General features: G+C 37.7%; 9 protein-coding genes across 11 annotated transcripts in view; 3 read left to right on the top strand and 6 right to left on the bottom strand.

The window, feature by feature from the left end:
* The window catches only part of LOC101298232 (KH domain-containing protein At2g38610-like), a 3,958-nt gene extending 2,513 nt beyond the window's left edge, over positions 1–1,445 (bottom strand). The window contains exons 1-3 of the mRNA XM_004302465.1: positions 1,323–1,445; positions 1,075–1,163; positions 1–139 (exon numbers count right to left, since the gene is read on the bottom strand). The exon at positions 1–139 is cut by the window's left edge and continues 13 nt beyond it. Of these exons, the coding sequence (XP_004302513.1) occupies positions 1–139; positions 1,075–1,163; positions 1,323–1,402 (308 nt within the window). The 5' untranslated portion in view covers positions 1,403–1,445. The remainder of the gene's footprint in view (positions 140–1,074; positions 1,164–1,322) is intronic.
* A 2,192-nt stretch (positions 1,446–3,637) lies between these two features.
* On the top strand, positions 3,638–6,951 carry LOC101297746 (NADH dehydrogenase [ubiquinone] 1 alpha subcomplex subunit 1-like). Of its 2 annotated transcripts, XM_004302464.1 has the most exons (4): positions 3,638–3,808; positions 3,905–4,000; positions 6,392–6,512; positions 6,608–6,886. In XM_004302464.1, the coding sequence occupies exons 1-2, from the start codon at positions 3,701–3,703 to the stop codon at positions 3,998–4,000; spliced, it is 204 nt and encodes a 67-aa protein (XP_004302512.1). In that variant the 5' UTR covers positions 3,638–3,700; the 3' UTR covers positions 6,392–6,512; positions 6,608–6,886. The 2 variants fall into 2 exon arrangements, with proteins under 2 accessions (XP_004302512.1, XP_004302511.1); XM_004302463.1 differs by having other exon boundaries at positions 6,392–6,951.
* A 15,624-nt stretch (positions 6,952–22,575) lies between these two features.
* On the bottom strand, positions 22,576–24,882 carry LOC101297456. The gene is made up of 2 exons (XM_004302462.1): positions 24,398–24,882; positions 22,576–24,287 (listed from the first exon to the last, which is right to left on the bottom strand). Exon 2 carries the CDS (start codon positions 23,779–23,781, stop codon positions 22,834–22,836), a length of 948 nt encoding a protein of 315 aa, XP_004302510.1. The 5' UTR covers positions 23,782–24,287; positions 24,398–24,882; the 3' UTR covers positions 22,576–22,833.
* Positions 24,883–29,796: 4,914 nt separating this feature from the next.
* LOC101297163 (RING finger and transmembrane domain-containing protein 2-like) lies at positions 29,797–34,251 on the top strand. Its single transcript, XM_004302461.1, has 9 exons — positions 29,797–30,191; positions 30,364–31,007; positions 31,716–31,792; positions 31,892–32,060; positions 32,539–32,627; positions 32,861–33,025; positions 33,147–33,224; positions 33,428–33,531; positions 33,821–34,251. The coding sequence occupies exons 2-9, from the start codon at positions 30,383–30,385 to the stop codon at positions 33,924–33,926; spliced, it is 1,413 nt and encodes a 470-aa protein (XP_004302509.1). The 5' UTR covers positions 29,797–30,191; positions 30,364–30,382; the 3' UTR covers positions 33,927–34,251.
* Positions 34,252–35,996: 1,745 nt separating this feature from the next.
* On the bottom strand, positions 35,997–38,218 carry LOC101296878. The gene is made up of 6 exons (XM_004302460.1): positions 38,027–38,218; positions 37,736–37,921; positions 37,460–37,579; positions 37,197–37,346; positions 36,731–36,895; positions 35,997–36,549 (listed from the first exon to the last, which is right to left on the bottom strand). Exons 1-6 carry the CDS (start codon positions 38,216–38,218, stop codon positions 36,037–36,039), a joined length of 1,326 nt encoding a protein of 441 aa, XP_004302508.1. The 3' UTR covers positions 35,997–36,036.
* A 1,634-nt stretch (positions 38,219–39,852) lies between these two features.
* Positions 39,853–43,178, bottom strand: LOC101293329. The gene is made up of 11 exons (XM_004305019.1): positions 43,171–43,178; positions 42,831–43,074; positions 42,656–42,698; positions 42,514–42,588; positions 42,362–42,440; positions 42,175–42,220; positions 41,984–42,082; positions 41,710–41,778; positions 41,320–41,617; positions 41,036–41,169; positions 39,853–40,656 (listed from the first exon to the last, which is right to left on the bottom strand). Exons 1-11 carry the CDS (start codon positions 43,176–43,178, stop codon positions 39,853–39,855), a joined length of 1,899 nt encoding a protein of 632 aa, XP_004305067.1.
* A 1,644-nt stretch (positions 43,179–44,822) lies between these two features.
* On the top strand, positions 44,823–47,636 carry LOC101296585. Its single transcript, XM_004302459.1, has 2 exons — positions 44,823–44,935; positions 45,519–47,636. Exon 2 carries the CDS (start codon positions 45,519–45,521, stop codon positions 47,376–47,378), a length of 1,860 nt encoding a protein of 619 aa, XP_004302507.1. The 5' UTR covers positions 44,823–44,935; the 3' UTR covers positions 47,379–47,636.
* Positions 47,637–58,440: 10,804 nt separating this feature from the next.
* LOC101296115 (uncharacterized transporter YBR287W-like) lies at positions 58,441–62,856 on the bottom strand. Of its 2 annotated transcripts, XM_004302458.1 has the most exons (11): positions 62,723–62,856; positions 61,966–62,301; positions 61,785–61,864; positions 61,578–61,702; positions 61,161–61,276; positions 60,811–60,996; positions 60,343–60,417; positions 60,130–60,230; positions 59,473–59,525; positions 59,120–59,308; positions 58,441–59,033 (listed from the first exon to the last, which is right to left on the bottom strand). In XM_004302458.1, the coding sequence occupies exons 2-11, from the start codon at positions 62,146–62,148 to the stop codon at positions 58,912–58,914; spliced, it is 1,230 nt and encodes a 409-aa protein (XP_004302506.1). In that variant the 5' UTR covers positions 62,149–62,301; positions 62,723–62,856; the 3' UTR covers positions 58,441–58,911. The 2 variants fall into 2 exon arrangements, with proteins under 2 accessions (XP_004302506.1, XP_004302505.1); XM_004302457.1 differs by lacking the exon at positions 62,723–62,856 and having other exon boundaries at positions 60,775–60,996; positions 61,966–62,527.
* A 7,041-nt stretch (positions 62,857–69,897) lies between these two features.
* LOC101293029 (cytochrome P450 734A1-like) overlaps positions 69,898–70,016 on the bottom strand; it is a 3,773-nt gene continuing 3,654 nt past the window's right edge. The window contains exon 5 of the mRNA XM_004305018.1: positions 69,898–70,016. This exon is cut by the window's right edge and continues 307 nt beyond it. Coding sequence (XP_004305066.1) covers positions 69,898–70,016 — 119 coding nt within the window.

Here is a 70,016-nt window from a genome sequence, read left to right as displayed (position 1 = left end):
CCATTCCAACCACCCAATCCTGATCCAGTAACACTTGATATAAGGTTTGAAGAAGCCATTGGACTAGGACTTCTATGCCGCATTCTATCGAAGTCACCGAAACCTTGGTTGGACATCATTCCAGAAACCCGTAAAATCTCTGCACACAAACAACGAAACATTTCATATGAGGAACTGATCACACTACTGGAAAGTACCATACTAGAGGCAAACCCAAACACAAGATATGAAACAGAATACTAATGAGTTGCAATGCATATTAACTGTAAAAGTAGAAACCAGAAAAAAAATCATGGCAACATCTGTCAAGCTAATTTCTGCAATGCACCACATAATAACACATCAATGGATGTGATATAAGAAGGTTGGTCAGTAGAAAAATTAACAGAGCTAAAAGAGGATGAGAAAAGAAGCCTATACACAATGAAAACAAGGCAATCAACCCTTTTGCTTTCATCAGTTCATGGCAGTGTACTGTGTGATATATAACTTTAAACTCCTATTTCATTAATTTTCAGTAATTGACAGACAGTTCAACATAGAATTGCATTGCAGTACAAGCACAACAATGCACACCGATTCTTATTTACTAAAGTTTCCAACCTCTGTTGCAGCTAGGTCATTTATCAGACACCTTTAAATGATCAATACATTTTATCAACTCCAGCTTTATGCAAAATAGATTTACGACTCCAGCATGATAGGTGTAACACAAAGAGAGGAAAAAACTTCAAGGCAAATACACCTCAATGTAACCAATCACAACCATTGGAACAGTCAGCACCCAAAGAGTTCCTGGTTTCTTCACCAACAACACACTAACTCCGAATTAAAAGTTTTAAAATCAGCAAAAACCAGTGATGCAGACACTACTCCACTCTAAAACGTGAAGAGAAATGCACGATCACTAAACCAAAGTGCCAAAACAGTCAAAATCAATCACACCGATCTGTCAATTCAAGTAACCACATTTCTTACCACACCAAAACCACCGCCACGGGGACAAAAAGGGGATAAAACCCTCTATCCCCACAAAAATCTAGATCCAAAACACAAAGAGATTCAGAAGCAAACCTTGATTCAAAAGTCGGCTGCATATCGGAAGCACTTGCATGAAAGGTCCAAGCTTTTGATGCTCAGCTAACAGCTCTGACAAGTACTGACTACAAAACCAAAAACCCACATAGCAGATCAAAAAAAGAACCTATCTTTAGTCCCAAGACTCCATCTTTCTTGTTGGGACTTCAATTTTTGAGGGATTAAAAATAGGGTTGTGGTAAGACATAGACATAGACACAGTAGAGAGTCAGTGATAAACAAACCTGTCAACATCTGGAGTGGTTCTAATCTGAGGAGAGGCAGCTCTGGCAGGAGAGAAGTTGGGATTATACAACCCTGACATAGAGCCCTTTGTTCTTTTTTCTCAAAGCAATTTGAACATATGAGATGGAGAAAAGAAAAGGGTTTTAGTTGTTGTTGCAGAAGAAAAAGGAGAGACAAAGCACCATAATAGAGGGGGGGGGTGTGTGTAAATAGCAGAGAGCCTAAAAAACACATCAATTTATACCAAAAAAAAAAAGGGGTTTGTAGACAGCTTGCTCTCTGACTCAGGGCTCTGGATTTTTTTGCTGCAAAGAAAAAAAGAGAAAATCTTTAATAAATTATTTTTCTTCTTGTTTTCCATTAATTTGTTACCTTTAATAAATTGGGAAAATAGAGCCTGGGGAAAAAGAGAATGGATCTTTTACTCTTTTGGTTTTTAAGGTGGTAAAAGATTCAGAGGAGACTTTTCAGTTCACAGTGACCGATGAACTGAGAAGGAAAAGAAAGAGACAGAGACAGAGACAGAGACAGAGGTTGAATGAAGGAAAAGGTTTTTACTGCAAGTTGAATCGAGATGTTGGGTTCATTTCGGTCCAATTGTTCGTGTTCATAAGGGGGTGGACACGTGTTGGCCATGCAGAGAATCAAAGCTCTCAAACAGTAAACAGAGAGAGAGAGGTCCCAGATTGAAGAGCCTCCCAGGGCCAATGACAATGATGTTGCCAACGCAAGCTTAGCTGGGCAGACGAAGTTTCAGACCTCAAACGATGTCGTTTAGAGCTTTCCCCTCTCTTGGCTTCGACACTCTACCTTGTTTTGTGGAGAGTGGAATACTCGTCTTGACCAACCGCTTTTATGACTTCTGCTGCTGCTACTGCTTGGATTTGCTTTACTCTCTGTTTTTACCACAAGTGTAAATGAACTAGGAGTTTAACTTTAACCCCTCCTCCTAGGTATTGTAAACAACTTTTTTACTCTGATAGCAGTGCAATACTGCCAATACAAAACCAGGGTGGATGGGTTTGCTGCTCATTTCCTTGGACTTGGTTTTTACTGTGTGGAGAATGTGGTTGGTGCCCTTCATTTGTAAGGGTGTGGTAGGACAAAGTAAGGATTTATGATAGGTACATGGTGAGTCTATTGTTGCTACTGTTGTAGTACTATAGAAAATGAAATTTAAAACGATGTTGGTAAGTCTCCGAATATTTGGTATCTCGTTTAAGAGTAATTTTAAAAAGTTGTTGCCTAAGTATTTTCTATGTAGAGAAATTTTCAACGGTTGTAAATTCACGTGCGAAAATAATTGTCTAACCACAGTTCTTTTACCAAGTTTGTTCTTAGAATTTCTGACACTGAACAAGTCTTATTTGGTATCTCGTTTAAAATTTGAAAAGTTGTTACTCAAATATTTTCTATGTAAATTTCTAACGGTTGTAAGTGTATATATAATTATCATACGACGTTTTGGATGATATCAAAATTCTTTTACCAACTTTGTTCTTGGAGTCTATAACACCGAACGAGTTTTATTTGATATCTTGTTTAAATATGAATAGTTGTTATGTTGAGAAATTTTCAACGGTTGTAGATTCGCATGCGTAAATAATTGCCATACCACATTTTACAGCGGCATCGAAATTCTCTTACCAATTTTGTTCTTAAAATCTATAACTTGTATGATTACGAGATAGCTAGAAAGTGAGCTAAACACACTTATCAAACTTGTAGTACAGTAACACTTGCGTTTTTAGGCGCACATAATCACTATGATACAAAACTTTCATGTGTTCAGAAAATTATAAGATTTTATTAGAGAAATTTCTAACCATATTACTCGTGTGCTTGTGCTACTGTGCAGCTGTCAAAATCAATCTTATTTTCACTCGAGGGCCAATACCTAACAAAACAAGGTCCCTTTCCTCACTTTAGCAGTAGTTTTGCCCATTCCCTTGTTTGGTGTTCTTGCCATTTCATTTTCACTTACCTTGTTTGCTCACTCACTCCCCACACTCTTCCATTTCATTGTTTGGCATTCTTACTATGTAAAAAGCTCATGAATGGTGGACATTGTTGAGATATAAATGCACCTACCAACATTCCACTTGTGGTTGAGCTGTGAGATGCCCTTAACATTCACAATGGCGATTCGTATAAAGCTACACCCTAACAACACAACATTGTGTTAATATCACATAACTAATCCATTGTATTTGTATTTGGAATCTAAAATCCAATGGGCTTTTTGGATAACGAATCGGGTCAGGCCCAAATTGTCCAATAAATATAACCCGGAAAAAGGAGTCTCCTTTCTCTCGTATCTGAAACAGAGTCACACTCTCAGGTGAAGAAGACGAAGAAGAAAGGTTGAGGCTTGAAGATGTCGCTGGTATGGATGGAAGCGATGCTTCCGCTCGGAATCATCGCCGGAATGCTCTGCGTGATGGGGAATGCTCAGTACTACATTCACAGAGCCGCGCATGGCCGGGTATTGTAACAACCCTAGATCTCAATTCCCAATTGAAATTGATGTGCATCTGATTGTGAGAGTTTTGATTTTGGGTTTTGAATTGTGCGGTGGCAGCCGAAGCATATCGGAAATGACATGTGGGATGTGGCCATGGAGAGGAGGGACAAGAAGCTCATCGATCAGGCTACGCTTCCTTCTTCTTCTAATTAGGTTCGTCTCTTCTGCTGTTTCACTTCATCTTGATTGTGTGGTTTGATCGTTTTTTTCAGTTGAATTTTGACTTTTTTGTGTTTTGATTGGGAAAATTTGTTGCTTGTTTGTGTTTGCTGTGTTGGGGTAACCTAGTGAGTATATAGCTTTCAAGCTGAGTGCCGACTTTGAGTTCTGCTTGTGTTTGCTCTATTGGGGTAGCCTAAGATGAATTGCTTGTGTTCTGCATTGTGAGTTTTATAACTGCATGGGTACGTTGTATTGGGATTGTGTCAAACTGGGAGTTGTAGAAGTAATAGTGAGGTTGTGGGAGACCTATGATTGATGGGATTAGGTGATGGGGGGTTGGGAGGTGGAATCCTGCTTGAGTCGTAGGCTTTGTATCAGGTTGGGCTGATTCAAGGAATTAAATGAAGTAATTTATTGGCTATCAATTACGTTTGAATTCGAGAAGTGAAATTTTCTTGCCTTGCATTTGTTTGCTGCTGCTTCTTGCAAAGACTGACTTGTCTAATGTAACATTATTTTCATAGGTTTCAGACAACAATCACAAAAAGGATTTGGCATATATTTTTTTTAACAAATAGTTATATGATTAGGAGTTTTCTCTGGCATAATTTGCATAATCAAGAGAATAACTACAGTATCTACTACTGCAACAACCTCGGACTCGTAATCAAGACTTTTACTATCATTTAACTCAATAACAGATTATGTTATTGAGAAGGTGTCACAGAGCTTTAGATTTTGAATTCTTAGTTCAACGGTTTTAGTTCTTGTATAATATAGGAACTTGTGTCAAGGTGAAAGTGAACTAATTCATTTCCTCAGTTATACCTAAACTATGGATACTTATTCTCATCCTGATTCTATACGAAACATATCTTAATAGGATCTTTATTTTTTGGAGCGCTCCAACAAATTGGACTATGATTGTAATTAATCAATTCCGCTGTGCCTACTGGGTTGCTTCTTAGGACTAACTCTAACAGCATTCTTGTCCTTACATGATAGAGTATAAGTGTCATGTGTACTAGAGAGGTATGGTGGTAAGAAAATTTCAATTAGAAGTTCTATTGCAAGTGACTGTCAAATAATATTTCATCTATCAGGGATCCTATTCCATCTTTCCCGCATCTCTCTTAATTCTAAGATTTGCTTTGCAGTATGCTCAGTCATGTTTCTTAGTTATTTTTCCCCTTCCTAAGTTGATATAGATACTCAGTCATAGTTTTCCAAATGTTAACTACTATATAACCCAATTTATCTTCATCTGCATGATGAGTTCATAACTGCATGGATCCTTTGAAGTGGGGTCTATCAAACTGAAAGTTACAGAGGTAAAATGAGGTTTTGACAAATAAATGATGGATGTGATTGTATGATATCAGCATTGGGTAGGAGCTACTACAGAGCTGAAGAACCAATTTGAAGGGATTTATAAAGTCCTGCTTGAGCTGTATCATTGTATATAGTTGGGCTGATTCATGGAATTTGACATTTAATGATACAATTTGTTCTTGGTGTTTGAATTACATTAGGACTTTGGGGATAGATATTTTTCAAATGTTGAATTGATCTGACTTTTCAGTTTATTCTGCTGCTTCTTCTTGCAAAGACTGACTTGTGATTCATCTTCTGTTTCATGATAAGATTCCTGCATTTGATTTGCTTTTGATGCAACATGCTTTCCTGGATTTCAAATAATTATGAAAGCTAATTTGATATGTGTTTTCATCGGTAAACCATGTGATTAGGAAGGTTGGTCTTCATTGTTTGCTTGGCCCATGCACCCTAACAAGTGCAACTGCAAGAATGTCAATAACAACTTATTTTATTGGAAGTGTCACAGAGCTCAACCCACTTTAACTTCAACAGTCATAGTTCTTGCATGAACTTTATAGTAACAAAGGAGGGGGGGGCTCTAATGTCTACTTTCAGGAATAGTTTTCATGCTAACAGAAACAGGTATTAAAAAGAAAGTTCAATGGTCTTTGTTCTTGTTGAACACTGTATAGTACTCTCACCAGTACTGTAGATGGTAGACTAGATCGAAGTTTTGAAGTGTCAAGATTACTAGGCATTTCATGCTTTCAGCTGGTCCCTCTATTAATCTCTTTTCTTTTCTTTTTTGAATAAACTCATCTTTTCATGTTAACATAGTAATAATTGGACCTTAATTTGGGGACATGAAGTGTTGTTACATCTTATATAGTTATATCCCATTGTTATATATAGTGGAAGAGCCACTTAAGTTTTAACTTGAGGCTATTCAGTTATTACACTCCCTCCACTACACTCATTCATGTGCATGAACACTTGTGAGGTATATGTGTAGTTTTGGCTATCTTTATAATGATGAAACTTATGGTTTTGTGATGCAAATTGCAGGATTGTTTGTGAATGGAAAGCTTGAGAAGAAATAAAGTCATCAGTCCACTATGAAATCTAGACCAACTCCAATGACATATTTTCGTTGTATGTGAATTTGCACAAGCTGTTATGGAAACATGTATGTACTCCAGTGATTTACTTTCTAATGTTAACATTTGAAAGGAGTCTGTTTTGATTGCGCTTTGTGTGGTGGTGGAAATGTTTCTTATGCAGTTATTCATTTAATAGCAGACCATCTGTTTGGTAACATACGTTCGTTTCTCATTGCGTCCCATAAGGTTGATCTGTGTTCAATAATCAAAAGTTCAAAACCTTTTACAAAAGGATCCCTCATCCCTTTTATAAAAACGATGTGCATATACCAGCAGAAAACTACAATGCCAAGAGCATAAAGCACTAAAGCAGTAGGAGAAATTCACTTGGTATGTTTGTTCTGTTTGGTATATTGGTACATAGATATGTTTTTCTGCATACCAATCTACTAGCTGGTAGACTTGCTCCATATAAACAGGAAGACTGGCAAGAGCTAAGAGTATTGATTTGCCACGGCCATCGGAGCCGATCTATCCCTACATATGGTTCTTCCACGAAATTGTGTTGATTCATTATTGCATTGTAAATTTCTCTACACTAGACCACGCTGGACTATAGAATTTCTCCAGAAATCACCACACCTGACTACACCACACCTTGGGTTCCCAACATATGTGGCATCGGTGAATTGTTTTACAGAACACTTGCATTACTTCCTGTTTACCATCTCCTGCACTGGTCTCAGAATAGTGGTGTTGCAGCGCACACCGATGGTGGTAACTTCGTCGTCTTCAGCATCCAGCTGTTGGGATTCATAACAATGCTTACACAGTATTCATAAGGAAATTACAGCTTTGCTGACACACAACATTTGGAAGCTCTCTTCTAATCCTCCGGATAGACGTATTCTGGGTATCTCATTACCTCTGGTTGAAGCCAGTATTTTGGGATTCTGTAATGCTTCTATCACTGTTCCTTCATCTGTCACCACTCCACCAATCTCATTATGTCAGCTACACCTACAGGTCAGAAGATTCTTTGTTCTTGTCTTCTTGGCGACATCGGTCGACTATAGTGCAACCTCAGGCAGGGAAACCAGCTGATCTTGAGGGGGTATCAACTTATTTTCATAGTCCTGTCATCATTTACTTGATAGTACATTTGTGCAATTCAGCAATATCACTGCCCATATTAGCATTCCTACTGTAACAAAGAAATGTCTATCCCTTTCTTTATCCCAGCAACATTCTGCATCTCCGCAACAATTATGTACATGATGATTCATATGGCTGCTGTTATCAAGTTCAACGGTCTTAGAAACTTTACACTATAGCAAATTAGTTGTTACAAACGCATGTATGGTTTTTACATGCAATTCGATCAGATTCAGTGATACCATAGGACTAGATTACACGAAGTCACGAACTATGTTTATTTTGAGGGACAGCTTTCAAGCTTATAGCCTCTCTTGAACCAAATGAATCTAAATCTTTATCTGGTATTCTCTCAAGTCCACTGTAGACATCCCACTCGGTCGGGTCTTAGTCTTAAATAACCATGTCCGACTCAAAGCTTACAAGCGTCAAAGACACTAGAAATAATTTGGTGGTAGACTGGTAGTAGGTCTTGTGTTTGGAAGAGGCAAGTTGTTCACTTTACAAGTTCTTCTGCGGTAAGTATGGACTATAGCCCATCCATCTTTGATCTTTCTCTAGCCATATTCCATCTTTCCTGTGTTTTAACTCGAAGTAACTGCATTTCCCCCATTCCAATCACTTGTGTGCATAGGCATGTGTGTGTGTGTTGTGTTGGCTATCTTCACTATATATGAATAAGCTGTGTTGTGGTATATATGAATAAGCTGTGTTGTGGTGCTGATTACAAAAATGAATCTATGAACCTATGCATAAGTTTGTCATGAAGACGTGAATACATAAATCAAAGGAAGGAGAGTTTGAGAAAACAATGACCGACTCTGAGAGAAAAGATTGTCATTTGTAGAAATAAAGGATACGAGAATTCTTCAATTGATCGATGATCACGTATGCCATTTTTTCTCTCTCCTACAAACAACATAGCTTCCTTTTCATGGATGTGGGATTGTTCGGATAAACGTCAATCAACAACGAGGCTGCAACAACGAGGCTGCAATCGTGATTCTAACCCTCAGATTTGCCCTTTAGAATGCAAATGAAATGCAGGCCGATTCTAAGGATGTGAGGGGGCGTATCATAGACTTGGAAACAAGAGATACTTCTCCTAGTATAAAGAGGAAGCTAGCTACTTTAAACGGATATAAGTATAACATTCCCAAGGATAAAAGCAAAGAATCTGATATCTTGTTCTTCCTCGGCAATGGGCGAGGTGGCTGACCCCGCTAGGTGCACCACCTCTACAACCTCATGTCCACACTTTTTTCTCTCTTTTTTTTTTTTGAATAAAACGGATTTGTTCTTTAAAAAAAAAAAACGGTAATAATACAAATAGTGAAAATCAAAGTTAGAACAAGAAAGAGAAGACTCAGAAGAGGAACATGAGGTTCTAGTGGTTCTACGCGATCGAATTACGGATCAGTTCTTCTTTGTCTCGTTTCTCAATCAAGTTTTGTGTCGCAACAAATTTAGGTTCTTGATATGAAATCAAAGAAAATGAAGTGATTTTCAAACCCTAGATTGTGGATTACACAATGGTGCTGGAGAAGTGTGGTGAGACACAGAGTGAAATGAGAGTGAATGAGGCATGCCATATCATATAATTTTTTTGTAGTTTTTTTTTTTTTTTTTTTTTTTTAATTTGAGAATTTGAGAATTTTGAAGTTTCACTATAGGCCGCCTACCTGTCAAATATCTTTAATGAGTATATAAGTGTTGTGAGACGAAAAGCTTTTACACAGTGTAGATGAAGTATTATACATAACAAAAAATTGTTTAACATAACACATAGCCTATTTTTAAAGATTGAATGGGTAGTTGAAAAAATGAATGATGAAAATAAGACACTGAATGGTGAAGTTGAAAGACTGAATAGTAAAAATGAGGCCACTCGCAGTGAAGTGGAAAGCCTGAATGGTGAAAATGATACCATCAACGGTGAAGTTGGAAGACTGAATGGTGAGGTTGAAAGACTACAGGGTGAAATTTAGATCACCAAGGCTTCTTTAAGGAGTGAAAAGTGTGAAGAGAAAGAGTCTATGGATTAGGTTATATGTTCCATTACGATGTGTTTAGATGCAAGTAAATACGTTGTTTCACGATTTCATCATTCTGATTCTCTCGTTTGGTATATCATATGATATGGAATATGCAAAAGACGAGAAAGAAAATTCAAAATAATTTGAGACCAAAATTTTTGACTTTTATTCCCTCAAATTAGACGTTATTTATCACTTCCAACTAAGCAGAGTTTTGTTCTTCAATCGCACCAAAGTCAAAGTCTCACACAGGGCAACTTGATGTCATCCCAAACCAGTGAGAACCTTTCAACACAAAATTCTCATATTCGTTCTTAAGCTCATGGTTTGGCGTTTATATTTCAACCTCTATATCTTCTAAGTATTTTTTTTTGAAAAAGAAAAGTTATTCGGTTGAATGAGGTTTATGTAACTATTTTCATACTAAATAGTTGTTCAATTGAAGGAGGATTTTGTATTGTTTCTTTATTGATTTAAGTGAAGGGTGATTCTAGTTACACATCCAAATTCGCTATCTACACCTCGTATAATTTTTGTAACATTTTATTTCCTATTTTACCCACTAAGAAAATGAGAAGAATATAAACAATTTCATATAAAAACCCAGCTATCTAGTCTTTCCGCGATGAGACATGTAAAAACAACAAAAATTTGTTTTTGGTAATACATCTGGGTAGCCAAACCTCCCTTACGAGCAGTAAAATAAGCAAAAAATGTATTAAATCTTACTTTCCTATCTATCAAATTATTCTGTATTAATAAGAAAAATAAACTTTAACCCACCCGTCCTTAATTTAGGAACAACAAGATGAGCAAAGAATTCATCAAATCATGCTTTTTCATATCAATCAAATAATGCTTTCAATTGATTAGAAAAATGAATCTCAACCCAGCCACATATTTAGGTTCCAAGTTCCAATTCAATCTCAGAATGAATATTAAGTAATCAATTATTATGGAAGCTATTGTTGGTTATATAGAGATTGGGTGGAAAAAGAATGATAAGTAAAACTTGTTCAACAATCTCCATATATGGTTTTATATTAACGAACAAAAAACTGTAGTTGGGAATAGATAGAGGACTCGACTTTGTTGAGTTTGACGTCCCTTATTCCTAGGAACAGCAACAAACACAATGTTATTTTGTTATACCTCTCTACATTAAACATATACAAATAAACATCTAGGACGAATCATGTACATTTTTTACTTGTGAAGTAAGTATTATTTTGCTCTCTTATGTCGTAAAACACAAAGATAATAAACTTATTCTGCCAGCACAAACTTTATCGTGATCGATCAAAGACACGAGTGGTATGTTGATACTTGATTGTGATATTACATATATACTCTCCACCATCTATTTATAGATTAATAATATTAATATAATCACTGTTGTCTTCATCTCTTAACGCTGCATAAGTAATTGTTTTATTTACTAAATCATTTCCTCTAACGTATCAATCTTTTTACACATTTTTATAAACTTTTTTACCACAGTAGCCCTTATTCCGACAATATGCTTAGAACCAGTGGTTGTGAAAGGCCTCAATCTTTGTTGCATGTCTAACACAACCCTACTACTTCCAATATAAAGTAGAAGAAGAAGAAGAAGAACAAGTTCATGCAATTTTCAACATTGGACTTGCATAAGAAGTTTTTTTTGAAATGAAAGACTTCCAACATCATCACACGATTGATAGATGCATTTTTTTTTTCTTCTGAAAGTTTTTTTTCCGTCGGTGAGTCGTGACCTGATGATAAGAAGCATAGAGAGCACAAAAGAGTGAGATGCATATTTTGCAAACCATCCATTTGTGCTCTCTATCTTTTGTCACCAACATCATCTTCATTGCTTCCTTTCTCTTCCCCCCTAACTTTGCTATACCCAGCTATGAAACCTCTGTGGAGATGCGGTTAAGTGCTAGAATATTGTCAAAGCATCTCCTGAAACGAATGGAAAAGGTAACAAGGCCACCTACACTTTTTTATGTTAGTGAGGATGCATGCGAGTATTTCCGTTTGTATCGTGTATTCGTGTTGACCCTGAAAAGAAGTTAAATTCCACAGTTTACCTATGTAAATGCTATTGCAACTCCTATTTGTTAGGGGTTTACCCCCTAAAATCAGTAAAGAGAAGGAAGAGAGGAACAGAGGGAAGAAGGAAAGAAGAAAGAGGAAGAAAGTTACTGATATATTTCCATGATCCCAAAATAAGCAGGGTGTACAATATATAGCCTTATCATGAAAGACACGTGCCATTCATGTAGAGACTAAATCATGATTACCCTAATTGTTGATTAATTAACATAAGCTTAATGTAAGTAGCTAGTTAACTGTAAATGATTTGGAAAAGTAAATAACACTAATTTCATAACAATCCTGCCCCCATAGAAGAAGCTTGTCCTCAAGCTTGAAAATCAGGGAATCTGTGTAGAATTTCTTCAGCATCCTCCCATGTGGCCTCCTCAGCTGCAGCCCCAATAGCCCCAATCCACTGAATCAACCATTTGGTAATTGGAGAGTTTCCTTTTTTGAAAATTCTTCTATCCAAAACACAAGCTGGGTACCACCTAGGGTTATGAGGATCTATATATGGAGGAAAATGTGCAGTTGTCACCACATTGTTGCCAACCTTCTTTTTAAACAATGAAACATGAAAGACAGGGTGGACTCGAGCAGTAGCAGGTAACTTCAATTTATAAGCCACAGTTCCAATGCATTCAACAATCTGGTAAGGGCCATAGTACCTTGGAGATAGTTTGTGGCAGCTTCTTTTTTTTACAGACTGTTGTCTATAGGGCTGTAACTTCAAATACACCCAATCTCTTACTGCAAATGACCTTTCAGTATGCTTCTTATCATAGACTTGTTTCATCCTAGCCTGTGCCACTTGCAAATTTCTTTTCAGTAGGGCTAAGAGTGCATCTCTAGATTGTAATTGTTCATCAACAGATTGGACTGCTGTAGAACCAGAAATATAAGCCTGCACTGGTTTAGGATCATAACCATATAATGCTTTGAAAGGAGACATGCCAATAGTTGAATGGAATGCAGTGTTATACCAATGTTCTGCCCAAGGAAGTGCTTCAATCCAAGAATGAGGTTTTTCACCAACCACACACCTCAAATACTGCTCAAGGGTACGATTTAAATTCTCAGTCTATCCATCTAATTGAGGATGATAAGAAGAGCTTTTGTGCAGCTGAGCACCTTGCTCTTTAAAGAATGCCTCCCAAAAAAGACTCATGAAAACAAGATCCCTATATGAAATTATCACTTCTGGTAGACCATGTAACTTAAAGACATGCTGAATGAATTGTTGAACCACCATAGAAGTAGTGTAAGGGTGAGACAAAGCAATGAAATGACCATACTTCGTCAACCTGTCAATTACCACCAGTATGACAATCTTGCCTGCAGAAGATGGCAATCCTTCAATGAAATCCATAGAAATATCACTCTAAGCTTTCTCAGGAATGGAATTTGGCTGCAACAATCCTGGAGGGTGTATAGTTTCATAATGATTATGTTGGCACACATGACAAGTTGCAACAAACGCCTTGATGTCACCATGCATACCCGGCCAAGCAAAGGAGAGTTTCACTCGTTTTTCAGTCCTATGCACACCTGCATGCCCTCCACTGTACCCATTATGGAATTCAACAATGATCTTCAATCTCCAATCATCAGTTGTGGGAACAAATATTTTGTTCTTGTAGTATAGCCGAGAATGCGCCAAGGTATACTTGGGGTCTACAGCTTCCCCCTGTTCCATTTTCTGCAAAATGCTAGCAGCTTCAGCATCAACCTCACAAGCTTTTTGAATCTCCAAAATGTAGTCATGTAATGGAGCAGAAAAACCACTTAGAGCACAGATTGAGCCATACTTAGTAACAACATCAGAAGTGTGAGAACCAAACTCCTCCATCCTTGAAAGTGCATCTGGTGCAGAATTATTTTTGCCAGCTTTGTAATGAATAGAGTAATCATAGCCAGCCAATTTCAACATCCATTTTTGTTGTGATGGGGTGGTAATCTTTTGATCCAAAAAATACTGGATGGCTCTATGATCAGTATATATTTTGAAATGATTGCCAAGCAAATAAGATCTCCAATGTTGAACTGCAAATACCATTGCCAACATCTCCTTGTCATACACAGATAGTGCCATGTGCTTTGGTGCTAAAGCTTTGCTTAAGAAAGCAATAGGATGACCATCTTGAGATAAAACAGCACCAATTCCCACACCAGAGGCATCACACTCAATTATAAACTGTTTAGTAAAATCAGGAAAGGCCAACACAGGAGTTGTCATTAAAGCATGCTTCAGCTCCTCAAAAGCTATTTCAGCTAATGGTGACCACTGAAAACCCCCAATTCTCAGCATATCTATAAGTGGTTTAGCAATGATCCCAAAATTTTTGACATACTTCCAGTAATACCCTGCAAGGCCCAAAAAACCCCTTAGTCCTTTCACAGTCTTTGGCTTTTCCCAAGTTCTGATGCACTCAATTTTCTTTGGATCCACAGAAACTCCCTTTTCACTTATAACATGGCCAAGATACTCAACCTGGCGAACTCCAAAGCTGCATTTGCTTTGCTTAACCTTTAATTCATGCTGCTGCAATTGTCTGAAAATCGTTTCCAGATGCTCCAAATGAGAAGGCAAATCAGGGTTGAAGATCAAAATATCATCAAAAAATACTAAGCAAATTTTTCTCAAGTATTTTCTGAGCACATCATTCATAACAGATTGAAAAGTAGATGGAGCATTGGTTAGCCCAAATGGCATCACTAAGAACTCATAGTGTCCATTATGAGTTCTAAAAGCAGTTTTGCTCACATTTGAAACACTCATCCGAATCTGATGGTAACCAGACCTCAAGTCCAACTTAATGAAGATTGTGGAACCTTGTACTTCATCAAGCAATTCATCAACAACTGGGATAGGATATTTATCTTTAACTGTAACAGAATTGAGAGCTCTATAATCAACACACATCCTCCATGTGCCATCTTTTTTTTTAACAAGCAAAACAGGAGAAGAAAAAGGGCTTTTTCTAGGCCTGATAACTCCATTATCCAACAACTCCTGCACAATTATCTCAATTTCAGTTTTCTGGAAATAAGGGTATCTATATGGTCTCACACTAACCGGAGGAGTGTTTGGCAGCAGTTCAATAGTGTGATCTTGTTTTCTAGCTGGTGGAAGTGAGGTAGGGACTTCAAACAATGCTGCATATTTGTCAATGAGCACTTGAATGTCCTTTGGTGGACTTTAGGCTGGCTCCATGGTGGTCAGTGACTGAACTTGAACCAACATTGCCTGTTTCTCTTTTTTTAATAACCTAGTCATAGCCTTGCAGCTGATGACAGATGCAGAAGGTGAAACGATACCCTGTAGCATATACTCAATTTCCGACACCTTGAACTTCATCCTCATAGTCTCAAAATTCCATAGGATATCACCTAAAGATTTCAACCACCCGGCTCCCAACACTATTTCACAGCCAGTCACAGGTAAAATATAAAAATCAGCTACAAAATTAAAATCCTGTAAGCTTAGTTGAGCATGTACCTCGCCTCGAGCCTTCATTTTAGCTCCACTAGCTAGTCTCACATTCAATGGAGAGAAATATTGGACTGGAAACTCTGTGCCCTTAAGCAACTGAGGGTGTATAAAGTTATGCGTGGCACCAGAGTCAATGAGAACATGAACTGACTTACTCCCTAGTCGTCCCTTTAACTGCATGGTCTCAGTTGTGGCACTATTATCTCCCATCACTTGCAGTCTAATCAGTGGTTCATCTAAGTCTGTAATGGGTGGTACTTCTCTCTGTGACTCACTTGAATCAAGCATCATGAGTTCATCTTCATCTGGAACAATCTCTAAACTCATTAACTGGCCTTTCTTTCGACAGTTATGACCAGGTACATAAGGTGAATCGCAGAAGTAGCATTGCTTCTTAGCTCTCCTAGCCTCAAACTCAGAATTAGTAAGTTTGAATTTAATATTAGAGTTGCTAGAGGGAACTGCTTGAACATTTCTACCTTGGTAAGAAGCTCCTGTTGACACTTTAGCCATTGTACTGATTAGAGGTTTAATATGAGTAACATGGTGACTCCCTTCTGTCCTTGGTGCTACATTATACCTTGAAGCGTGTCTAAGGTTCCAATTTCGAGTTTCATAAACCCTGGCTAGCTCACAAGCTTCATAAAGAGATCGAGGTTTAAAAGCCTGAACATCGGCTCTTATATCCTCCCTTAAACCTCCAATAAAAAAATACACCAAAACTTCTTGAGATATACTAGGTGTTCTTCTGGACAGCTTGGTGAACTGGTCCATAAATTGCTCAACACTTCTAGTTTGATTCATTCTAGCTAAAGCTTCATGACACTCAGCCCTATTGTAACTGCTAAATTCCCTCATCAACAAATCAGCTAAACCTTGCCAAGTAGGTGGGAATTCATGTCTAAACATATACCATCGATCTGAGGCCTTGTCAGTCAAATGCATTGAGGCTATTGATAATTTCCTCTCCTTAGGAATTTGGTAAAACTCAAAAAACTGCTCACATTTGTTGAGCCATTCCACTGGATCTCCTCCTCCATAATTCCCAAAATCAAGTCGCATATGTTTCATTGTAGGTAGGTTGGGATCTAATTAAGACTGACTGGAGTTGTAGGAATGATATTGGTTCTGAGTAGGAGGGATTTGAAAATAAGACTGAGAAGAGGTGTTAATGCTAGCTTCTGGTGACAAGGGATGATAGGTGGTTGTGGTGGCAAAAGTTGGATCTATACTGAAATTCCGAGCTGCAGTGGTGGTGACAAATGTCTGCTGGTGGATGTATGTAGTAGAGGAGTGTCTGCTGGTGGATGTATGTAGTAGAGGAGTGAGATGGAAAACTCGAGCTAAAATTGGTACCACTAGCAGTGTATGGACCAGAATAGTTCATGGAAAACATGTCATGTGAGTTATGAACAACATTTGGGACACCATGAGTGTGATATAGAGGAAATGATTGTGTCAATCCAAGGGATGATGGAGCTCCCAACACAGAACTACTCACACCCATCTGTGGTTGTGACCTATCAATATGTTGAAATCCAGCAATACCACTACCACCTTTAGCTCCCAAAACCATAGACATGTCCACAGAGGAATTATCACCACTAACCATCACAATACTAACACCTGCACCTAAAATAGGGTTTTGCGTAGCAGATAAAGGAGGCAAGGACATAAACACATCATTAGCATCCAGATCTAGATTTATAGAAGTAGTGAAAGTGCTATTACCCTCAGATCTAACTAAAACTATAGAGGAAGAGCTCTCTGACATAGGAAGCAAGCCATGAGTGGGCGCTGGCACAGATCCAAAACGTACTGAACCATCTGGTTGTATAATAGCAGTAGCTCCAGATGTTGTTAACACAAGATGGTTGCCGAAAAGCTTCTGAAATTACTCTGCAAGCATACCCTGATAACTCAACAGATTAGCATCAAGTGATTTCTGAAAAGAAGCTCACATCTCCTCAAAACGAGTTGCAGTAGCCTCTCTATGAGCTTGAAACTTGAATTCCAGGTTTGATAATTCACCCAAAACTGGAGGATCAGTGGAAGACGACTTTCCAGCCGCCTTCGTCGATTTCCCAGCCATGATTGACAAAGCTCTGAATACCAATTGTTAGGGGTTTACCCCCTAAAATCAGTAAAGAGAAGGAAGAGAGGAACCGAGGGAAGAAGGAAAGAAGAAAGAGGAAGAAAGTTACTGATATATTTCCATGATCCCAAAATAAGTAGGGTGTACAATATATAGCCTTATCATAAAAGACACGTGCCATTCATGTGGAGACTAAATCATGATTACCCTAATTGTTGATTAATTAACATAAGCTTAATGTAAGTAGCTAGTTAACTGTAAATGATCTGAAAAAGTAATAACACTGATTTCATAACACTATTTATAGTAGAAAACTAGATATAGATGGTGAAAACGGTTCTCATATATACTGTTATATATCTCTCATTAATTCACTATGTGATTTCGATCCGGATGATCTATGTATTGATGAGTCGATTACAATATGGGGAGCGATGAAAAGGTGAACAAAGGTTAAAATATAATTTACTTATTTTAGTTATAATTGAACCGTAGATGAAAGCTTATTTAAAGGGATCAAATAAGAAAATGAGAAAAAAAAACATTAGGCTGATGATGCTTCATTATGCAACAATTGTGTCTTTGGACAAGGATTGAGAATGAAAAACGAAACTGTTGGTGTGTCAACTAAGAGAGATGATATGAGGGAGGCGTTTTGATTTTCTTAAGCGCAAGCCATGACGTTTATATTTCAACCTTTATCTCTTTCTACGTCTTTGTTTTCAAACTGAAATTTAATGAAGTTTATATATACATCTTTTTTATTGAATCATCTTAAAAGACATCAACATGAAATACATCAGTAGTATGAGTTTCTCGCATGAGAATCCCACATCTAGCTTCTACTATTAGCAACAATAATCTCATGGAGCCATAGAGGCCCAGATTCATAACAAAACATAGCTTGAACCATTTTCAAAGCATTCCGAGAGTTTGAGCAATCTTGTTATGTCGGTTGCGCACATGTTTCCAAGACACCCATTCAAACTCAGCCTTCACCCTACGCACTGCATCCATAACTCCTCCAATATCACTCAAGTCTAGTTCAGTCTTGCCAATAACAATTATCACATTGATTGCGTCACATGCTATATCCAACTTTGTTATTCCAATTTGTCTGCAAAACTTTATTCCATGTCAAAGGGCCAAAGCTTTAATGATGTGTGGCTTCAAAACAGCTTTCATTGGAGCTGCAATGGCTCCCAACAGATCGTGAGTACTACTTAATACCACAACACCAAAGCCTACAATATTTGTACTATTTTCACAAGATCTATCAAAGTACAATTTAGTAGCATGCACATTCATATTTCCATTCTCTCTATCTCCAGAGACATGTTGTATCTTAACCCCACTACCGCCTCTTGGCATTAAGTTCTTTTTCCTCAACATCACTCTTACAAACTCATGTTGTCATTCCAAACATTTCTCAAAAATCTGCCTAGGTTCCAGACTTTTTTTCCAATGATAGGCCTCATTTCTATCATTCCATATCCACCAGAAAATTAAAACAAACAATTCAGTGTTTTTAATATTCCCCTCCATAGCAACCAAACCAAAAAGATCAGCAAAACTATGAACTTGTCAATTTTTTTAAATCCCCTTCCAGCATGTGCACTACCACACTTTTTTAGCCACTCGATAAAACCACAAATTATGTATCGTCGTCTCCTCCCCATCTCCACATCTCTCACATTCACTATGAGAACAGATCTTGCGCTTAAACAAACGCTCAACACAAGGTAGAAAGTATGGCAAGCTCTCCATAGGAAAAGCTTTACCTTATTGGGAACTGATAGGTCCCAAATGAGACTCAAATATTAATGGAGTTTGAATTAACATGCCCTCTACCCAAATGACACTAATGTTCAATTGAATGAGTATTATGTATTGTTTTTTTTATTGATTTGAGTGAATTATTGTGAATTAACAAAAAAAAAATTTACTTTTCTACCAAATGTGATGATCTTGAGGAAATCATTCTCGGAACATATGAGCATTAGAATCTTTAATCCGCTTTGGAAAATAGTTAGGTCCAAATCGGTTTAGTATGTATGTCCAAACTCTATCTTATTTGTTTACATTCAGTAATCTAAATTCATGATTTAATCGTTCAAATGTTAATTCTCTTATACGAAAATGTAACTTCATGATCATTAACTTTGATTGGTTAAATCATTGGTTTAGTTTGCCAAAAGTATGCAAAATGCAAATAAAGTAGAGTTTGGACCATATTTTCATCCTTTTAACATTATTTCCCACCAAAAAGTGAGAAAAAAGAATGTTATAGTAACGACTTCTTGTGATCCACCGCTAAAGAGATACATTCTAATATCGAAAGAGAATATTAGAATAAGCATTGTGGGAAGAAAGTTTCATTGTAAAACGGGTTATCACGAGACAAACTATGGTATTGCGATATTTATCCTACTACCTTTATTTTACATGTAGTTGAACAAAAAGTACAATTTATATGAATCAAATTATAGCATTTAGAACAAATTTATCATATTTACATAAAGTTAAACCAACATTACAATATTGAGGACAACTTGTTTGAAACTTTAACTTGGTTGTACATTGTGTAATTACAATTACTAGAACAAGATTACAAACATTAAGACTTAACATGATCATTTTGATTATCAGCATGTTGTCGCATTTGTAAATGCAGGTGTCGCATACATGTAGGTACGTAGATTTTCCGCTCATTGAAATAATTATTTTTTAGTGTTAGAAAATTAAAGTCTTAGTTAGTTGACAAGCTACCATCCAAATATCTCATACAAGCTTTGTGGAAATTGTTCATATGAATCACAAAGGACTCAAAATATAACTCACAACAAAACAAAAAACAGAACGAGAGCTTCTCTCTCTACTTTAATTCAAAGAGAGAAACTAGATCATTCTACCCCCTCCTCCCCCCCCCCCCCCCCCCCCCCCCCCCCCTTCTTCTTTTCTCTCACCTAGATCTTGATCCTTTACGGATCTAGATCGACGAAGGAAGAATAGGGGGAGGCTTCGAGCTTGGTTTTTTCAGTTTTTCCATCTTCTTTTTCAGTTTTTCTTAATTTCCCTCACCTATGTGATGGCTTGTTACCTGATTTGTGGTTTAGATCTGGCTTTCTCCAGCATGGGAGGGCTTTGTCCTCATTTTCTCTCTTTTCCTCACCTCTCTGTCGTACAATCCCACAAGTTTCCCGATCAAAAATCAATCAACCACACAATACAACTCCTTTCACTACCCAATTCCTCTATAGAAACTCCTATGGCAGCGACCAAAAAGTGCATGTCACTTCCCTATCCGAGTATGAGTGCTCACGCATAGGTTTATCAACGGTTACGGTTACAGTTACTATCCTTGTTCTGGTTCGGTGTTCGGGATCTTGGATCCTTGTCGGCTGCCATGGCTTCTTCTTGGTTTCGTGGATGGAGAAATTGATGATGTTGTGGAGGGATTCGTCCTTTTGGTTGGTGGATTTCTCTTGTTCGGTGTGTTAGGTTCGGTTTGGCATCAGAATCTCACGACGAAATTTCTACGTGCTTTTGCTTCCAACGGCTACAGTTGTTTGCACTGCGTTTTGGATGGCAACAGTAGGGTTTCTGAAGTGGGTCGGGCCACCTACTGGGCTTATGTTTTAGTTTAATTTGTAATGGAGATAATAATATGTTATTATTCTTTAGTGGATTTACTTTTCTCTTTGTTCCCTTGTACTGTTTGGGCTCCTTTTTTTGGCTCATGTTTGGGTTCATCCCTCAATGAATTTAAGGTAAAATATTGTATAGTCTTTTTGGTTTGAAGTTGACATATGTTTAGTCCATGTGATTTTATTTTAATCTGAATGGTCTTTAAAGTCACGATTTTTCATCAAAATTGTCATTCCGTCATTATTCTCAGTTAAATTAACGGTCATGTCAGCAATTTAACTGAAAAAATTGACGGAATGACCATTTCGATGAAAAATCGTGATTTTAAGGATCATTCAGATTAAAATAAAACCACAATGATTAAACAGATGTCGACTTCAAACCGTAAGGACTAAACAAATTTCAATTCATGAATTTATTTCATTTCCAAAACAAAACAAAAAAGGACTCAAAATATAGCACGGTGTGGGTGGGGCATAAAAAATAATCGAATTATGGTACTATGACACTCTTGAAAGCCTAGTACTCTAGTAACCGAGGGGGCTAGCTATCTCAAGTTGGAAGCCGACTACCATCGACATCCATTCGTTGAGAACACAGCCCCAATAACCAGACCAGATTCTCTTGGACAACGGCCATTACCCTGGCAATGCATTCATGTTCATCAAGCTTTAGCAAATGATGTATTCATAGTACGAGTTATCTTTGCAACAAAAAATTCAATCAGAGAATCATGATCTGTGTAAGTGCTTGACCCTAGCATCATGATTTGTAATAGATTTAGTAGTTCCAACCAAGCATTCAGTGCTGAAGCTGTAGCAGTCTACTCATTTACTCTTTGTAACAGAAAATGGATCCAGAGGAGGATGATCTGTTTGAAATGTTGTGCTGGAAAACTAATGAGAGTTTGTAGCTTCTACTGGAGCTTAGCTCAGACACCAACTTTTTGCATTCTCACATTTCTGTGCTTTCTTACTTCTTAGTACCATTATTGTTATTTAATGGGATTTAAAAATAAAAATGAAAAAAAAAAACCCAAGAGAAAACAGAATATAATTCCAATATTACCTAGCTTTTAGGTCCACGATATTTTTCTTTTTTCCGGTTCAATTAAAATAAAAATGTTTCTATTTGTCTGTCAGAAGAGAAAAAATTAATAAGAATATAAGCGTGTTAGGTAGAGAGCAAGACAAGCACAGCTGACAGCACTTCATAAAAGAAATGACAAAAGTACTAAAATTTTGGACACTCCTTTTAGATAGTGATTAATCATAGCACAGAAAGTAGATCTCACCCAATTGCGGTATGATAGCATCAATTAGTCATTAACTGAAAACTAGTAAAAGTAGCAGAAAGGGATTGATTTCACAATCTCTGTCAAGAAGATATAGACTGTTTCATTGTTTCTTATAGATTGTTCCTTTGTTTCCTTCAGAGAGAAAGAAAGAAAAAAAATAGTTGACAAAAGAGTTGCAATCCATGATTACCCCAGAATCAAACTCGTGGAAGTGTTGTGAATGATTATAAGTTCAGAACCAGAAGCCAAGCCAAGCTCATGATCAGATTCTGATCATCGTTAAATGATATCTGAAAGGTGCATCCTATATATAATGGAAGCCAATGAAAAAAAGGTGCCAAATGAAGCTTATGATTTCTTGTTAATGAAACAACTAAATTTATCACAATATAGAATCACTCTGTGCTAAACTCACACCACAATGAATCACAGTAAACTATTGGTGAGTAATAACAGATTTACACAAAAATCCTAATGTACTCACAGTAAAACAAAGAATCTAGGCAGAAAAGCAAAGAGGGTGTGTGATCCACAGGAATTGAACTTGAATATGAATGGTGGTCTGGAAAGGACTTGGAAGCTTGTACAGATGGTGGGGAAGTCAGGGAACGTATTCACTCTCGATTGTAGGTTGTGTTCGAGTAACCATTGCTGAAGGTGCTTTTGTATCTCCAACTGTTGTCATATGCAAAGCTTCTCCTGAGTCTGCAACCTTCTCCATCTCTTCCAAATGCTTTCTTTCCCTGTATTTATGCACCCACAGTACCAGGAATGCCAACAATGCCAACAATGCTAATCCACCGAGCACAGACCCAACAATTATCCATGTTTTTGAATTACTCTTTTTCTTTCCTCTACCACCAGGACTTGGGGGACTTCCGTTATTAGGGGTGGTGACCGGTGATGGAGCAGGAGCAATGGACTCCACCACAATAGCGAAGTGCCCCTGTTGGACTGCTAAACATGTATTGCCTGATCCCACATCACTCAAATTGACAGAGCCATCTAAATTAAAAGTTACACACTTCACCACAGCGCCATCAGGGTATGGTTTCACATCCTGAAATTTGATCTTTATGGGATCATCAGTTGCCTTGATATCCAAGTATGGTAATCTTTTCGCTGATAAATTGATAGCATCATAAGCAAGGAGGCCCAACACTGGAGCCAAGTAAGAATAACCTGGTAATGGATAGAACACCACTGACCAATTGCCTATGTTCTGGTACACCAGAACAAGCCTCTCCGCGTATGGACTCTCATTCACTCCCACTGGGAACTCAAACTCTTTGTACACAACACCTCTCCTGTACAAGCTTCCACTCCTAAGCCTCAAAGCTGCAATCTGAACTCCAGTCAAATTCGAAGGAACCTGCGCATCATAGGGAACTCCAGTCTTGGGTCGAACAAAGGCCCTGTAAGCATAGTCTTGAAGAAGCACGTCGAGAGCAGCGGCTTGGCCACTTGAAAGCTCTGCCGAGAGATATGACAGCCGTGACAACCATATCAGAACCACTAGTATCACGAGACTTCGGAAAAGAAGCCCCATCGATGCTTTGAAATGTCAAAAACCCAACAATGCTGCTCAAACCAGCTGGGCACAACCCCAAATTCCCAGAGAACTAGCTAAACCCAGGTATATATAACACCTTGGATCCAAAGAAATGGTAACTGAAATGTGCAATAAATAATTTCCTAGAAATTAAGCTGCAATATCATCAGACTTGTGAATCTCTGGTTAATAGCAACAACGGGCACTTGCTATAGTCTATGTCTGTGTGTGTAAAAAAGCAGCTTTCAAGGTTTGAACCGTTGCAAATTCTCTTTGCTTATACAGATATTGCTTTTCCCTTTTGGTTCCTTGTTATAGAAGCTCTCTCAAAGCCTCAAACAACTTTAGACTGGGAATCTTCCTTGCTCAAAAGGAATTAAAACCCACGATTCTTCGCCATAAACCCATCAACACATAATCAACACGAATCGAAATTAAAGCCAAACCCAGAACACTCCTTCCTCTCCAAACGGTCAAAAATCCAAGCAGCTAAATTACCACTCCTAAAATCACAACCAAAACGCAAAAACACAAAAAAGCAAACACCTTTACTCAGTAACAACATCAAAAACAAAAACCCAACAAGCAATTTCAGCAGGGGAAGCAAAAATACCTGATCTTTGTAGCCTCCAAAACTCGAGGGCTCCAATGCAGAAGCCCTTAAATCCTGAAGAGGGGAAGAACACACACCATGCACCTCAAAATCCCACAATGAAATGCAAATTGAGACCAACAATCAACCACCAAAAGGCGCGTGAGAAACGAACACTCTTCAAGAACCCCATCATATTCAATTCTCTAGTAAATGACTAAAATGGCTATGCACCAACCCCAAACACAAGTAGGTGGAGAAAGAGATTCAGAGCTTTAATGGCGGTCATCCCCCAGAAATGGTCTGCATTTGGCCTCAATCTGAAAAGGGTCGCCCAGAAAACGAAAGGAGCTTAATGGGTTCGGAATCGAATCCAACAAGATGAAGATGAAGGAGCTGAAATACAGGGAAAGCAGTAAAGATTTGGCTTTTTTGATAAGAGAGAAAAACGGGATTAAAGGATGAGAATTTAAAAGAAATTTATAGTGATCCACAAAAGGGTTTAAGGCCCAAAAATCATCTCAAGAATTTGAGAGATAAGCTCATGAGAGATTCTAGATGGGCAGAGAGCAGCAGAGAGAGAGAGAGAGAGAGAGGGGAGGTACTGGTGGAAGTGAAGAAGCGGAACAAAAAGACAGAAAGAATGAGAGGAGTGTGGGATTATAAATTGATAGTCAATTATTTATACTCTTTTCCTCCTATGTGGTTATTGTATATTCATTATTCACTAGTAGGGTTTTCATTTGTTTTGCTATAAGAATTAAGACTGTGTGATTTACAGGTGTGTAACCAATTTTATAGACATTAAACCCCCCACAGTATTGTTCTTCTTGTTTGCATCTTTGCTTTTCTGGGTTCACATTATTGCCCTTTTTTTGCTTCACCGTTTTTCATCAAACCATGCATCAAAGTTTAACGGAAATATAGATGGAGGAAAATACTAAATGTATCAATCTAGAGACTTTACACCGTTTTGGTCAATTCCTGATGTTATACTATTTTGAGGAATTTACTCTGAATTTTATTATTTTGTTCAAATGTATTTAAGATTGTGTCATTTAACCCCACAAAATTCTTCTTCCTTTTTTCATTTTTTTACCATTTTTTGCTCCATCAAGATCTTCATCCGACACTGATTTAGGGTCCTTTTTGGTGCCTTGTTTGCCATTACTTAATGTGCAATGTCTGCAAGATCTGCAAGACATTCAGAGACGTAAGCAGCAATGTGAACCAGCAATAGGGTCGACAAGCGAAAACACAAAGTGACTATACACCAAAGAGAACCAAAGAGAAACATCCCGAGTGACACTTCATTGCTTTGAAAATGTGAAAGGAGCCAAATGTACTTGATGAAGCTCACAGGCCATGGAAGCTATTAAAGTGGGTACATGAGCTCAGAGAGAGATAGAGGGAGATAGCCTCGTGAGTCGTGAAGAAGGGTTCAATGGTGGTTTATGCCACACCTCCAAGGAGCCAACTAAAGTGCTGCTGGAAAAGAGTGTCACTAGGACTCATTCTGGGGTTGGAAAAGTTCAACATTTTTACTTGTTTATGAGCAAAGGATGGGTTAGTCGGTTTACATGTAAAGCAGTCATTCCATGATTTTATTTTATTTTCTCGTTTAGTCAACCTTAATCTAAAATATTAAGGCCTTTAATACCCATTTTTATTTACTAATTAGTCTATAAATAGTATGTATATTTATGATTTTGTTAATTGAAAGGAAATGGAAATCCACTAATTGAGATCTAAGAACAAAACAACAATGTCAATGTCTATGTGCAAATCATTTTTGAGTGTGATTGAATGCTCTTAAACTACATTGATTAACCATCACAATCATATATTCATATACCCAATTTTGTTCCTTCAATTTTGCATTTAACATTTAATTTAAATCTTCAAAAAATTATAAAGTAAAATACATATTCATATCACCATTATGTCTATGTCGTAGTGTATGCCTCTGTGGAAGCAATTCTTCAGGACCTCTCGAATGTTACAGACTTATAGCTAAGGAGTGGAGTTTAGGATACTTTGACTTTAAAAGTGATTGTAGATTAATATTGTTTTTGTTAAGGGTCTTAAAACAAGGCCGCATAGCCCGTTTAGACGTTTCAAGCTAATTATACGTCCTAATAATGCCCAACTCACCTAAGCGTTCCAAGCCTGCTCTTCGTAAATAAAGTCTATACATCAAATATTTATCATTGCATCGAGTAATAAATGACATTCTTAATCCTAAATGGAGTCTTAAAAAACAAACAAGGAGATGAAGGAAGGAATTTTGATACAAAACTCAAAAAACAATAACAATAACAATAATCTTTACTGCTATAAAGCCAACAAATTAGAAATCACCAAATTAAGTTTTGTCAATATTGCCCTTTTAAAGTTAATTCAGACTATTAAAAACGAGGGATATTATGGTAAATAGTAAAATAAATAAACAAAATAAATAAATTCTATATGTATGGTATATAAGATTCTGCAATAACAAAGCCAGCTCATTATGATCTGACTCATTTTCTGCAGTGGTGAAACTGGGCCCGCACTGCACAGTGGACAGGTCAGGAATGCTAAAGTGCTCCGCGGCGCAGATGAAATCCCCAAGGTCCTCGTTGGAGCGAGCGAGAAGGTGTGGACCAAAATGGAACAGTGGTTCTGGTTCAGTCAGTGCGTAATGACCAGCCTGCCCCTCTCATACGCTATCAGTTGCGCTTCTGCTACAGCCAAAACAAAACCAAGCTATATGTTACCCGATCGAGGAGCTTTAACCCACCAAACTCGATACTGCAGGATGAAGGTGGTGGCCGAAACATCAAAACAAAAACAAAATTTGATCATGCATGGGACTGTCTTGTATTGTTTGCAACCTAAAAAAGTGTGCACTCAGGCTCCACCTATATATTTCTCATTTGTTTTTCGCAGACGATTCTTTCATTTTCTTGAGAGCAGGATATCAGGAACGTGTTATTTTGCGCAACATACTTCAAGCCTATGAGACAGCGACGGGACAACAGGTTTGTTAATTATGAGAAAAGTTCCATTGATCTCATTCAGCAAAAATGTTAACAGAAGTCTACATGATGGTTTAGCAGCTGTGCTAGATGTGAAACGGGTTGAAAAACATGACAAGTATCTTGGTTTGCCTATGGAGGTTGGGGCTTCGAAGTTGGAAGCTTTCAGTTATTTAATTGAGAGAATTCGAAAGAGGACGCAGGGGTGGCGCGATAAAACCCTAAGTATTTCAGGAAAGGAAGTATATATGTGGATCATCCAAAGAGAAAGAGACGTTCCAAAAAACTTCAAAACTGCTCTACCGCATTATGTTATGCCCTGGTAGTTTGAAATTTAAAGTTAAAAAGCTTAAAAATGAGGAAGAGTGGATATCGATTACTTGGGAACAAAGTCGCAAAAATCTCAATGTTACAGGAAGAATCAATTTAAATTGGAATAAGAGTTGAGAGCTGCTGGTTTATTAATTGAAGCATGCACAAGGACCAAACATGAGTCTTTTTTTTTTTGGTCAACATGAGTCTAAATCTAAGATTAAAGATTAAACAAGCAAGTGATATGACATGATAAGGTGCTAGCTCTTATACATGCATGTACACTTCTTCATTTACAAACGCACCATCAACCTTTACTCAAACCATCGTTCTGATGACTTTCCAATCATGAGGTGCTCCAAGTTCGTATACGCCTATGATCTTTCTCCTCAAGAAACCATGGTAACGGTAACTGTGACGATCCCCCCTAACATAGAAAGTCTCGAGCTCTTTGCAGCCGTTCAATAGTGTAACAATGCCATCGTTTTGAATGTAACACTGTATCAACTTCAAGAACTTAATATCTGGCAAATATTTCACGATCTCCGATGCCGTAGCTATATCAACCTTTTCAATCTCAAGTTGTAGACCCATGAAATGCTTGCAGTGTATGCCGATCTGCTCCAGGATTTTGTTCAAATTGTCATGGCAAACGCAAGCCAGCAACGACGACTGTAAATATTCACTGAAGTAGCGAGGTGAAGCAACATCTACCAAAACATTTATTTTCTTGAGGTTGCTACCTAGATGCAATTGCTCCAGAGATTTCCACTTTCCAATTACTTCCGGAATAATCCCTGAATGCTTGAAAATCTGCAAGTCATCGGGCAAATTCAAAACCCTAAGGTTAGGGCATGCGTCTGAGACAAATCTCAAAGCTTCTTCTGTAGAAAATCCAGGCATCTTCAGCTCAAGAGCTTTTCCGTTGCTTCTGTTGACTACTAGCTTTATGAAAGCAGTGATGGAGAATCGCGATCGATTTCTTTCAATATGGTATTCCTCTACAAACTTATCGTAGAATGGACCGTAGCTTTCTAGTTTAGTCGAGTTAGGGCCAGTTAAAAGAGAAGGTTCGAGGTCTGGAAAATAGAGGTATTGCCAGCATAAAGGATCCAGGGTTGCTGCGTACCATGACGTGCATACAAAAGGGAGTGACAGAATAAGTGACTCCATTCCAACTCTTGTGAACACCTTGGTTATGCAGTCCATGCATAAATTCTCCCATCTTCGTTCATGCATCTTCTCAGAGTCCGGAACGACGCCGTTCTTCTTCCTCAGCGGCCAGAATAAAGCCGACTCCTCCTCCTCCTCCTCCTCCTTCCTCTTGAGCATCGGCCTTGTGAACATTGCGAATTGGTGATGATTTATGTTGAAACCCTAAGGCGACGTCCCTCCCTCTCCGAAATCTATCATCTACGCTATAAAAAGACGATAACCCTAAATAGCCTTCTGGCTAATGGGCCGGATTATGACCTGTTTAGTTTAGTATACCCTAATCATTTGTCAGTTGTGTTGATGGAGTTAATGTTATCCCTCTCTATAACATGATCATGATGACATGTCTTCTTGTTAAAAAACAAACTATTATTTAAGTAATTTCAAATATTAACCGTGACAATATTAATAAGACTATAAGAGAATCCTCCGTCACCACTAAATTTATCGTATACCATGATCGTTCGAGCTAAATTGTACAAATACAAGATCGTATGGGAGTATACATCAAATTTAGAAATGTAGAGCTCGCACATATATGATAACACTAACCAATAACACAGGTAGCGAATCAAACATTTCTTGGCCACCAGTCGATCGCCTTATTGTCTTCAAACATTCACAATACGTACATATGCGAAAATGGCACGCTAATGTAAGTCCGATCAAACCAAGCCAAGTCATAACAGTGATGACGAGTTGACGACGGAGACACCAATGGGAGAGCTTGAGCTATGTGAAATGCTTTGTCTATGAGAACTATACATATTTTTTTGTTTGGGATTGTTGACATTGGTCAACTCTGAAAAAAAAAAAACCAAAACAAAGAGGACAAAAAAAACAAAAGAGGAAGAGGAAGAGAGAGAGAGGGTTGTCTTCTTCATTGTGCCTTTAAGCTCGTCGTTGGGGCATTCCTCTACTTTCTTTCTCTTCTCGCGCTCTTCCTCTTTGAGCGAGAAAGAGAAACCAAATTTACACACACCCCCAAACCCAAACCCAAAACCAATTTCAATTCTTTCTTAAATTCCCAAATTCCCAAATTCCCAATCACCTTCTTCATCATCATCATCAACCTCTCCTTATTCTCTCCCACATTTCTCTCCAAACCCTAGCCCTCTCCACCCTTCCCACTCATCATATTCGCAATCGCTCCTCCCCGGCCGTCTCAAGATTCCGTCTTGGCCGCGCCGCCGGCGCGTTTCCTTCCGTTCCGGGCTCCTCCGATGCCGTCTCTCCCCTGAAGCCCCATCACCTCTGCGCTTTCGAAGGTCCACCTCTCTCTCATTTCTTCGTTTCGAGTTTTCTTGTGAATTCTGCTTTCAATTTCGAATTTTGTATTCGTTTTCTTGCTTTCTACGGAAGAAAGGATTCATCTTTATTGAAATTGGAGACGAATTGGTTTCGGAATTGTTGTTTATTGTGTGATGGCTTTACTGTTAGGGTTTGGGCGTTTAGGGAAATGGAAGCGCCAGGTGGCAATCTGGACTCGTATAGAGCTCCGGTTTCGGGCAATAGTAGCTCTAGGAGATATGGGATGCTTTCGGCTTCGAATTTTATACAGGCGCCACTGTCTGCCTTGCTGGAGTACTCGGGGCTTCTGCGCGGCCGGTCCGGTCACCAGGAAGCCGAGTCTCTGATTGGGGGACGCAGCGCGGCCGCATTCAGGGAGCAGCATCATGCTCAGACTGAGCAGGCCAGCAATGATGGGGAGGTTTCGATTAGGATAATTGATGCAGGGGAGCAGGAGAATGATAGGGAGGGAGGGGGTTTAGTAGTTGGGCAGTTGAGGGAGAGTGGTCTTCTGCAGAATGATGTTTCAGGGCAGCACATAGCGAGGGTGGGGTCTGTTAGTTTGGTATCGGAGGAAGGTCAGGTGGATGGTAGAACGGATATTGGTTCTGGAGAAGGCATATCCCAGTCGGTAAATGGAGTTGCTGATGGAGAAGCTGGTGACGGTGCTGGGGCTAATGGTAGGGATTCTTCTTATCAGAGATACGATATTCAGCAGGCAGCTAGGTGGATTGAGCAGGTCCTGCCCTTTTCCTTGCTTTTATTGGTGGTCTTCATTCGCCAGCATTTGCAAGGTCAGTCTTCAAGCTTATGTTTACTGAAATAAACAATGTTTTTTCCTATTGCAAAAGAATATTAATGGTCACTTTTAGTTGGACCTCTATCGTGCATATCGCTATTCGATGACTCTTGGCTTGACATTCCTTCTGAGATTCACAATGTGTTTGGTCATATGGGTCAGAGTGCGAGTACGTTTCTCCACTAACTTAAATACCTGTGGCGACAAGTAACACTTGATTATAAGACACATACATGTGTATGAAGAATTATAAGTGACAAGTGGTTCCGTGAAAGGTGCTTTTTTATGGTGTCACCTAACCATATTCTGTAGTCCATTGTGGACACCCGGTGGTAATCTATCTATTGCCAAGGGCCCATTCCATGTTTCTGACATTTTTAAGTTTCCAGGAAGCTACAGTAGTTGGCCCTTATCTCAGTTGTATGTTGAACACTGGTTGTAATCACACCTATTTGATTGTCCTCTTTTGCATGTTGCCTCATCAGTTGAAGCCTTATCAAGTTTCTCATGTATCAAAGAATTTCTCTGGAGTCAAGTTTTCTTTCAAAATTTGATCTTAGTGATTAAAATGTTTAATAGGGCTGCTTGAAGTTTTAGAATAATGATTCTCATTATGACTATATAGAATCCAGTTTTACTGGCTATCTTTATCCCCTCTTTTAAATTAATATAACCATTTTATTTATTCTGTAATAACTTGCAGGTTTCTTTGTTACTATCTGGATTGCTGCTGTTATGTTTAAGTCGAATGATATCCTAAAGAAACAGACAGCTTTGAAGGTATTATTGAAATGATTCTATTTATTTTTGTACATGTAATAAGTTTTTTGTTGTGTCTATGATGTTTTATTTATCAAGAATATGATATGATTGGTGCAGGGAGAGAGGAAAATATCTGTTCTAGCCGGCATCTCTATTGCATTTTCAGTTCATGTGATTGGTGTTTACTGGTGGTATCAGAATGATGATCTTTTGTACCCTTTAGTTATGCTTCCTCCCAAAGTTATACCACCTTTCTGGCATGCAATTTTTATCATCATGGTTAATGGTAATCTTCTTTTCCCAAGTTTTCATTGTAGCTGTACTTTTCAGATTTTGAACTTCCAAATTATATTCTGAAGTGGTCTTATCTACATATAACCTGCATAGGCTGCATTATGTGGCACTGCTATTAGGCTAGTAATGAGATGGTAATAAGAGCTTAACTTTTCAATGTTTTCTTTTAATATAAGCTCAAATCGCACCTTGAAAGGTGCTTCACTTGTCACATCTAGATACCATTTTCTTGTACAGCATGATTTTTGACGTGTTCTAGCTTTATGTGCATGCAGACATGATTTTCTTCATGGTCAGAGATAGAAACAAATCAGTACATATATATTTTTTACAGAGCATTTCGCTGATTGTATGTGTCACAAAGCTTTGAAATAAACCTTACTGTTAGATTTCCTCTTTGTACTTGCTGTGTGCAAGTCGTAAGTTAAATTCGCTGTTATGCAATGGTCACCTCAGTTGGTTATTTTCAGATACCTTGGTCCGGCAGGCAGCAATGGTGATCAAGTTTATTCTATTAATGTACTACAAGAACAGCAGAGGACGTAACTATCGTAAGCAGGTGAGCTAATAAGTCAATAACTAATTGGAGAACTTGTTTTGTTATGGGAAAAGACTAAATGAAACAACAGGAACAGGCTGAAAGGCACTTCTAATGAATGTTGTAGTTACTTTTTGCCTTTCATTTGATTTCTAGAACTGCAATGAACTAGGTTCATAAGTTTGGCGCCCCTTTTTTGCAATTTGTTTGCTCCATATGTATTGACCAGAGAAGTGTGTGCCTTTTTTTTCCAGGGTCAAATGCTTACTTTGGTTGAGTATCTACTTCTGTTGTACCGGGCCTTGTTACCAACACCAGTTTGGTATCGTTTCTTCTTGAACAAAGAATATGGTAGTCTCTTTTCGTCACTAATGACGGGGTTATATTTGACCTTCAAGCTTACATCTGTTGTTGAGAAGGTAGTTTTACATTAATATAATTTCTATATTCTATTGTGAAACTATAATGAAGAATAAGTTCTGCCAAGTAGTTGTTTTTCACGTGTCATTACTGTTTTCTGCTTCACTTATTGGCGGATAGGTACAATCTTTCTTTGCTGCATTGAAGGTCTTGTCACGTAAAGAGGTTCACTATGGGGCGTATGCAACATCAGAGCAGGTAAACTGGAACGCCCTTTAAAGTCTGCCACACAAGTGTAATTGCCCCAGTGGTCTGTTTGTATGATGTTCTTATTAGTTTGGGAATTAATGATATATTCTTTAGATTATTGAGTGCAAATTTAAAAATCTGTAAACCTGGTTAATGGAATATTTGAAGAGCTGGTGTTTCATGCATTCTAAGTTATTGTTGGTGTGCTGCAGGTCGTTGCAGCTGGCGATCTATGTGCAATTTGCCAGGAGAAAATGCATGCTCCTATTTTGCTTCGTTGTAAGCACATCTTCTGTGAGGACTGTGTATCAGAATGGTTAGTATACTTACTGTTGTCCAGATCTTGCTTTTTATATTGCATTTGGTAATTGTTTCTACCGATGACCTTTGTAGCATTGTTTCTTCGTTGAAACTATTTTCCTACCCTACCTATTATCTTGACTGCAACCTCTTGATATCAAGATAACATCTATAGATATACTTATCAAACAAAGTATGTAGATTTCTCAATGGTTTGAGCAATTTTTAAAGTTTACTCAATTTGCCTGGGATGGGATTCGATCTGTCATTCTTTTCGTTTGCTGACGCCAGTCAATTTTTTTCAGGTTTGAGAGGGAACGAACCTGCCCGTTGTGCAGGGCTTTGGTAAAACCTGCAGATCTTAGATCATTTGGCGATGGATCAACGAGCTTGTTCTTCCAGCTGTTTTGAGGTCGTTCAACTGTAAAAACGAGGTGTGTTTCTGCATTTGAAGTTCAAATTATGGTTCGAAGCAGGCATCTCCTCATCCTTGTGACTACACTGGTATATTCGATTGTATTTTTGCTGTGCCTTGTTCATGTTTACCCCTTGGAAAGAGAGTAGTTAGGTATAACTGAACTGACTACTGTTCATACAGAAGTTGTATTGAGAAAATGTCAAAAATGTATGTAATTCACCAATTAAGCAACAAGAAATTCCTTTAATCACCATTTGCGTTGATATCTATATGTTTGCCTTCAATGAAATTTAGCCTGGCTCCCCTTCCATTATTGTTATCCTTCTTTTTAGATCATACTATTTAACCCTCTAGATTCTAGATTCTAGATTTTCTATTTTCTCTTGCGGGTGGCAATTGTTCAATATGCCATCTTTCTTTTCTCAAGAATTCCTACATAGGTTTCTCTGGTATGGCCTCATGTCCACCACTAATTTGTACAGCAAGACTAGCTACCACATCCTATTTTTGGGACCTCTAATACAGGACATTCCCCAACTTAATGTATATATAGGATGGCTCCCCAAGCCTTTCTCCAATCCCATTTCTATGTAACAGTTCCTTGAAGAAGTATTCATTGGTCATAGTCTGCAAGAGAAACACAATCTCTTTCGGTCTCTCTAGCTTTCCTTGAGCATATTTCATATCTTTGATCCTCAATATAGTCATGGCAAAGGAATTGAGTTGCGAGGTTGCACCGCTAGCTGTGATATCCCACCATAAACCTTCACAATGTCCGAATTTGGAGACCATTGTTGAAGAAGGATCTGAGAGCTTTGAGATTCTGCCTAAACGAGTTGTGTTTCTTCTTCCAGTATTTCTTTCTTTTGTTTCTTACTTCATATTGAATAGACTTGCTGCTTGATGATGTACGCCGGCAGAAGAAATGTCGAATAGGAAGGCAAAATTGTGTGAAAATGTGAAATAGATGGGCAGATGACAATGTGAGAATATTTTGTTCGAACTTTGAATATTCATCATTTCATCTGTCTCTCCTTCCTGTCTAACTCCTTGCATGCTTTACAATAGTGATATTAATTTCGAATCAGAAATTCCACATTTTTATTCACTGTTGTTCTTTTCTAACGATAATAACTTTTATGAGAGTTATCTGAATCATAATCCATACCTGCTAAATCCCACTACATGTTAATATGAAAGAGAAGAAATTACAACCCTTATTCACTCCAAACAGAAACGGCAAGAGTGGAAAATTCTGTAACCTGATCAGGGATCATGGTATCACAAATCATCCATTTCAGTTGCAGTACTTAATTAAATCGAGAAACATTCCAAGATTCTGAATTCTCAGATGTCTATGGCAATATACCGATGAAGTTGTCGTTTCCTTTATCAGTAACTTGCCCTTCACCGGATCTCTGTGATTGCTGGACGGTAATTGAACTGGAGTTGAGCTGAAACTTGAGACTCAAGACACATAAGGAATGGTTAAATCAGCACAAGAATTTTCCCAGAACTGCAAATGTCCCCTCCTATGTTTGTGATAGGCAGTGCATGAAATCTTCACCCTTCTTTTTTCTACTTATATATGTTCAAGTCAAATGGTTATATGAGTTATATCTCAGTTTATAATATCCTTGTCATTTGCTGTAGATATATTCACTTGTTTCTCTACCAAACACTAATACAGGAAATGGTCATAGATTTCTGTATCAGCACATAAGAAGCTGACAAACTGGAGAGCAAATAAGTGTTTCCAAAAACTTTGAGATCCTATTTGATCATACCTTTTAGCATACACCAAGATAGCTATAGAACAACAAGAGTTTTGCATTGTACCAAAAGAATCAGTCACATTATTTCGAACCACTCTACAATCAAATAAGAATTCTGAAACCCTGGAACAAAGAACCGCAAACTGGTTTGTACAAGGAAGACAGGACACTGGAGAAAATCCAAACCTCCAACAAACTATTACATGCACAGATTAATAGTACTGCAGGCAGTGGAAGAATTACTATCTCTCTTCCACTGTCCTCCTCTTCCTCTCTCCAAGAGAAAAAAGGACCAACAAAAAGAGAAAATCAGATGCTACACTAATTTTTAGGCAGAAGATGCAGGGGGTCTTTTAGTGTCTTCTGCTACAGAATCTGTTTTACTTTCCTCTACAACAGAAGCAGTTTTAACAACTTCTGCTACAGAAGGTGTTTTAGCAACTTCTCCTACAGAAGGTGTTTTAGCAACTTCTCCTACAGAAGGTGAGATATCTGAACTTGGAGTGACCTCATTTTGAGAAGCATCTTTATTCGCTTGTGGGTTAATGTGGGCAGCAAGTATTTCCTTGGTATCTGGTGAGATCATAGATGAAAGGTCCTCTGGTGGTGGGGATGGTGGTGCTGATGAGTGCGGAGAAAGCGAGAGTATTTGCGCAACTTCAGGGCTGCTACTTAGGGGGTAAACTTCTGTTTCTTCGTCAGATAAATACACAACATCTTGCATTGTGAGCTGATGGTATTCTACAATTTCCCTCAGGAAACGGTTCTCTCGTGCATATACTGAGTTCTCATTGGCTAATCGACCCTTCTCAGCTAAAAGGGTCTCCAACTGATGGCGAATCTGATAAGATCAGATAAATGTATACATGTTAGAACAATTAGTTCATGGAATCCTCATTTCTGAAATATAAACAATGCACTTTTAAAGATGCAGAGCTAATGACATATACATGTGCAAGTTTTAAGCATAATATATACGAGAGACAATGAATTAGACAAGATCCTTAACACATTATACATACCAAGTCATCATCTGCTCGGTTTACTCCCTTCTCGCGACTCTCGCGAAGGCGCTTGTTTTCTTCTTCTAGTTGAGAACATCTTTCCTTGGCAAAAGCCAGATCGGCTTTAACAGTTTTCAGCTCTCTAAGAAGTAACTTTGCTTTGGCAGCCGTTGCCATTGCAACCTGTGACATAAAACAAATACCACTTATGCATTTCACTAGCTTTAGTGAAACAGACAGAGTTTTCTAATCACACATCCAAACTTGACAAGAAGTTCAACTTATGTAATGCAATTCTAAAGTCCAGCTAGTTTCCTATAGATAAATCAAATTTTCTGCAGAAGGTTTACCCCTTTGTATTGTTAAATTTAGTGCAAGGAACTATACTCATATCAGTATCACTAATTAACATTTTGATAACATCAGTAAGATCAATCTAGTCTTATCCAGTCACACACACACAAATACATAATTGCCACCTTACGTCGCGAGATGCCTTGATTTGAGTATCAGGGCTCCTAGCTTGTTTGATGCCATAATAAGAAGCTTGATTTTGTCCCTCCGGTTGGTCTCCTCTTCTTTGAATTTGATGTCTGATGTCGGCAGTTTTACTCTCCACAATTGTTCGGCCCTCCTGAAAAGCCAAATTCACAACACAAAAATCATACAAATGCTCCATAAATGTAACAGTGCTATCCCCTATAGCACTGAACTTGACATGCATCCGTACTCTAGCATTAGCTTTACCTCAAAAGCCTTCTCGAAAGTGTCACCAAGATTATTAAGGGAAGTTGTGATTCTATCCAAACCCTTGCGGATTGCAGGATGTTCCATTCTGTTATCAGATAACTGGTATTTTTGTTGAAACTGTCCAATAACAAAAACTTACCAAGAATTAGTATAACAAATTTCACTATGCTAACATAGTACGCTACATTGCATAAACAAGATCATTGTATGTCAATTCGAGCCACAATTTCATTAAGCATGTAATGTAACACAAAAAGTTTGAGTTTCGATCACCTGAGTTGGGCCACCGGAAGTAGTGTAGAGCGGTGATGGCGATAATTTAGGTGATGCTATGATGTCGCCAAACACATCACTTTGCTGAAACTCAGCATCCTCCTCTTCAAGAATGGCCTTGGCTTTTCGAGCCAGAACACCCCAAAACCCGGATTTTGCTGATGAATCTTCATAGGCCGCGAAGTCCTGCATTATCATTTTCAATTGTCAAGTAATTTTCCAATGAATCAAAAATCAGATCAGAAAGATCTGCGAAGATGAAAATGATCAAGTTGCGAAAACCAATCAAACCTTGGTTCGATTGCGTTCATTTGATAGAGCAGAGGCACGAATGGCCTGAGCAGCGAGAGAAGAAGAAGCATTAAACGAATGAGAAGGTTGCAGAGGGGAAGCAGATGGATTCATATCGTCAGGTGGACGATGAACAATCTCTTCTTTGAAAGTAGAGGCTCTTGTCATCCCCTGCCTTCTTCTGTACGCCATTTTCTCTTAGCCGAAAAATACAGCCACCTTCCGATCAAAAACAAAACAGAGATGGAGTGAATATGAGATTGAGATCCCTTTTCCGTCACCGTCACCGGGTTGACAACGACGACGACGAAGACGAAGAAGGAAGCAACCAATTAACGGCCCCTGTTTATGGTTGGTGGTGTGTGTTCTTTTTGTTCTTGTTCTGTTTTGGTTTGGTGAGGCTTGTGTTTAACGAACTCTTCCGCCTTTTCTTCACGAAGCAAAATGAGAAACCGAAATATGAAGGAGAGAGAGAGAAATGAAACGAGTGCTGCAAAACCAGAAAAAATATTATAGGGCTCAACATTCCTTCCTATATATAATACTCACTTCCAAACCCCCATTTCCACCTGTTCCTTATTCCATTCTCTTCTCCTCCTGCACTTTTCATTTCCATAACCGTCCCTGATCACCACAATTATATCACAAAAGGAGATTGTTTTTCCATGCTACCCTCAATCACAATTTTTTTGTGTTTCCTAGATACAAAAATTCATGTGTAAAACTAACAAAAATGACCCAGTACCATTTGGTCTAGTGACATCAGTCTCTCTTTTGTAAGTGAGAGGTCGTGAGTTCGACTTAGGTTAGACCCGTTGTAGTATTTTAGTTGTTTGTGGATAAAAAAAAACTAACAAAAATGACAACATTGAGCATACATACAAATGATTACTTTACGAGAATCTTAGCTTCAACGAGGAACGTATAAGATGTAAACTAAACTCCTTGATAGAAGGAAGTGCTTTTTTCAACATATTATGGATGAAGTGATTCAGATAATTATGAGATGTGTTTCAGATTTTTTTTTTCATTTTTCTTCAAAATAATGAAAGCAAGTCACATAAACATGTTCTAGGTGTGACAGCTACTCAGGAATAATGAAAGGTTGGAAGTGGACCATGTAATTGAATTGTAAAGGGAACACTTCGGAGCTGTTGACGTGTGAACCATTTTGTGTTTTTCATAAGAATCCAATAATTAATCTGCATTGGCTAGCTTGGCTGATTTGATTGCTTTAGGTACAAGTAATCGTATTGGTATGACAGGTCAAATTCATGCGGTTGAATCTCCTTTCATATATTTTTGGTGGGGATTCGGGGCCAAAGTTATAAGAAAGATTGCAATGAACTCTTACTTTGAGCGAGCCAAGCACTTCCTATATAGTACGTGAACTTCTGTATGAGCATGTATATTAGAACACTTTTGTATGAGCATGTATAATTGTAGATGGTATTGTACTATTTACATACCAAAGAAAAAGTCCATCATAGCATCCAAAGCAAGAGATAAAGGCTTGGGGATTGTAGAATTATCTATAACTACTGATATGTACAACATGCTTCTTTTTTGATCTGTTTATCCGTTTATACTTTCTGCTTTATTGTATATCAGTTAGTGATGAGTTGAACAATTAGATATTTTTTTGGTCTGAATGAAACATCGATTTAGAGGACTAAACAAAAGGACCTTTTAAGTGAGAATGTTTGCTATTTCTTTCTGGTAGAACTTCAGTCTTTTGCTTACAGCTCAAGAGATCAAACAGTATGAGAACTAACCACTAATGACTGGTGCTATTGATAATCACAAACATGAGCTAGGCAGATGTCTTAGTTCCATATGGCAGGTACATATCGAGTCTCTTTGACAACTATATTATCAGAAAACTGCAGCTGACCACTTGAACCATTCTGCAAGAACCGACCCTCACCAGAACTTATCTTACCAAGTTGAGCTCTCAAATATGGAAGATCAAATGTGAACTGCTGAGCCAGTGGATTGGATTGGTCTGGTTTTGGCATCTGGCGTGTGTTAAACAAACTACTGATGTCATGAATTTTGCCTTGAGCAGCTTTTGTTTCATCATCTTGGCTCATAGGTGCTGGAGTCAATTTATATGTGCAGCTCTTATTACTAAGACTTGCAATTTCCAGCTTTTTCAGCACATTAGACTGAGAGTCTGAAGGAGATACCATAGACTCTGCTTGATTAGGCAGGTTCCCTTGGTTTAGTATCATTGCTGTTGACTTGTTGCTGGTGTTTTGTAAACCAGAAGCTATGCAACTGAGGTCTCCAGTGTGAGCTTTCAATGGATAAGAATCCAACTGATGAATCTCTTTTCTATGATTTTGATTAAATTCAGCATGTGAATTACTTTGGTCACCATTGGATGGCAGATGAAATGTAGTGTGAGCGGTCTCCATAATCGTAGGATGCCCCCCATGAGAGGGTGCTGCAGAAAAAGCAGTAGTACTAGGTGCTGGCTGGGGACAAGTAGATGCCAAAGGAAAGTGACTTTCTTGCTGTTGGAGACAGCCAAGTATCTTCTTTCTAGCAATCATCTTAGCTGTTGGTCCTAAATCTTTGACAAACGACATCAAGCTTTCTCTGTACGAAAAATCCTGGTGATTTACCTACAAAGCAAAATTGTGTGTTTTAGTGATACATTTTGTGGCATCAATGGATAAAATTTAAATGACAATCCACACTAGTTAAACACCTTCCCTAAATTACTCACTTAAAGTGGATATAACTAGCTTGCTGTGTTGCACATACACACAGAGAGGACAGAAGGGAATTCAACAGATCATTCATTTAAATAAGGTCAGCACAAAATATGGAAAATCTGCATTTTTCCTAATCCAAGGCCATAGATAGTCATGTGATTAACACATTACGGTATCCATAGTTCATGTACCACCTGGTTCTTGGGAAAGACTTTCTGTCAAAATTCACTTGAGACATTGCATATGAGGGAATCTCGGTAGACTAGCACAAGCAACAAAGACTTACATGCAGAAGTTGTTTTGGATCACTAAATAATGACAAACCAATAGACTCATGCTCACTGAGGTAGGATTTCCAAGGTCGGTATGTGGCGCGTCGATCTGCTTCAAAAGACCTAGATTTTCCATCATCTTTAGTACCTATGGAAATGTAACAAACAAGATCAAGAGATATCCTACTGTAGCCTTAATTTTTGAATAGTTAATGAAAACAATTGGCTATCTTGGTGTAAAGAGATTTAATTTCCTTACAAAACTAGGAGTACATATAGTGTGGGTTTTATTTCTTACCATAAAGAAGTTTCCGCTCTCCTTTATCAATACCAGAGCACCCAGTTTTTGCTGGACCTCTCCTGGTATTTGATGAACCACTAAGCGAGTGTCCAGTAGCTTTTGATGAACCCCCAATCTTCATGCCAAGGGGTTTCATATTTGTAGCAACTTTAGGACATGAGTCTGACTTTCCAACTTCAACTTGAGCCCTCCTACCAGTTCCTTGTCTAGCCTCTAAGAAGTCTGACTCCAGCTTCTCAGGATAGGTTTTCAGAATGTGAAATACATTCTTAGCTAATTCATGTATGGAACGTGCCTGCAGAAAACAAGAGTACTTATACTTGATGGAGCAAATTAGATTTTATAGTAGTAGAATTAGATCAAACTTCCCAGAAACTGTTAATGTACCTGTCTAAAATAAATGGTAGCTGTGGGATTGAAATGCATTGCATTTTCTGTTACTAAAAATGCATCATGCTGCAAACAGATATTAATCAACTGTCAGATGACAAGTCAGAAGTCATGTTCGACAACATATGAATATGAACATTCTAAACAATCAAAGGCAGAGCCTTTGTAGTGAACAAAAAAGTATCTGAGACCAGGTAAACATGACATATATATCTTTTTTGAATGATGTACATCATGTAAAATACAACTACATTTTGAGAAAGGAACAAACCTCAAATTCCTGAAGATTTTTATAATGTCCTTCATGTAGTTTAGCCCTCATGGTCCCAAAATCCATTGGTTCTTCGATTAATTCATAATAATCCGGAACCTAATGAACGAGCAGAAAACTTCATCACCATGGCAAGAAAGGAAAAGAAAACATTGAAATATTAAATGATAAAACAACAATGAGATATACACCTCATTGGGGTTAACTGGCTCAGCAAATATTTCATAGGTATCTCTCCTGTAATTTGTCAACAACATGTATATAAGCATATGTGTCATAAAATTTATCTTACATATATATAACTACAAATGATAAGAGTGCTACAGTTATGGCTTTTGTTATCTCAATTTCTTGAATGCTATATAAGAAGACCCCCACCTTTGTAGTATGTCAAGAACCAGCTCAAGTAAGCGCTTTTCTGGCAACCACAGTGCAGATAGAGCAGAAGATTGTTGATCTAACACAATCACCAAGTTAAAATTCAATTCTTTTGAAAAACAACAGCAATTAATTAGAAAATGAGGACTAACCAGTTGAGGCAGGTATTCCAATATCTTTACGCCACACTGCCAGGGAATCTGATAGCGAAAAGAAAAACACAAAGACTGCAAATTACAAAAGCATTGCCATTAAAACATAACAGAAAGTCATTATGCAGAAAATGAGGCTCACCACTACTAGTTTGGTTTTCTTCCTGACTAACTTCCACAGGACCCTGCATAACACATCAAACAGGATATTGATAAACCTTAATATGGAAACAAAACCCTTAAAGGGTTTAAGCAACATGTTAGCCCCAAGTCGTAAACTTTATCGAATTCAAAGTAGTTTAAGTGAGTGCTATTACAAATTTTGGTGAGGCTGAACGAGAATGGCAGGCAGCTTCATCATAAGGAGAGAGTCTTCTCTTCTTTCTACCCGTTGTCATAGAAGCTGGTCCTTCATCACAGCCCAAGTAGCTCTTCATTTGCTGTGTGCTAGTATTTGCACCAAGTCTAGTGCCACCACTAGCCTTACAATCTTCCAAAGCAGACAATCTGGGGCTCCTCCTATACCCTTCTCTCAAAATTTTTGACTTTCCAATTCTTTTACTATAACACAGTTAACACCAAAAACCCACATTGTTAAAGTTGAGAAATTTTTACCAAACTCACGCAGACACTTTCACAAACATGAACAAGACCCACCTGGACATTTTCAGAGTGTCTAGCTAAACAAAGACTGAACCTTTGGGGAAGAAGAGTTGCAGGGCTTTATAGAAATGGGTGATTCTTTGTTTCTGTGGATGAAAGTTTTGGCCTTTTGGGTGGCAAAGGAGGTTACTTGAGCTCAGCTACAGCTATGAAAATGGGTTATGGTTTCTTTTTGTGAGAGAAATGAATATGTATCACAGATGAGGTAAAATGGTTAACCCTCATATATGTTCTTCTATTTGCTTCATATTTGATTCCATATCAAGCTCTCACCCAGCTGGGAAGACGTTAATATATGTGTTTGAGGTAAATAAATGTGACACAGAATGATAGGGAGAAGCGCATTGATTTACAGTGAGGAGTGAAAATATGGTCAAAGCAAATAGGGATGCAGGTCTTAGCAGAGGTACGATTGAGTGCAGACTCCGCTGTATACAGCATAAAACGACGAGGTCACACATAAAATGGACGATCAGGGCTTTGTTTGCAGGAGGAGCTACATTGTAGTGTTGTACCTTTGTCTTACTAGAGAGGGTGAAGATTTTTTATTTTATTTTATATATTTGGTTTTTTTGTTTTGTTTATTATTATTATTATTATTATTATTTTTTATAAATTTAGGTGTGTGGAATTTTCCACTAAACAATATCTATTCTTACTTCTGATCGAGTGATTTTGAGTGAAAAAAAGTCGACTAAAAACAAGACAGATGAAATTATATATAATTCAGAATTAGGGCTGGAGAATGGGATTGAGGTCCTTACGCGATTGCTTATTTAGTTGTTTATTATCTTTGTAACATATTTTGTCTTGGTATGCACAGTTGTATGATGATTTTAACTCTTCATACTGTATTTATATGATATGATTTTTCTTAGAATTTGCAATCTCCGAAAACTTTGGCGAACATATATCTTTCATTTATTGTCGAGATACAGATTCGAACAACAAAAACAGAAGAAAAAAAAGGGAGAAAGAAACTCAACTCTACCAAATGATTAGTTTTACGTTATGATCTCTTCATTTATTACGATCTCTCCATTTATTACACAATTATTACAAAAATCCCTCAAAACATAATTTCAGTGTAAAATCTAAAGCCTTCGAGCATTCGAACTCTAAAGTAAACTCGTTTAAAACACACTACCGCACCAGATACCGAAAAATCACCCATCAGAAAATTAGGTCTAGAGACAAGAATACATGGGAACAAAGATCTTTCTCTATTTCTTCCATCTAAAACCTAACATTTTCTCTTAGCACCCATCATTTCCTAAATAGAAAATGTTAGGAAATGATAGGCGCCCAAGCCTAATCTTTGTAACTATAGATGATGCTTAGCTTAACCTAAACAACTAAACCCACAAGACTACGTAACGCTGTTGGCGACAAAACAGAGGACCACCAAAGTATAAACCGTTGGCTCATACGGTGCAGGTACCCCTCGACGCGCCACCACGCGCGTGGAGTTAGGTTAATCACACTATTTGAAACTCAGCAATAAATGATTGGATCCGACACGCGCGTTAGGAAACAACACAATTCAAATCGAGTAGGGGAGACACAAACGTCTCTCTCTAACTTCAATCTTTTCTCCGACGACTGACTCAGTGAAGTTGAAGAGGTCTTGTCCCTCTGTATTTTTTACCTGTAACTCATTTCTGAAAGATCGCAGCTTTATCTGAAACTTGAGACCCGCATGATCGGAGCTTCTGGGCTTTAAAGATCCGAGCTTTTGGGCTTTCGAATTCTTCCTAAGGTAATTTACTGCTACCCATAATTTTTGATTTGCAGTTTCTGTTGGTAAAGATTGTTTCTTGGGTATGTTCTTGTTACAATTTGATTGTGTTTGAATTGTTGTGTTATGAATTTGTGGTTGGTATTGGTTTCTAGTGGTGCCATTGTGATTTGGGTGTGCAAAAATGGGGTTTCAGACATGGATGTATAGTTTTTGATAGGAAAGGAAGTGACTTTCGTATTGGAAATAGAAGCTGGATTGTGATGTATTGATCTGCTTAGATATTCATGACTAGCTTGTGTTTTGAGATTAGTATCGGCTTAGCAGAATGTTAGCTCAATCTGGGTTTTCAACATGAGCTGTTTTTAGCATTGGGAATTGTTGAATTGGTAATTCCAACTAGTGAGGTTTTGTTTAATCAGTTAGACTCAAGAATTTTGGGGTTAAGTTGAACCAGGTGGAGTTAAGTTTGATCGAGTAAAATGCAAACTCATTGAGGTTTAGAGTTTCTCTGGACATCGCCTAGGTCCTTTGTCTGCTTAATGAGTAGGGTTTTTCATATCGTTATTTTTGATGTTGTGTTTTTCATTTTTTGTTTTTTCAGATGGATAGTGGGGTGGTAGATGACCATTCTGTGGAACTTGCAACATGTGCTCTGTGCCAAAGGGCTATTTCGCCCGAGAATGAGGTAATTGGAGATCTTGTGACTGCTAACATGTGTGGGGACTGTAAATTCTTGTACCTTGAAGATCTTGGTACCCCCACTCGTGATTCTTATCGGAGGAGGCCGTCTAGGAGAAGAAGGGCTAGGCAACGTAGTTCTGAGTCAGTTGAGGTTGAGGAAGCTTTCTTCCAGATGTTCCCAAATCTGGTGCGGCAAAATCAGTCCCCTGGCTCTGGGATTGAGGATCTACCTGTGGATGGTGATTCTGCTGCCAGGATAGCACACCGCAGAAGTTCTCGTACTACACCAATTGGGTCTAGAAGAAGAAGGGCTAGGTACAGTAGTTCTGAGTCAGCTGAGGTTGAGGAAGCTTTCTTCCAGATGTTTCCAAATATGATTAATCAGGTGCGGCAAAATCAGTTCCCTGGTTCTGGGATTGAGGATCTACCTGTGGATGGTGATTCTGCTGCCAGGATATCACACCGCAGAAGTTCCCGTACTACACCAATTGGGTCTAGAAGATGGAGGCGGGTTCTCTCTGATACTGAAAGTGATGGTTTTGATAACACGGATTCTCTATATGGGGAGAGTGAATCAAATGTCAGTTTTGGGCGGTACAGGGTGTCTCATGATGTGAGCGATGTAATTTCTTTTAGTGCTTATGGTGGTGATTCCGATGCTTCTGTAGACCTGCAGGGTTTCCTGGATACAGAGACATTTATCCAACCGGATGATGGAAGTGCTTTTGATAGTGATACTGACATTGATCCAATGCATGCTGGTCTCAACCCATGGAACTCAGATGACCCTGAAGAAGATGACGACGATGAGGAGGATGAAGAAGATGATGAATGGGAAGAAGTCGAGTCTGTGGAAAACATGGTTGAATCTGCAGAAGCCAATAGTCGACCACGAAACCCTTTGAATTTGAGTTCTGGAAGAAGAAACCGCCCAGTCAATCGGAGACATGTTACTGGAACTGATGGTCCACTTATTTGGGGAATGAGGGAAAGGAATACCCGTGACATCTTATCTAACTTTGATGAGTCAGACATGATGCCTTATGTTACAAATTCTGGTGATTATCTTGATGCAGTAGGCTTTGAAGAATTGCTGGAGCATCTTGCTGAGGCAGACAGCTTGAGACGAGGAGCACCTCCTGCTGCTGTCTCCTTTGTGAATAATCTGCCTCTCATTCTTATTAGTAAGGAACATGAGAAGCATGATGACTTGGCTTGTGCAATTTGCAAAGATCTATTGACTATCGGCACTGAAGTGAATCAGCTTCCTTGCTTTCACTTGTATCACCCTTCCTGTATTATGCCATGGTTGAGTACACGGAATTCTTGTCCCCTTTGTCGTTATGAGCTACCAACTGATGACAGAGATTATGAAGAGGGGAAGCGGAATGCTGGTGGTAGAGTGGAGATCCACGTCAGGCGGCAGAATGCTAGAGAGGATAGGTCTATTGGTACTTCTAATAGGGATGAAGAAGATGAAGATCCTGCATTAATGTTTGGAACTAGAGTGGAACATAGGTTCCAAGTAGGCAGGCAACCTGACTCTAATACCTCTGGTGGAGAAAATAGTCGGGGGAGTTGGTTTCTTCTTGCTGCTGCTCCAATTGTCAGTCTTGTGGGGATAGTTCTGGTGCTGTGGTTGGGAACTCCCCTACTGGAAAGAAGAGGTCTGGCAGCACAGGGCAGCTTCGCTGATCAGGCCCGACGCCACAGTCATGTTGCTGGTGAATTACCCCACTACAGGCAGAACAGAAGCAGGAGATGGTGGTCTCTTTTCTGAGGGGTTCTCAAAGTGTTGGTAAATAAGTTTGGTGTTCTGTTGTTCTTCCTGACTACTTGTGTATTGGACCCTGTGACAGTTGTGTTGTGTCATAGACATCGGCAACATTCCCCGGTTTCTGATGGCACAATTATGTCAATTGTGGTCCATTAAGTTGTATCACTAGACATATTTATCACCAAATTTGAGTTTCATTTTCCTATATATTATGAGGTTTATATTACCTGCTGAAATTTGAATTGTTTCAAGTTTCTTAAAGGCACACTGAGGTAACACTCAACTGTATTTTCATTTATGAGTTTCATCACACAATTACAGTACTAAAATATAGACCTTAAACTGACTGAAAAAAATGTCATCATCTCGATGATTTCTTACCATTCATACCTAATCTGTGAAGCTTACACGTTGCTCCAGCCTCCAGGTCACATTTAGCATTTCCTCTGGAAAACAACTTATCAGAAAGTCTTTCAGGAAAGTTTCAGGGGTAGTATAACAACTAGATGGGAAGAAATAAACTCGATTTCAGTCCTCACAACTGAACTTTTTTAGTTCTGAACTCCACCATCCCCGTAGAAGCTGAATCCAATGATGGTGAAACGCTGTTCCTCAACGCCAATTTGCCCACAACCAAAAGAACAATACTTCCTCTCTAACTTAGAAGTAAAAGAAGATCAAATCCCATTGTCATTTGTCAACACTCAATAACGTAGCAAGGGAACTGCTTTGGAAACTCCTGTTATATATAGGAAAAGCCAAGTGCTGTTATAACCCCATAGAACATAAAGCTCCTAATAACTGAAGAAGTCATTGGGGTGTGTGGATACAATTAATTGACTTTAGTAGCTATCTTTCCCTTTTGAGATTGTTGGTTGAAGTTGTTACAACTGGTTCGTGTGTTGGTGAATGATTATTGTCAATTATTACTCTTCATCAGGTCTCAAGAACTCGAGGGAAAGACATTTTTCATCAGAATTCCGAAAATTAGAGATATTATACAACTCGTACTGCACTAGTCTTTTGCTAGTGGTGAATGTAACATTTGGTATAAAGTAAAAGTCACAAAACTTGTTCTTAACTTGAGAACCAGCATTTTGCAGAAAACAAAGGAGAATCCATACACAGAGGGCTAGCTAAAAAGATCAATAATTTGAGAGGAACCAGAGGTCCCTACACATTAATCAGACTCTACAATGCTGCAAAACTAGCCAATTGGTGCAAAACACATTGGATAGGATCATTAGGATGGAATCAACCCACCCAGATGTTATCGGTGGATTTAGTCCTTGATTTTTGGCATGTGCCATGGCTACCACCTATGTTTTTACTGTTATTACATTATGTTGTGTAATACTCAAGTCACTTGGTTCTTCTGTTTTGTAAATGGAGTTTCATGGATCATTTGTGGAACTACCTTAGTTGATCTTGTCATGATCAGGCCATACCCTAGGGCCTGTGTTCATGTTTTATCTTTTCATTACCAATTATCTCGATAAAAAAAACAAAACAAAAAAACAAAAAACTAGGCAAAATAAGAAGGTTCAAACTTCAAACTCTACATTCTGCTTATTAATAGGGAGCTCTAAAATCACAGTCACTTCAGTTTGGTACTTCAATATAAGTTTCTACCATAGAGTATCGAAGTGTTCATGAATTCGATCTTGCAATGGCTGTAAAGCTCAAGGCTTGATGATAAATGAGGAGGGATTTTAGAAATTTAAACTCAAAGCTCAAACCTTTGAGTCAAGGCTTGAGCAGTGAAGAAGGTGTCAGCAAGGGCTAGGTACTTTATGGACAGAGATATACAGCAATTTTAGCCTTGAAGTTCAAACTGTCCAGTCAAAGTTATCAATATTGGGATGCCCTGTACTTGGTAGCTAGGGTTCAGAAGTTCTGAAGCCTGATATGATTCTCTCTATACATATATGGACCACTATAAGTCTATAAGCAGCTGAGAATCTGTACTTGGTTTGTGTTTGTTACAAGAGAAGATTAAAACTAAAGGGTAAAAATAAAAGAAAAATAGTATGGACCAAATACAATTTCCTTGTATGAATTTCGTATGTTTGTTATGATCTTAGAGGATTTATTTGAAGTGTTTTCCCTTTTCACATCTTAAATCTTTGTATTTGCAGGTCGATGAATGTTTGAGTTATAGGTGGGGAGAAAAGTTTACGTGTAGGCTTAGTTTTTCACTGTTTCCTTGGTGTTGTTAGGCTGCAAAGTGTTAAGTGAAAGTACTGCGATCTTCTGCAGAACTTGAGTAATGGTAGATACTCAAAAGCTAGCAGCTCGTAGAAAGGAGAGGACTTTCAAAATTGAGAGCGAGTTTGGGTCTTGACCACAGACAAGGAGATAGCAAAGGGTGGAAAAGATGTAGTGAAAGAATAAGAGGGTGGAGATTATATAAAGTGGCACACACCAAAGCTTAATGATGAATAAGAATTGAGGAGGGATGTTTAAACTATAATCTCAAAGCTTAAACTTAATTTCCACTCAAAGCTTCAGCCTTGAAGGTGTCAGGTTGGTATTCATGGACAGAGATATGCTACAATTCCAGCAAAATCAAAGATATCAAAATTGGGTGCCTGTACTTGGTAGCTAGGTTCATTTAGTGTCTTTATTTCAACTTTGCCCTTTTATGTTGTCTTGATAGTTGATGATTGACGAGCTTCTTCTTCCTAATCACACACACAAAGGCAGTGAAAAAAAGGGTCGAGTCGGAGAAGAAGAAAGATGAAAAGATGTGGCATGAGGCTTGGAGGTCGGAGAGGAAAGTCCACATGATGGATGCCACTCGCAAACGAGCTCAACGCCGCGACGATCCCCAGCAGTCTATCCAGGTCGTCGGCTCCCGGTGCCGCCTCTACTACCTAGCCATCGAGGACAAGTAAGACCTCCTTCTCCCTACGCTTTACACCTTAATCCGAAATTGCAATTCGACTTTGTTTTTATAAATTTATGAATTCAGGTCGGGATTTCTTGGGATGGAAAACATGATGTGTTAATTGACAAGTGAAATTCGCAATGCTATTGTTTTTGTGGATTGTGATGTTCGATTTGATAGTGATTTGTAGTTTATGTATTCATATAGTTATGTTAGTGAGTAAGAATTAAGAGTATCAAATTATCAAATTCCATCAAACATTGTTATTCTATTTCCACATAAAGTGTTTCTGTTGTATCATATTGTGTAGGTGGCATCAGGCAAATCGGTGTTGTTATCTGAAAAGGATATGGTTCATTACAATTGTGTTAAGAGGATGTTTTCTGTTCATTTCATTTGACAGGTATCATTTAAAACTTTGAACAAGAAAAGGAAAGGCTATTCACTCGATATGAGCAAGAGCAACTGAGTAAGAAACACAACTTCGCTTACTGTTTATACTGTTAGTGAAGTATATTTACTCTAATATATATTAACCCTCTTCGCTTAATATATAGAGAAGATACTGTATAGTGAAGTATATTTACTCTAATGTTGTGAGGGGCTGGTAATAGGAAAGAGAGAAAGAACTATGATATCAGAGCATGAAAAGGCTTGCACCGATAAAATTTCAAAGTTAGAAGAGTCTCTGAAAAAGAAGAAGCAGGTACTGTTTCTCTCATATTCTTCGTATTTCTATCCATTTCTCATCTGGGTATTGCTTGCTTTCTGGGCTTCATGGTTATCAGTGGATGCATGTTGGTTTTTTAGGTGAGGCTTACTCTTCAGTACCTGAGCATGAAAGTTTTGCAAATCCGATTTTGAAGGTCAGGTAATGATTTCATTTTCACTACTTTGCTCACTGGAATCGGTAAACCTCCATTTTCTGTGTTTTTGGCTCAATTGGTATATGTTGGTTCTAACCTCATCTTTATGGCTTTCATATATATGTTATAGGAATTGGTATATATTTAATATTTCCTGATAGTGATCATATCCACATACAATCACTATCCTGTTCATATATGTCTTCGTATTTCTATCATGTTCATGACTTCTATTTATAGAAAATTGTTTTTGTGTTGAGTGCAAGAGTTTAGATCCACTTATTATGTACATGCTTTCATTTTAATACCCATTATAAAAAGTGATTGTTTCCCGTCTATATTGCTAACGCTGAATTATTTGTTTTTCCATTTGTAATCTTCTCACTGTTAACATATCTCTATAATTTTTTATTTTATTTTGTGAAACATTTATCTATAACTTGAATGTCACTGTTTGTGAGACCTCATTTTGTAAAATTTTATATATTTGTCCCTGAATGTCCTCTGAAACCATGATTATTTTCTTTGTTGAAAGTAACGATGCGTGTTATAGCATATACCCATTCAACCTTTCTCAAGACAATATTGAATTCCGGTTTGTAGCTAACCATTTGGTGTTCTGCTGTTACTTAACAATCTTATATATTTGTACAGTAAGCCAATGCATAAGTTTTGTTCGAGTTTCTTGATCAGTGTTTTGGTTACTGATATTTACATTCAACTACAGGTCATTTTCTTCTGCCCAATCTTCTGTTGAAGACCATGAAAAGCACCTTAAGAGAAAGCAACATTGAGGGGAGATTTGTTCACTTATCATCACCCAGCCATCAATACAGCTATAGCTACCGTGAATGAATCTGCTTTGATGAATCAAAGTAAAGTTTGTCAGCATTGTTTTATCTAATCCTATCCAGGCTACTCTTTTAATTTGAGAATTCCCCTGTTGACATATCTAAATGTCAGTAATCTCACTTTACCTACTTAACTTGTCTTAAACCTTTGTGTTTCTTGGTTTCGGTTAAGGACCTAAGCTCTGCTGCCAAAAGTTGGTTGTGTGATTTCTGATTTTAAACATAAGTCTTTGAATCCCATAAAATTTGACGGAATTCCTTCTCGCGGGCATGAAGGCTAGTATAAGATAACACACACTAGCAGCCTTTCGCAACTGGAGAATTCAGAACACATTAGTTCCATTTATTTAAGTTGCGAAAGAGTTATTCAAGGATTTATACATGTAGTAGTTAGTATGCTTGGTTTTTTTTGCATACTGCATCGCTTATGAAGATCTTTGTTGCAACATCTTAATACCAATGTACCTGAAAATTTGATCGAAGGGAAATAATGTAGAGCTATATCAGCTGTTTGTATAAATTGCAAATAAGCTCAGAATTAAACCAGTTGGTTATGTGAAGGAAACACAAGTACGTACCTGCCCAGCATCATAAGGGTGGCCTGACGATTGGTCCCCGGTGTGAAATTGAATGTGGATGCGTCAACAACACGTAACGTATCGATTCCCATGACCCGCAGGCTGCTATCGACCACCTTTCCGACGAGGCATCCGCCGTGGTAATGCCAAATTGTTGATACTGTATCACGGCAAAATTCTCCGAAAGATGCATCGTTTGTCTGGTTCACGGATAAAGTTGGACCAGAAAACTTGTAAGCTTTTGTGCTCGACGAAGCTTCAACCTTAAATGCTTGCAGTGCCTTGGTGTTTAACAACTCTCCAGTCTTTTTCATGCCAGAAACACAATGACTTAGTTAGGGTTCACCTCTGAAATATTTACGTAAGTTTTGTTTTGTGATGCACAGCGTTCTACATGATTCTCTATATTTTTACAGGAAAAGTTTGTTTTCTACACCAATACAATATCTAAAAGAAGAAAAACGTGGTCGTTCATCTAGAAGAAACCCGGCAACCAAATTAATGGTTCCCTCATTTAAGCATTTATGAATAGTTGGCCAGTTGTGTGGTGGATGGGATACATTAATGTGTTTGTATTGCTGCATTTTTATATTTGAATGTCGGGTTTTCGGTCCATAGACGAGCGAGTTATTACTTTCCTTTTGCTCTTTTTAGTTTGATCGAATTGCACATCCATGCTTTTTGTTATTACTATCTTACCGGTTTTGCAGTTGCAGGCTGTGTAATTAGTTTTATCTCTTGATTAACGAATTAGAGAAATTTTATTAACACATCCCTAAATGCTAGATACACATTGTTTTTTTTATATAAATTATATAAGACTTTGTGGGTACGTAAAATTACCAAAAAAGACATTCATATCAAAAATAAAAAAACTTAGTTGAAATAAAATATCTCGTTTAAGACGTTCGTATTAACTATTGTACTTCAAACACTTTTTAATTTTTAGTTTTAATCGAGTACCTATATTTTGATACCGCATATGAATATTATGCAATGGTTCTTAAGAATCAGTTACTTTAGTTTTACACAGGATTGAACATTCTAATGCTGAAAGTTCCGTTAAAGACTTTGGTGATGTATTGTCTTGTTTTGTTTTGATTCGATAGGCTCAAGAAATCTTGAAATCAATTTGAGTAAGAGACTTCTTGAGAAGAAAATTTGTCAAGAAAAACTGATGAGATAAGATGTTAACAAAGGAAAATCCCTCAAGAAAGATCTTAACAAGGTGAAAGTCTTTAGAGAAAAAATAAAAACTTTCGAGGAATATGTCAATGAGGTGAAACAGTATGAGGAAATATGAAACATTTTGAGAAAAATCTCAAAAATATGATTTTTTATTTTTTATTTTTGAATAAATTGAGTAGCATATCTAGAAAAAGAGAACTCCTAGAAAAAATGTGTAGTGAATGGGTTGTGTATTTAGCGAATAAATTGTGTATGTTAAATGAGGGTATTGTAAGAAGTTTGAGTATGTGTATCTAGTAAAATGTTAAAACAAAAAAGTTAATAGGTGATGTATTAAGTATGAAATGTGTATCTAGTAATTAAGGATGTGTTAATAAAATTTCTCAACGAATTATTCATTTCTCAAAAGAAAAAAAAAAATCCGTAATTAGTTTATTCAGTCTCTCTTGGCTTATATACCTAGAGCTCATGTTACTTTCATATGCTAGATCTCAGCTTCCATATGTCTAGTGATCCACTAAGCTGACCATCCTTACAGAGGTGTTTGGATAATGTGTATTACAAGAGAGGATTAAGAAAAGAAAATTAGCTAGTATGAACCAATTACAAATCTCTAGTCTAAACTTACCTGAAATCCTTCTGCAAATTTGGTGCTGCCCAAAGCCATTTTCCTATGTGATCTTAGTTTTAAACTGTGATTTGATTATCTTCTTGACTATAGTCACTATACTATGTCATCTCAACTTCACAAAATTGAACCTTTTCCCAGGCCCGGACTTGATAGGAGTCATAGGAGCCCATCGACTCAGGACCCAAAGATCTTAAGGGCCCATAAGAAAAAGAATAAATAAAACTCATTTTATGATCAAATATAGTTAAATAATTAATAAAAGTGACAATTAATGTCACAGCTCCACTTCTAAACACAATTAAAGAAAGATAATAGTACTGACTGTAATTAAGGGGCCAAAACAAGGGGATCAAACATGTTCTTGTCGTAATTAGTGTTAACATTTAATTTAATTTCTACTCAAAATTGTACCCAAAACAAAATAAGGTAAGTTTTTTTTTTTGTAAAAAAGGAAAAAGAAAAGGTGAGAGCTTAAAATAGGTTTCATAATATAAATAGAATTTCTAAAATATAATCATCAGAACATTTTGGATATGATGTTCTATAATTAGATTTTGAGTTCATAGTTTCAGTTTTTGAAATGTCTTTATATATATAATTAACAAATTTAGAATTAAACTATAATTTAAGGGTTCAGTTTTAAAATTTCGACTCAGGCCTCAAAATCTTAGGTCCGGGCATGCCTTTTCCTCAGTAGAACTGCAGGTGTTACATGGAACAGAGTATTTCTTCCCTTAAAAGTCCATCAATCACTTTTAACACATCAATTATTAGGCTGATAATTGAGTGGTGAAGAGTCAAGAGTGTGATCATGCAATTCTGTGACACTGTCCAATTTCATTCAAAATATATAATAAAAAAAAAAAAGAGTTTGAAATGAAACCAATGCATTGCAGGTCCTCTGTTGTGTAGAAAACTAGCAACTGATATGCTCATAGTATGAATCCCATCACATAGTTCATATTCAAATGAAGTAAAACTCAACTTAGACAGTAGAAAAAGAACTACTTCTACCAACATTAGATGGTCATTTCCTTTCGCGTTGGCTTATGACTTGCAGGCATATCCCAAGGGGAAAAAAAATCAGAAGTTATGGGTTTTCCCAAATTCAATTGCAGACATATGACGTGCTTGATGTGTAAACTGTAGAATTGAGGCCACAGTCTGATATTTAGAGACCAATTGACCAAACAAAATTTGATTTGATCTCTGAAAATCAGAAAAGGCCACTAGTTCTAACACAAAAGTAAAGCAAATTAAACATTCTCTTGGCTCTTGAACTTGCCCAGAGATACATGCTGTTATGAGCACCAGGTAACTAGAATCCTAACTTATTACTCCATATTAATCGTAATCAACTGAGAGTTGATCCAAATGGAGTATTAAGTTAGGATTACAAGTTAGCAGGTGCAGTAGCATGAATTGTAAGAAATGGAAGTTTGATTTACTAGCTAGCTAGAATTCCTAATGATATTCTGAGCCGAGTAACATGCCATATTAGCACTAGGTAACTTGCATCATAGCTCAACACTCCATACTCATATGAGGGAGCTTAAGATCAAGCTCTATGCACATAGAGTATTAAGCTAGGATGACAAGTTAACTGGTGCTTTGGCATGGAAAACTAAAGTTTGCTGTTACTTAGGCTTTGGAATTTGGATGGGAGAAAAGGCAGCCAGAAGCTAACTTATATAGGGAGGCCAAAGCCTCTTGACGGTTCTTGTTTTTTTTGGTCTGAAACCCTCTTGACGGTTAGAATGAAGGGTTTGAATTTCAAAAAATATTGAGAAAATTAGATAAAAACCCAAAATACTAAACCTCTTTTAAGATAAACCCATACATATTTTTCTTTTATTTTACACCCACTCCACATAAGCAAACATACCATATAAAGCAAATTTCTATAATTAATAGTTTTCTTCATTTTTCAGTTTCTCTAATTTGCCCTTTAGACAGTAGAAAGCTAAATTTAGTATATTTCTCAATTTTAGCATCAATTTGAAACTCAAATACTAGCTAAAATTTAGTTGGAGTTAACTTTGTCATAATCAATTACATTCTTTAATTTCTTACCTTGTTATTACAAACTTGAGTGTATATATATATATATGCTATATACAGAAGTATGTTATTTGTAATAGGATTATACTTTTCATTCCTAAGCTCACATTTGGTGTCTTTCTACATAGTCGAAAAATAGCTAATTGTAAGGTACACGTTCTTGTTCTTTGATTAACTTTTCTTCTTTTTAGGTACATTATTATATCATTTCTCATCCTAATCGAGAGAACATTTTACACTCTACTACTTATGTTTCTAATGTATCTATTAAGTATGGCATGATATGATAATATACCTAAAAAGAGAAACCCAAAATTGGGTTTAGGGTATAGGGTTAAGGTATATGGTTTAGGTTATAGAGTTAGGGTATAGGTTCAGGGTATAGGGTCTAGGGTTTAGGGTATAGGGTTTAGAGTTTAGGGTTTAGATCAGATATCTTATTCATATTATATTTTACCTTATGTATAGATTAGAGAATATGTATAGATTAGAGAATGAGTTCCTTTAATCTAGATTTTTTCATAAAAATAAAGAAAACTACATGATTCTTGCAAATTGATGGAAAAATGTTAGTGTTAGAAGAAAAACTCATAATCAAGGTATTTAAGACAGCATCAATTAAGCTTATTTATTATATTAATATGTTATAGTTGAATGGTGGCAATTGTGTAAAATTTAGAAAAAATATGACATAATTTTTATCATAATTTATACATTTTAGATGTCTATTAAATAGGAATATTAGGTGGGTTTTATTTAAAACCACTCTTTAAAATTGGGTGTATATGAAAATTCCTCAAAAATATTTCATATATCTCAGTCAAATCATGCTCAACTTGTGAAGATATCTCTGCTGCAGAAGTACCTGGAGTAGATGGAATACAAGCAGAGTATATTGACCGGTCAAGTCTCAGTTGAAAACATTGCAGAGTTCCTGCAAACTGTGAAGATAGTGAAGACAAACCACAAACCTATATGTACTGAAGGGATCACATAGTGGGAGAACTAATTAACCTCAGTAACTAGTTACCAGCAACAGTCTAGAGAACCAACTCCGCCCACATTATGTGAAAAAATATAACACATATAGTCAGTTACACATATATCACTTGAAATTCATAAAAGATTTTGACACATCACATATATAGTTATATAATTTCCCGCTTAAGATTTTTCCTAATTATACCAACTTTATCCCTATATATATATATATATACAGAAACCTTTACTGCATACCAAAGAAAGAAAACTTGTATAGACAAGCATTCTCGGTTACAAGCATTTTTAGCATCAATCCATAAACTTATTACCAATAGTGAAGTTCTAAATTCAACAGCCTACAACATCCTAATTCATGGCCTCTGCAACGAGGGTTATAAACATGAACGCCAGTCGGTTTTTGGATATAATGTTGGAAAATGGCTGGGTGCCAGATGCCAAGACTCATGCCTTGTTGATTGGTTCTGCTGTTAGTGATGAAGTAGATAGGAAATCACTTGGCTATGATACTTTTAGTGGCCAAGATACTGTTAGCAACGTCCTTGCAGAGGGCTTAGATGCAACATGATAGAAACCATCATGACTTGTGATAGTTTTTGAGCATTTTTTTTTCTCCACAGTATGACTGCTTCATATGGGCAACCTATGTTTTGGTCTCACAATCTCACCATCTGGTAATACCTAATTTCATAATGTCTAAATCTCAAACAAAATTGTTTCTTTTACAATTTCCCAATATGCTTTTGGTTTTCTAAAAGTTTGATATTTCTTAGTTTGTTCCCATGCTGCCTTCTCAAAAGAAAAAAGAAAAAGAAAAATTGTGTTGGTCTGAGCTCCTAACAAGTATTTTGTTTCTTTTACTAATCAGCAACATTGGAAAGGGAGATTCAATCCAAAACCTCAAGACTGAGGTCAATCCACCTAACACGTAAATATTGATGTAAGAGACACCAGAAGTGAACTTCACAATCAATCCTACTTTCATGATTGTGAAATTACATGAGAACAAAACCGCTTCTGCTTCTATATTAGTTCGAAAATGAAGGGAAACGGGACAAGCAAGATGCAAAAACGATAAGAGGAAGAAGGGGCAGGAGACCTCCTATTAAGATAATAAATAATTGCTTCCACTTTACAACTAGGTGTAGGGAGTAATATAGCTAACAGTCGTACCCTGTTAATCCTTGGAGATGGTAAACATTTACAGGCACCTCCTAATGAAGAAGACAACTGACCTTCTACAGACCTATATATTCTTGGATGCAAAGGCAGCTGCCTGCAACACCATTCACCGGTGCGCCTCTCAGTTCACGGTGAAACAGCTTGACACCTCTTTTCCAATACATGAATGAATTTCCAAGCTTAACTTGTACTATTAGCTATTAACATTGATAGGCCAAAAAATCAATAGCAGAAGGCAGAGAGAGATGAGCAAGTGTGGCGCCAGCAACCACTTTCGATTTCAGATGTTTTTAAAATAGTATGTTGAGGTAAAGAACAATCCACCCAGCCATGGAAAACACCGCAAATATATGAACCCAGAACAAGACAGCGGCGGCCTCCCTTCCACAGCCTCTTAAATTTGCAACAGCACCTACAAATAAAGGGATGATTCGTGAGTAAAAGATATAGAATCGTGAGTCGTGTAACTTTTTAGCTCTGTAAGTTTAGATCAAGTACCAGCAAGAACAGATGTTGGCATTGTGTGCTGGAGCAGTAGGACAAAACGAAACATCTTATCACCATCAGGAAGGAAACCAAGCTTATCGGCCAACGTTACAATCCCAAGTCCTGCCGGGGGGACCAAGACCAACCGTGCAAAAATAATAGCGGCTGTTGTTCGAAAACCAAGTTTGGAACTCCCTGGGCCTGCAAAGAACAGACATGTTATAATGATATCATCTAAACTCAGACCATTGAACACTGGTTGAATATTAAAGATAAAGTAACTTTCTCTACCAATAACTGATTTTTCCATGCACAATCAAACCCAAACAAATTACAAGAAACAAGATGGAGGGATGTCAACTCACCATTGATAAGGTTGCCGCCTAATGCCAAAAGAATGCATGGAATCATGGCATCCCTGGTGTCACCAAATTTGTGAGATTATATCAGAATACCGCAGAGATTGAAAATGAACTTAACAGGGAACTAAAAGTGCTAATAGATACATATTCAGCTACTTTGGAACATAAAATTGTACATGCTTTGTCCAGCACAACATACAAATAAACCCCAACCCAACCAGATGACAGATATCAAGACAATCCTCATTTCCATGTCTCCCCTGAATGTTGAGGCTTTATTAACCACAGAATAGTAGCAAAGCAATGCCAGTTAAGGATGCATTTAATTCCATATATTCCAATCCTGCCACTGTGAAGACCAAAATCCCAGAGAGGAAAACCACGGAACTAATTTTTAATTACAAATCTATTGATCCACAGAGAGATGTTACAAGATTGTGATTGTCAAATTTCCATGTTTTCACTATATCAGTACTACGGCATTTTATAATTTCACTTATAGCAACCAAAATTACAATCAAACCTCTAAGTTGGAACACCTTTATGAGCATATGTTAAGACTAGCATTCTTTATTTTAATCTGAGGAATCAGCAGCATTCCTAGTGAAGACAAACACTATATTTATCATCTACTGTAGTATAAGATTCAATTGAGCTTACCCAAGGATAGTGCAGCTGTCAGTGAAGAAGAAAAGTGGACCGCCAGATTCAAAGATCTGTTTTTTTAAGAATGGTATTGCGCCAAGGAACATGGCTAGGACCTGCACCAAATTCGATTACATTAATTTTGAAGGTCCGCTTTGAAGTATTTGCCTCATAAAATCAATGATACAAACAGATGTCAAATGATTTTAACAAAAGAATCAAACTTACAGAAGCTATTATAGGGGGATGAAGAAGTTGTTTGAGGTTCAACTTCTCATACAAAAAAATCAAGATCTCTATAATCTGCATCATATTTAATGCCATGTAATTAGCACAGTATATACCAAGCACAACCAGACAATATAAAGCATTGAATTATGGAAAATCCCAACAATTAAGTGCATGACTGTTCACAATGGAAATGAAAGCAGATCAAAAGTTCTACAAAACTGTAATCCACCCATCATTTCTATCAAACTATTGCTATCCCAACAACTTACTTGCTAACATGGTAAAGTACAGTATTATTATTATTATTATTATTTTTCATTTTTTAATAGGGAAAGTTGAAGGATACAAGTTGCATCAGGAAGAGAAGATGTATAGACAAGACAAATAGGATCAAACAAATCAGATGTATATGATTTAAGTGATTCTTACCTTAGATTTCTTTGAAGAATTTGTGTTGGTTTCTACAACTTCTTCATGTTTTTGCTCTTCCTCTTCTTCTTGTTCGTCATGTGTAAGCAAAGGAACTTGTCCAGTCGTGTCTCCATCACTAGGGCTCTTGATTGGGAGAGTTTCCTCATCAATGTCAAAGGTACCCTCTGGAGGAGGGGCCAACATATGAAATACGTAAGTGTAAAGGATGATTGCACCAACCTATATATGCACCGTCAAGACATCAATGATACAAAATGTTTAGTACTTTATCCTAAATGATTAAAATAGTTTGCAAAATGATTTACTGTTGCATCACTGCATAATCTGCAACTTGGATTCCAGTTACAAACTCTGGTGATCAAGAGTGAAATGCAAAAACCTACCCACTGGCCAAACGAAATATAGGCAGTCCCATTTGTACTACATGTGTCACCGAAAGGGTTGGATGTGTCTCTACATAGAGCGGCAATCAGAACAAGTGGCACATTCCCAATGTTTCCTGCACATTATTGAAAATAAGCTTAGTTACTTTGCACTAAGCCCAAGCACAATTAATACAGCTTACTCAGTATCATCTAAATGCATAAGATCAACAGTGGCCAATCTCAATACTTGTGAAACTAGCTTGATGATCTAATTTGTCCACAGTACATTCAGTTTGTATGCATCCACTAATTTATATTGCAAAAATTAAACTCAGCGTATTATCTGAATTCTAAATCATCCCACCACTTTAGGAAAATACCAATACGAGCTTCATGTTATTGAAACTTATACAGGAGGGGAGTGAGACAGCATACCTATTCCAATCTGTACAATTGTGAACTTGAAGTATGGGTATGGTGGACGAACAATGGATGCGGTTATATAACCTATAATTGAGCCTGATATACTACCAAGAACTACATTCGCAGGAATAAACCACCTGCAAAAGGATAGGGTACTCAGAATACAAATCTCAAGATTTTCCTATCAAATCACGAAAAAAACATCCGAATAGCTCTTACCACTCGAGCATTTTCTCCCAGGTGATAGCTTGTCCGAGCTGGGAGAATATCAAGCACGGAAGCAAAAGCGAGAAAACCAGCTGCAAGAAACAAAAAGGCAAGCAATTAACTCAATATCCAGCACAACACAACACCATAACGCAATTCCAAACACAAAGGAGTAGTCGAATTTTGCCCTTACCCCATTCAAGAGCTTCCTCCCATTAGCCGGCAAGATGTTAACATACTTGGAAGCCATAAGAAGACCCAAAGAACAAACCGTAAAAACCTTTGCTATTGGCAATACTGCAATCTTGATTGTACTGAGTAACGACTGGCTTCCTACTTGACTCCCCATCTCCACCATTGTCAAAATGCTCTCCATCTTAAATTCCTCACCAAATCTATTTCCCAATTCACAAATTTTCACTCATTCGATCACCACCAGCTCAATTCGACTAAAAAAAAAAATCTCCCAAATTTACTCACTTATAATCAAAATTGGACTCCCCGACCAATTTCTCCCTATTTCAGAATTCTGCAAATTTAAAAACTAAAATCAAATCCTAATCATGATCAAAAACAGAATTCTACAACAAGCACGGAATTGGAATCATAATCATAACCAATCAATGAATAAGAAAAACAAAAGAAATGATTAGACATTAACGTAAAACCGAATCAAAGTAAGAACAAGATTATGAATTTTACCTTGTGGTTTAGCTGCCGCAGATCCAAACAAGAATTTGCAGCAACCAAACCCCTACAGGAATCCCAACAGATTCCCAAAACAAAGTAACAGAAAATTAAAACAGATATATTTATATACAAACCAAAACCAATGAAGCAAAAACGTACGGCTGAGAGAAAAACCCGAAAACCCGAGACGAAAAGCCCGAAACCCAAATACAAACAAACACGTAATAGCTTAGCGTCCGCGTCGTCTCACAGTTACATACCTACTTCTTCTTCGTCCTTCTCTTCTCTCTGTGACTTGTTAGTTGGCGCTTTCCCACCTCCCTCTCAAACTCTGTTTTTTTTTCTCTTTTCTTTTGAAACAGTGTAGTAAAAGTAAGAGTCTTCGGTTTTACTTCGATATTCGGAGACCCGCAAACGCGCTCTTTATAAACGGCGTTACTGAAAAGTCGAAACTGCCCTGGGTTTTTAGATTGCGTGTTATGCCCCTCGCCGGAGCGTAGAGCATGTGCGAAACGAAACTTCGACGCAAAGGGGGCGAACGGGGTGGTCTGTTTGTTTGTGTTGTACATGGACTTGTTTTGGGAAGAGTACAAAGTGGTGTGGGTTTTGCTGTCTTTTTTACCCTTTTGGGGGAAAAGTAAAAAATGGGGGGAAGACTATTCACCGCGTAGGATGGGGAAATTTAAGGAGGAAATTTATCCAAAAAAAGGAAATGGATAAATTAATATTGTGGCTCTTTTGGGGTAGAGCAATAATTGATATTTGAGAGGGACTGATCAGTGGAGTATATGGACGTGGCAACGTTTAGTGTTTTGAAGTTTTAATTAAGATGTCTGGACCGATTAATTAAACCTGAAATTTGATGTTAGTGCCTTAAGTGGAAACGTATAGAATTACGTAGGAACTTCGTCGGTCGTCCGCGCCTTCTCGATCAATCAAGATTGCAACAAAATAAAAATAAAATGAGAAGATTCAAACTGATCGGTTTAGTGGCATAACTCTCTAAACGAAACTCTTTAACGATCTTGTTTCAATAAACATAAACGCCCATATGTTTATATCAAAATATAATATATTGTATTGGGTGTTCCTTTTCTTTGATAGAAATGTCATCAGTGATGCACAAAAATTGTTTTTTTTTTTTAATGGTTGTTGGCATGGGAAGGTAGAAAGAGGGTTGTCACTTGTTCTAGTCTTTGATAGTAGAACAGGTGGAATGGTTGTTGAGGACTTGAGGCATCAATATATCTATCTAGAGTCTTCTAGCTCAACAAATATACTTATGGTTTATTATATCATGAATTCATGATGCTAGCTGCTTAATTAGCACTAGATAGATGGATCCAAAAGAGAAAGCATATTTTGTTCATATATACTTAATACTGTTAGATGTGTATATAATTATTTTAAATGATGATATGTCAGTTCATCTGTCACACATACACAACTGTCGATCTCCAATGGGACTATATATAATACTGAATGAATTGATCATGCATGTAACCTGCACTATATATTACTGGACAAGTATATAGTTGCTGATGTACCCTGGATTTGGATGGTAATAGGCATGAACAAAAAATATATATCTTTGAAATGAAGGATTTTGTTGTAGAAACATAAATGCTTCTGCTTAAATCGAAGAACAATATATCGTCAGCTGGCTTGTTCGTTTTCTTTGATATAAGAACATCGATCAGGTTATTCTCGCGGCGAGCTGCATGCATAAACCTATCTTTGAAGGTTAGTTAGTTGGCTTTGAGATTTGAGAAGCTAGACTTAGAGAGTAGTGTGAAAAACAGATCGCTGGCTGGGGAATGGAATGGTTGTTGAGACGCCTCAACAAAGTAATTAGTTACTGATGCGATCGAGCTGCACTTGCTAGATGCCACCATGTTGAAGATGACATGCACAGTGTAATGAGTATGTTCGAACACTAGGTTTATCCAAAAGAGCAATTAAACATATATAAAGGACGAGCTAGCTTGCCTGGATACTTTGTTCATATATATATTTACGGAATGATGATCGATGTGAATTGTCACATATACATCTGTCTCGAAAGTGACTATATATAATATCGATCATACATATGTGTAGGATGCACTACTCTTCTTGTGTCATTCACTAATAACTGACTACACAAATAGTGGCTGATGTATACGTAACCTGGATTTGGATGGCAATATAACAACTCTAGGTTTTTTTTTTTTCGATGAGTTATAAGAACTCTAGGTTGTTCTATTTGTTTATATAATTTCCTTTCCTTTTCAGCTAGCTATATATGTATTGGAACACTTGGGAGATGAAGAATGGATTAGGTCGACTAGGTTTCTATTTGGTTTGTGTGAGAAAAGGAAAAGAGGTAAATTACCCCTTTCTAGTAATATAACAGCTAACCTTCTAGCAGCACGTAATAGATTTGGACACTGATCGATGGAGTAGACTTTTGATCGAGTCTGTCTTGACTAAACATGTTTTTGATCCCAAAATAGGGACGGGGAAAACTCCTGAAATTTAGTCCTTCCCCACCATTATTGCACGCGATCAAGTAAGATATATAATGAACCTAACATCTTTTAGGAATATCTTTTTTCGGATCCAATAATTTGAGTGGGTTTTTTATTGCCCAACCGAAAGCATGGGATGTACCACATAAACATTAGCCCTATTTCTCCATCAGTGGAGTCTCTATCTAAACAAGGTGAGAGGGTGTAGCCAATTGAGCTTTCAACATGACTGAGGGAAGAAAATTTTCCTGTCAGGTTTCTAAACCCAACCTGTAGAAACCTATATGAAATTAGGATGTGTATTAATGAATGGGTATGGTATTTTATGAATTAAGGTAGTTTAGAAAGTTTAAGGGTACGTATGTAGTAAAACGTTAATACATGATGTGGTGTTAATACCCTTAAACGTGAATCCACCAAAAAAGTTAAGAAAATCTCAAGGGTTTTATTAATAAAAGAGAAAATGTCCATTTAATACTAATTATATAAACTAATTGTCTATTCTAATGAAAATCTGTTTACTATGCCCAATTACACAAATCTTAAGACAAAGACTAAAATATCTTTAACTCTATTATTAACCATCTCATCTCTCTCTCTCTCTCTCTCTCTCAAGCTCCGCCGCCGTTCTGCTTCTTCTCCGATCCGGCCACAGAGTTCGCCTGGATCTACGTCGTCGTTATGGTCCTCAACTATCTGCGCTAGGAGAAAAAGGAGAAAGATCTCCTTGGATCCATGAAGCTGTCCCGCCGCCGATCGACTCCTCTGGCCAATAATATAACCGCCGATCCACCGACGACGCTGTTTAGTTGAGAAACAGGTTAGTCGGGTCCAACTCTCTTAATAGCACGACGTCGTTTGCAGGCCATGTGGTCCAACTCTTCTTCGATCATGCCTTTGACTCAACTGAGCCACCACGCTCCGATCCGTTCCCCAACTATCTCAAGCTCGTCATCTGGAAACTTAGTTACCACCTCTAGAACGCCTGCGTCGATCTTTCCAACACCACCTCCCTCCGCTCCCTCCCTTCCTCCAAAGCCGAAGAGTACGCCAAGCTCCGCTAACTTTGAATTCTCTCTCTCTCTCTCTCTCTCCACTTTTCTCTTGTTTTTGCTTTTTCTGTTATTGTGAATTTTGGTTGGATTTGTATATTTTACTTGTTGAATGTTGAACATATTGGTTATTGTGACATTTTTTTCTTGTATTACTAAGAAGAATCATTATTGTGGTAGTTATATTATGTTGAATATTGAATGTCGGCAACGGTGAAGATGAAATGGAAGTATGATGTTTGTTGGTGGGCTTTTATGTATTTGGGGGGCATTAACAAGGTTTCTGGGGTCTGAATGTTAGTTTTTAAGGGTTAGAAACTGAGTTTCTACAACATTTAGAGCCAATAAGTCGATTATTGGGGATCAGTAACTGAGTTACTGGGCGTCAGTAACTGAGTTTTTTTAGGTTAGTAACTGAATTTCTGAGGTCCATAACTGAGTTTTTTTTGTCAGTAACTGAATTTCTCGGGTCAGAAACTGAGTTCCGACTATCCGTCACCGGAGTAACCAAGTTACTAAGGATCAGTAACTGAGTTTATTGGGTCAGTAACTGAATTTCTGGGGTCAGTAACCGAGTTATTATGGGTCAGTAACCAAGTTCCGGCGATCGGTCGCCGGAGTAACCGAGTTACTGAGGGTCAGTAACCGAGTTCGGCGGCCGATGTCCGGTAACCGGAGTCCCGCGACCGGAGTCCGGAGTCCGGCAGCCGGTGTCCGGAGATCCGATGAGCTGCCGGCAAAGTCTTTTCTCTCTCTCTTACACTTTCTCTCTCTAAGCATATATACAAGGACCAAGGGTAAAAATGTCTATAAAATATTATTTTATTATGAATTTAATAAAGATTTGTGTATTTAGGCACAAATAAGTCTCTTTTTCATTTAATTAGGGTCAAGAATCTTATTATCATTGGAATGGGCTTTAGTTTTTAAATATTTGGGCATTAAGGCATTTTCCCTTAATAAAAAAGCCCATGAATTACAAAGAAAACCAAATCCAAAAAAAACTTAGAAAAAAGATACTAAAACAAGTAAATCTGCATTTTAAGACTCTGAACAAACTCGAATGACCGAAAAAGCCCATACATCGGGGTGAAGCGCCAAGCTAAGTTTGACTCGTAAGATATTATAATTAGCAATCGGACAACGAATGCCAAATCTAAAGCAAACCGGATTTGAACTTGCAACGATCAATTTGTTCTTCAATGTTTATCACCGGAAAGGTATTATAATTGTCATTCTATTTACTGATCATCAGGCCTTGAAGTACCTAAACAGCCAGAAGCATGTGAATAAGATGCATATCAGATGGGTGATGTTTTTGCAGAAATTCTCTTTTATGATCAAGCATAAATCTGGAACTCTCAACAAGGTCGCAAATGCATTGAGCTGGCAAGCTGATTTGTTGGTTACTCTATCCCAAGAGGTAACTGGTTTTGAATTTTTGAAAGAATTATATGAGGCAGATGATGATTTTAAGCAGATTTGGGAGCAGTGTATTAGCAAGAAGCAACCAGTTGTTGGGTTTCTTATTAATGCTATTCCGAGGTAACAAACTGTGTGTTCCCATATCTTCTCTTAGAGAAAAAATAATTCGTGATTTACATGGTGGAGGTTTAAGTGGTCACTTCGGAAAAGATAAGACAATTGCAAGCTTGGAGGAGCGCTATTATTGGCCTCAATTGAAGAGAGACGTCAGCTATATTGTCAGGAAGTGATATATTTGTCAGGTATCAAAGGGTCAGTCCTAAAATACTGGTCTTTACATGCCTTTACATGTTCGATGTTCCTGATGATATTTGGCAGGATTTTTCTATGGATTTTGTGTGGGGTTTACCTCGAACTCAAAGAGGGGTGGATTTTGTGTTTGTGGTGGTGGATAGATTTTCAAAGATGACTCACTTTATTCCTTGCAAGAAGACTGCAGATCTTGCAAATATAGGCAAATTGTTTTTCAGTGAGGTTGTTTGTTTGCATGGAGTGCCTAAATCTATTACTTCTGACTGTGACACAAAGTTCTTGAGTCACTTTTGGCTTACACTGTGGAAGTAGTTTGGGACGACCTTGAAGAGGAGTACTACAGCTCACTCCCAAACTGATGGTCAGATCGAGGTTACAAACATGAGTTTGGGTAATATGATCAAAAGTGTATGTGGAGATAAACCAAAAACAGTGGGATCTTGCTTTGCCTCAGGTTAAGTTTGCTTACAATAGTTCTGTGCATAGTGCCCTTGGTAAATCACCTTTTACAGTGGTTTATACTTCTGGCCCACGACATGTGGTTGATTTAGCAAAATTACCAAAGGGACGTGGTGTTAGTGATGCTGCAGTTAAAATGGTTGAGGGAGTTCAAACTGTTCAGGAAGAAGTTAAAGCAAAGTTAGAGAAGACAAACGCCAAGTATAAGGCTGCTGTAAACAGCGCAGACGTGTGAAGGTGTTTGAGGAAGGGGACTCAGTCATGATTTTTCTAAGGAAAATGAGGTTCACAGTTGGTACATACAACAAGCTGAAGCCCAAGAAATATGGTCCATTCAAGGTACTAAATTAAGAGGATTAATGATAATGTTTATGCTATTGATTTCTATGGGGATTTCAAATTATTTCAATGTAGCTGATTTATATGAGTTGCATGAGGATGTATCTCTTTATGGCGATAATAACTCGAGATCGAGTTCTACTGAAGTGGAGGAGACTGATGTAGAACAGATGACATTAAAGATTGAAGAACAAATTTATTATTGCAAGTCTAAACCCGGTTTGCTCCAGATTCGGCATTCGATGTCCGATTGCTAATTATAACACCTTTCCGGAAGCGAAACGGCGATACGAGTCAAACACGGTGTTTTGCTCAATGTATGAGTTTTTTCGGCCATTTGAGTCCGTTTAGGGCCTCAAAACGTAGATTCAATTACTTGTTTCAGTATTTTTTTTTTTCTAAGTTTGTTTTTGATTTAGTTTTCTTTGTAATCCATGGGCCTTTAGGCTTGGTTATTAGTTGCCTTATGATTTATTTTCCTATATAAAGACTCTTAATCAGTTGTAGTCGTCATCTTTTCTATTAATAAAGTACTCTTGAGATTCTTTCAACTTTTCTGGTGAATTTCAGATTCTCTCGTGGATTTGAGAAAACCAGACTTATGAATTCAAGTCTATTGTTGGTGGATTCCAACGTTACGTTATCGTTACGTTATCAGTTCTGCTGCATCAACCAAAGTAAGGATGGAGAAACAAATTAAGCCCCAATTAACAAGGAGAAGAGCGTGAAGGCTTTTGAGCTTATTCTCAATTACCAGGGAGGAGTTTAGTCAGTTTACAAAGTCCACCATTTTCTGCACTATATGGATGAACTAGTGACGTACACTCGTACAGTGTCCTGCTTAAAGCTCAGGGCCCTAAAGCTCAAATGATTCTGGTGACGACACTGACAGTAACAACGTAATCTGTCAGGCAACTATTAGGGAAATGAAGCTTCCTTTATCAGCTTCAGATTTGGAGGCAAAAAGCCTTTTGGATTTGACTGGGGACTAGGGCGCGCTAGCTTCTTTCCATCAGTTCCATGCTATCAATACCTAATCACTTCTATCTGGAAAAGCTAGTGCTTGTCCCAATTGCCTTGTCGTGAGCTTATGCTGGTGTCTTCTACTGCTAATACGGCAATTCACTAGACATGGATGCATGCATTATATATTGAAATTCCAAACCCCAATTTACTAATAGTAAGTTAGTAACCAGTAACCACCTCCAGTAAACCTGTTATATAATGTTAGTTACCTACACAAATTGAAATAGAAGTATTTCAATAGGCCGGAAATCTGTTGCATGCTTAATTGGTTCACTGATATCAACATCGGAAGCCAGCTAGCTAGGTAACTCACTACACACGCCTCACAATGAGTCTTATCCCATGCTCAGGCAACAGTAACATCTTATAAACAGGAGAATGGCGATAGTTTGGAGAAAGGGAGAATGAGAACTTGGATAAAATCAGAGAGA

The sequence above is a fragment of the Fragaria vesca genome, linkage group LG6 (assembly GCF_000184155.1).
Source record: "Fragaria vesca subsp. vesca linkage group LG6, FraVesHawaii_1.0, whole genome shotgun sequence".
Taxonomy (NCBI): Eukaryota; Viridiplantae; Streptophyta; class Magnoliopsida; order Rosales; family Rosaceae; genus Fragaria; species Fragaria vesca.
This window is presented reverse-complemented; position numbering and strand designations above follow the sequence as displayed.

What these genes read in the sequence shown, in the direction of transcription:
- LOC101296585 (XM_004302459.1), top strand. Translation starts at nt 45,519, where the DNA reads ATGGATAGTGGGGTGGTAGATGACCATTCTGTGGAACTTGCAACATGT.
- LOC101297456 (XM_004302462.1), bottom strand. Translation starts at nt 23,781, where the DNA reads ATGGGGCTTCTTTTCCGAAGTCTCGTGATACTAGTGGTTCTGATATGG.
- LOC101296115 (XM_004302457.1), bottom strand. Translation starts at nt 62,148, where the DNA reads ATGGAGAGCATTTTGACAATGGTGGAGATGGGGAGTCAAGTAGGAAGC. An exon ending in ATATTTCGTTTGGCCAGTGG is followed by an intron (nt 60,997 to 61,160) that starts GTAGGTTTTTGC and finishes GTGCATATATAG; the next exon opens with GTTGGTGCAATCATCCTTTA. An exon ending in ATCCCCCTATAATAGCTTCT is followed by an intron (nt 60,231 to 60,342) that starts GTAAGTTTGATT and finishes AATTTGGTGCAG; the next exon opens with GTCCTAGCCATGTTCCTTGG.
- LOC101296878 (XM_004302460.1), bottom strand. Translation starts at nt 38,218, where the DNA reads ATGGCGTACAGAAGAAGGCAGGGGATGACAAGAGCCTCTACTTTCAAA. An exon ending in ATGAACGCAATCGAACCAAG is followed by an intron (nt 37,922 to 38,026) that starts GTTTGATTGGTT and finishes ATGATAATGCAG; the next exon opens with GACTTCGCGGCCTATGAAGA. An exon ending in ACCGAGCAGATGATGACTTG is followed by an intron (nt 36,550 to 36,730) that starts GTATGTATAATG and finishes TGATCTTATCAG; the next exon opens with ATTCGCCATCAGTTGGAGAC.
- LOC101297746 (XM_004302463.1), top strand. Translation starts at nt 3,701, where the DNA reads ATGTCGCTGGTATGGATGGAAGCGATGCTTCCGCTCGGAATCATCGCC. An exon ending in ACAGAGCCGCGCATGGCCGG is followed by an intron (nt 3,809 to 3,904) that starts GTATTGTAACAA and finishes GTGCGGTGGCAG; the next exon opens with CCGAAGCATATCGGAAATGA.
- LOC101297163 (XM_004302461.1), top strand. Translation starts at nt 30,383, where the DNA reads ATGGAAGCGCCAGGTGGCAATCTGGACTCGTATAGAGCTCCGGTTTCG. An exon ending in TTTTATCATCATGGTTAATG is followed by an intron (nt 32,061 to 32,538) that starts GTAATCTTCTTT and finishes GGTTATTTTCAG; the next exon opens with ATACCTTGGTCCGGCAGGCA. An exon ending in GAGGACTGTGTATCAGAATG is followed by an intron (nt 33,532 to 33,820) that starts GTTAGTATACTT and finishes AATTTTTTTCAG; the next exon opens with GTTTGAGAGGGAACGAACCT.
- LOC101293329 (XM_004305019.1), bottom strand. An exon ending in GTTCTTGACATACTACAAAG is followed by an intron (nt 42,221 to 42,361) that starts GTGGGGGTCTTC and finishes GACAAATTACAG; the next exon opens with GAGAGATACCTATGAAATAT. An exon ending in ATCCAAAACAACTTCTGCAT is followed by an intron (nt 40,657 to 41,035) that starts GTAAGTCTTTGT and finishes TTTGCTTTGTAG; the next exon opens with GTAAATCACCAGGATTTTTC.